The sequence below is a fragment of the Microtus oregoni genome, unplaced genomic scaffold (genome assembly GCF_018167655.1).
Source record: "Microtus oregoni isolate MIOR12 unplaced genomic scaffold, Mior012 000023F_ref0000262, whole genome shotgun sequence".
Taxonomy (NCBI): domain Eukaryota; kingdom Metazoa; phylum Chordata; class Mammalia; order Rodentia; family Cricetidae; genus Microtus; species Microtus oregoni.
Window position 1 is genome coordinate 31,982,894 of NW_024543082.1, and position 71,667 is coordinate 32,054,560.

Genomic DNA, 71,667 nt, shown 5'->3' on the forward strand with positions numbered 1-71,667 from the left:
GGGAAGATCCATCTTAATTGCGGACCAGATCATTTTCTAAGGGGGAGTGCCGACTTAAAGAAACAGAATGGGAGCCGAGGAACAGCATGAACCTGCTTCTTGAATGTGAGCTCATTCAAGCTCTTACTACGAAGATTTTCCCACCATGATGGCCTGTATTCTTGACCAATATATAGCCAGGATAACCCCCTTTTCCCTTTTGTTGGAGCAACAGGAAAGTTACCAAGACAAAGAGGGTACCAGCCCTCCCTAGCTTTCCCTCATGGCAGAGATACCCTTCTTGGCCTCCTTCCAGCAGATGTGGGAATCTGGTATGTGCAGTTCCCTCCGAGTCCCCTCTGATCCTTTACTTGTGAGCTTTCCTTCTTGTGTGTTCTTGTTTGAGCAGCGTGTCTAGGCTCTGTCAGCGTGCTATTTTTACCCAACCAACCAATATTTTCCCCTCGCTCTTTGATGCTTTTGAGACGTATTTTGCAACAACAGTTGGGAAAGTTGAGGAGGCTGGAGTGCTTCACTGCTGTCTTCCCAGAATGCCTGCACAGTCCTGCAGGAAGGGCTCTCAGGTGCTTAAAGGACGCCAGAGTACTGTTGCAGTCGAGGCTGGCTTGCAGCTTTCCGGGCTCCTGTCCTTCCTTCTGCATTCTGATGATCATTTCTGTGGACACTCTGGAGGGCAGGGCAATCCTTGCTCAGCTCCCTCCCTCCTCCTCCTGAGGTGTGTGGCCTCTTCATTGACAAGGCTACCACAGCTGTTCAACCTCTGAGGATCTCAGTCCCACCCTGGCCCATAATCATCAGTAGGATTGTTCACAGTCACTTTAGGGACACAGGGGAGGACCTCATGCCTCTGCTTCCTTACCCTGTATCACCAGGCCAGCCACCAGCCATCTGCTCAGAACCCATCTCCAAGGCAAACTACCTAGCTACCGGGACCAGCCTCTCTTGGGCTGGAGGACAGAGGCCAGCCAGGTTTTTCAGTACACAATGAAGAACAGCATGGTCCATGGAGTGTACTGGGAGCATGGGAACAGCTCACTGCAAGTGAAGTGCCCCACTCCCAGGCACCAGCCTCCCAAGTCTAGCATCTCATAGCAGGGCTCTTGGGTCCGTTTCTGCTCACCTAAGGCTAGCAAAACAGAGTGAGTTTCATTCTGCCTGCAGCCCCTTCTGATCACAGGTTCCCTGCCTACAAAGGCCACAGGGATGGCTACTTAGAGCCCCTTTGGTGTTTACTTAATGCTTTGATGTATTTGAGTTAATATCTGCTGTACTGTTTCCTCTTTACCAATTGTCCGTGTCCTTTTCAAAAAACCATCTTCCACTGTCGGGGCTGGAGTGATGGCTCAGCAGTTAGGACCGTGCACTGCCCTTGCAGGGAGCCTGGGTTCAGTTCCTGGTACCCACATGGTACCTCACATTTTTAACTCCAGCTCCAAGGGATCTAATGTCTTCTTCTTCCCTGGGCGCTAAGCATACACATGGTGTACATACATGCATATAAAATAAAATAAAATAAAAATAAACCTTAAAAAACAAACCCTGATCTTCTTTTCTGCTTTGTTTTGTGTTTGTTTTGATTTGTTTTGTTTTTTGAGGCAGTGTTTCTCTGTCGTGGAACTTGCTCTGTAGACCAGGCTGGCCTCGAACTCATAGAGATCTGTCTGCTGCTGTCTCCCAAGTGCTGGGATTAAAGGCGTGTGCCACCATGCCCTTTCCTCCTATCTCTTTCCTTCCCTTCCTCTCCCTGCTTTCCAGTCCCCTCCAGTTTTTTCTCTCCCCTTCCTTCCTCTCCCCTCTCCCCCTTTTCCCTTCCCTGGCTATTCTTCCCTTTCCTTCCTCTCTTTTCTGCTCCCGTTCCCCCCCCCCACACACACACCCCCGCTGCTACTCTAGTTTGGAATCAGAGGCTCGCTCAAGCTTAGGCGAGTGCTCTCTCTACCCCTAAGCTGCATTTCCAGTCCTCTTTTCTCTCCAGCTTCAGCTGAGCATTAGATCTGATTGTATTTTGTTCCTGCACTTGACAATGTGAACATACTTCTTGTGGATTTTTTATTGTAAGAGCCCCTCTGAGTCTGCAATATATGTTTAAGAAAGATTTGAGAGTACAGATACGGACCAGGGACTGAAGCTGAATCTAACCTGCTTGGTGTTGGGGGATATGAGTTGAACTGAATTCTCTCAGAGTCACGTACGGAAGGAGCCTCAAGGTGAGCCTGGATTTGGCGGCAGCCTCTTCACAGAGGCACCCGGATTAGGATTAGGTCTCTCCTTTCTTATGGACAGGAGAATATAGGCACAGGTATTCCTGTGAATGGAGGATGAACTGAGAAGCCAGACCAAGTAGGCAGCCCTCTGCACACCAGGAGAAGAGCTGGGGACAGATGATCCTTCCTGACTCAAAAGGACCCAAATTGCTGACATCTTTCTTCATGGTGCACTCTGGCCCGAAGAGCCACGATAAATAAACATTGCTATGTGTGCATTCAGCCCTTGATGCCAGGCTAGGGAGTCAGTGCTTTCAAGACATGGGAGGTTGGTCTAAGAGGAGCAGAAACTGAAGCCTTAGCTCCCAATGCAGGGCTGAGGGAGACACCTCCGCACAACCATGGATGCTCAGTCTTTTAGCTTTTAGCAAGACTGACCCATGAGCTGTCCCTAAAACATACTGTCCAGGACCCTACCCAGAGGCCCAACTGGAGTGCTGGGTTCCAAGCCTCCCAGTCCTGGGGTACCTGCTTCCTACTGCCTCTGCTCCTCCTCTGTTTCTCCACTGCAGAGGGAAGGAGGGCCTGGCTTTTGTCATCTTCAGAGTCTCTGTGGCTAACGTTATTGCTCATAAATGCACCCATGGCTGGGTGAATGCAGAAACGGTGAACAGACGTTAAAGGTGTAAGCAAGCCTCATACTCTGTCCAGGGATCCGAGGATGGCTTAGGAAGACCGGAGCCCGGCATCCTACAATCTAATCCAAAACACAGATTTGGTGACTGAGGGCCTGAGCATCAAGGCAAGATGTTGGTGTTCAGAAGTGAGGTGCTTTCATCTTGACAGTGTGGTGGTTTGGAAAAGATTCCGCTGCGGGCCATGGGGAGAGGTCCTCACACTCAGAGGAGGCAGCACCTCTGAACTCCAGGCCTCTAGATCCTTCAGTCATGACAAGTCAAGTCAGGAGCCACTGATGGATCAGGATCCAGTCCTTCTGATTCAGGACTTTGATTTCTCTAATCCTCAATCCCCACATCTGCAAAATGGGCATAGTAAAGCCAACCTCGGAATGCATGAGGTGTGCATGGGATGGCAGAGGAAAGTGAGCTTTGAAAACGGCACTGCTGCAGACATCAGTGAACCGGAAGGTATTTCTTCGTGCCAGTTTCACATGGAAGTGGCGGCAGGTGACTCTCGAACCTTCTTTCTCCAGAGCTGCGTGCTGTTGGTGTAACCTGCCACCTCCACACCCTGTCTGGTCCGCTGGACCTCATAAGTCCATGCTCCGGGGCTGCTGTACCACGTGATCAAGTGATGAGCCCTCGTTCTACGTTCGTGGAAACAGCTGGTGGGAGCTGGATTTGGCAATCCTAAGCCATGTGCCACCTGAACATGGCTTTGGGAGGCGGGGAGGGGACAGTTACTCACAGCGCCTGGAACAGAAATCATGTCCGTTCCAGTCGCAAAGGTGTCATCGGCGCCAGCTATGCCCAAAAATGGTCTTTCCCAAGTGTCAGATTTCAGGCAGGGCTCACATGATCGCCTCCACCCAGGAGTTACAAAATGCTTTCGCAACCAGGGGCTTCCCCTGCTAAGCTTTGGGTCTCATCCTTCTGTTCTGCTCTTAGGGAACTGACAGGCAGGCCAGCATCTGGCACAAATAAAGAGATTCTGAGGTCACGGGTAATTTAAAATGCAAACCAAGAGCTGTGAGTGGAGAAACCAGGAGCCTGGAGAAGGCCCCGTGTGGCATCTGGGGGGCAGTATTGATAATCCCTTTTAAAAAATGATAATTAATTTAAAGAAACACCTTCTATATAATATATTTTGATCAGATTCCTTCCCCTCGCCTAAACTCTTCCCTACTTCCCTAACTATACAACTTCATGTTTTCTTGTTCTTTCTCTCTCACAGAGCAAAAACAAAATCCAAAAACGTGAAAAATCAAACACACACACACACACACACACACACACACACACACACACACAGGTGCCCATTTGGGCAAAAGTATCCAAAGGAACAAAACGTGTACTGCCACCCTCCACCCCCAACTGCCAACCCCCTCCAACGTTTATTTATAGCATGATTGACAGAATACAAACAATTCTCCCACACCAGTCTGCTGTGTGTTGCCCACTAGTCCTGAGTGTTCATATAACCCGGACACTCCAGTGAAGACCACCGATTTTCCTTTTTCAGAAGGTATCCATTGGGAACAGTCTCCATGCTGGGATTTTGTCTGATTTGGACCTGTACAGGTCTTGGGCTTGTTGTAGCAGTCTCTGTGAGTTTATTTGTGTCAATCTGTTGTGTCTGGGAGACACTGTTTCCTTGGAGTCACCCACGGCCTCTGGCTCTCAGGATCTTTCCACCTCTGCTTCCATGTACATCCCCTAGCCGTGCCCAGCAGGTCTAAAGACATCTCTTTTGCTGCACGTTGTTCAGCTGTGGTCTCTGTGTTAATTCCTACCTACTGCAAGAAGCATCTCTGATTCAGGCTAGTAATTGCTCTGATCTAAGGCTTTGGACATACATCATTAGGCTACACTTTATTGCTGAGGTCCTTTAGAAGAATAACAGTAATTGTTTTTTCCCTAGGTCCATGATCTATTTAGCCCGAGACTCTTGACCATTTTAGCAATCTCATGTATGAGTTCCATCCCATGGAGAGGGCATTAAATCTGACTAAAAAAACAAAAACCTGTTTGGTTGTTTCCATAGCATTCATGCCCCTGTTGCAGCAATGTGTCTGACAGGCAAGTTATTGCTGTAGGTTGAAGGGTTTGTAGCTGGGCAAAATCGGTGGTCACTTTCTCCTTCGGCAGGGTATACCTTCCAGTACCATGATGCTAGTCAGTCAGGGTGAAACTTCTAATAGGGCACCAGCCCGATGTCTCCATGTTTGATGACATAGTAAGTTGTGTCTTCAGCAATAGGGCCTTACCATAATGTTGTGGAGAACAATCAATAGGTTTTGCAATAGCCTGTGGGTTTTCTTTCGGGGGGGGGCTGTCTAAGAATTCCCTTTGTTCAGTGACACACCAAGATGTAACCTATTTTCGACACTGGAGATTTTACTTGGTAGTGTAAGATGTCCAGATGGGGCATTATCTCACCCATTATATAGTGACTACATTTAAGTTCCCCTCATATATGTATCTGTTTTAGGAAACATCTACAGTAGTAAGTTTCCATATGATCTGTAATAGGAGCCTGCTGCATTCTGAATAAATATGGCTTCTCCGCGCAAGGGAATGCAGCCATGTTAGAGTTGCCAGCTAAACTAACCACTTCATCCAAATAAGATCTTTACATGAAATAATAATTGGCAAACTATATCTTACCATGGATATTTGCCTGGTTGTTTCTCAAAATTAAATGAGACAAGCTCGACACTTCAAAGCAAACGATTTTGGAAAGGATGGTTGTTGATGATAAAAGGTTCAACTCCCAATGTTTAAGACTCTGTATATGTCACTGTGAGCCCGATAAGCTTCCTGGAGCTTTTCTGTAAAGTCGGGCAGCGGCATTAAGTCCACTAACCCTTTGACAGTGTCCACTAAACTGTGTTATCATCTGAAGGTTTTTTCCAAATAACCAATGCAGGCTACAAAATTACGTATGGGCAGGGATACAGAATAGACTGATGTAACTGGAAGCGTATTGTACGGCTACACCCAATCACAGCTCACCTCTCCCTCTTGTTACCACACACGTGTTTGTTGCATTATCATAGAAAGCATCCACAATATCTGACTCAGTCATTGAATGCTACTCCTTAATTTGGTTATGAATCTGTTAGGCCTGACTAACAAGACACAAGAGCCCAAGCATTGAAGAGATGTGCAATCATAGCAAACTTAAATTGTGAGACCCGGGTGTGGTCTGCTTCTTCGTATATACTTGTGGATTCTGGAGTGTGGAAATATTCTGGGGCATGTATTCTGTGACCATGAGCCATCTTGTTGTCTTACCACTATCAGAATCCTAGTGAGGAGAATGGAGCTGTGGATCTCAAACGACATTTCACACAAGCATCCTCTTCCCTCTCTAAACTTCTGATGAAGCCAAGGCCAATCTTTCTATCCCAATCCTTTCCTAGGTAAGTTTTCACATGAAACATTTGTATTCTAATTCCTTGGGGAGGGGCTCAATGGGTCCTATCTTGTTTCCAGGTCAATGAGCTGTAGACTGGACTTGGAGGCCATACAGATGAGGGTACAGAATGGGTTCAAATTCTCATGTACCTCCTCTGTGTCAGGACTGAGAAGGAAAAATATTCCAAGGAGCCAACATTACAAGGAGGCATTGGCTAAACCAAATACTTTATTATTTGAGGAAGAAAAGGCCAGATTACAAAACCTTTATACTTAAGACCACGCCAAAGTCTTCCAAGGACTTCCATAACTGTTAGGTTCAACCATGTAAAGCCGCCATCTTGGCTGACAAAACTCAGGCTAAACTGGGCAATTTCACGTGGCTCAACTGCATATAAACTGAGTGATGGCTAAGCTTTTACAAAAGCATGTCCCCAGTCCCACGTCTGTTCATATTATAGACACATGTCCCAGGGACACACAGGCCCCTTTGAAAGGCATCCTTTGCTTATTTCTGGGCTTGCAGGCTAGGACTCCCAGGACTGGCACAGCAGGTACCCAGATGGTCTTGTGTCCATTGCGAGGTCTCTCTATCAGTATCACCTGCTGGCCCCGAGGCCACTCTGCTGGCAAGTGGCGAAGCCTGGAGGAAGGTGTGCGGCATCATGGTGAGCTCCTCACCAGATAAAAACATCACACAAACCGCTTCACACCTTTTCCCATCTTGCTTGCCCTGTCTGTGCTTCTGGGTATCCATGGCCAAGGAAACAAGAGGAGCAAACTCTCTGAGGACACAGAGCAGGAAGAAGAACATGCAACCCAGATGGTAAGACACATGGCAGGCCAGCGAGATAGGGAGCGCCATGCTTCATTTAAGGTCAAGGCCATGGAAGATCCCCTCCCGGCGTCCTCAGCACTGCCCAGCACAGTTCCCTTAACACGAGCTAAGATAAAAATAAAGCTTTCGTACAAATTACATTTTTTTTCCAGTGAGTTACTTTTGCAGTAAAAATAGCTGCTACATAAATCCCTTCTGATCTCTGAAAAGGAGTCATATATTTCCAAAAATAGGCTTCTTTTTGGAGCCACACAGAACACCCTGGGGCGAAGGAAGGAAACGGCTGGCTGGGGGGAGGGGGAGATGCCTGGAAAACACCGTTACGCCAAAAAATAAAATACATTTGTGTATAAACCGTCTTAAGGCATGCAGAGAAGTGGAAAACATGTGCCATTTGTCAAGAAAAATACTGCTTTTCAGCTCTTACTTTACAGCCCAGGAGGAAGTGGAGAGGCCTGAGGCACCCTCAAATAATAACATTAGATTTCTTATAAAAAAAAAATCCCAATATACAAAGTTCTGGCCAGATAATGAGCAAGCCAGAACCAAAACAACAACGACAACAAAAATAAAAATCAGGGGTCATTCCTCGGACCCCATTCCTGTTGGAAAATCAAATGAAAACAGTATATCACGATTCTCTCAGTCGGCCCCTGAGAGACTAAACCTCTGTAAAAGGACATTCCTATCTATGCGCTAGTGAAAAAAAAAAAAAAAAAAAAGAAAGATAACCTAGCAGGTATCACATTCTTTCAAACAGTGATAATTACTTTAAATACAATATACAATTTCTGTTAAATAGAACTGTTGGCGGATTCGACATTACATAAGATACAATAATATGTACAAACTGACTTCTGAACCGGAGCAATCGCTGTGCTCCACCGCCTGCCTAGCCCGCTCTCAAGAGGAGGTGGCTCTTGCATTTGCTACTCCTGGTGGCAAAACGCCAAAGGAAAAACAATGTTTTTCAATGTCTCTGCGTCCACCACACGCTGGCTCCCTGGAGCACCTCAAACAGCCGCGAGGATTGTGATAAACACACAGCCTGGGTGCTCCGGTGGCTCCCCAGAGCGTCTTCCCTTCCAGGTCTCGCTAAGGACAGAGAGGCCATGCCCCCTCCACCACTGGGGAGTTGGCCTTGTGGAAGAGGCAAGGGATGAAAGAAGGCCACTGTTGCTTGGCAACTCCCAGAGGGGTCCCATCCTGCCCTCCTATGGGTCTTTGGAGCAGTGGGTCAGGACGGACTTCCCACTCAGTCCCCGGGCCCCGGGGCCAGCTCAGGTCGTCCCAGGGACTTCAGTCTTCTGTATCAGGCTGGACACCCAGGATGGCATGCAGTTCCTCGGGGCTGAACCCCAGCAAGTTCTGCAGGTCACATACGAAGCGGTACACGTAGCGTTTCCCTGACGTCTTGTGGATGATGTTTTTGTCATAGTAGTAGCGCAGGCCCCGGCTCAGCTTCTCATAGTTCATCTTTGGTTTGTTTTTCCTCTTTCCCCACCGGCGAGCCACCTTTGGGAAGACAGAAAGGTCAGAGTCACCGGGGTCCACTCTTGAGCCATGACTGGCTGCCCTGGCCATGGATGCTCACTCTAGAGACCCTAGGTCACAGGGACTTGTCCGGGTCGCTTTAAATGTGCGCAGAGGCTTCACTGGACAGGGGTCAGTGATGACGCTGTCTCTGCCCCCAGCCCCAGCTCAGCAAAGCCTCCTGGGCCAGCCATTTGGAACCAGGAGTCCCTCACACAGGGACAAGTGCTGTCAGTCACCCTCCATAACTCTTATTCCAACACCCACCCCCCCCCCCTTTAAAATGCCAGAGGCTCGCGTATCCCAGACTGGCCACTCATCCTCCAGCCTCCACTTCCACGCTCTGACGACAGACAGGCATGAGCCATCACACCTGGTTTATGTGGGGCTGGGGATGGAAGCCGCAGCTGTGAGCAAGCTAGGCAGCCACTCTGCCAACTGAGACACATTTGAAGTCATGTGACGGCTGATGCGCCTATCCTGGCCCGTGAGACATGCTTATTTCCCTAGACGCGGAGAGGGCGACAGATTACATTACTTATATCGCTGGCATCATGCCTACCAAAGCTGTCTCCCGCAGAGGGCCCCAGGGCCAGCCCTGAAGGCTGCCTGGCTGCTATGTGCCCTGTCCAACTTGGGACAAAGGGGAACTCCCTCCAGAACTTACTGAAGGTAACCAGCCTCCAACAGACAGTGTCCACAAAGGGAGGGCACTGCCCATAGGACACCAGGCCCGTGCATCAACAAGACCGTGGCTTCAGTTCACCTATCCCCAGAGCCAGGGAACTTGTGGTCAGGGGAGGGTTCTTACTGGCTCTGTTGACTGACTTCCCTTGTGCCCAGGGTCACCTTTAGAGCCCAAGGTGATGGACTGGGGTTGAGTGTGCAAGTGGCCATACCTCATCAGGGTCAGCAAGCTTGAACTCCCATCCATCTCCTGTCCAACTGATGAATGATTGACAGGACTTATCAGAGAGCAGCTCCAGAAGAAACTGCCACAGCTGGATTGGTCCACTTCCTGGGGACAAAGAGAGGCAGGTTACTGACCCTCCCAGTGACCAGGCTGTCTTGAGAACATGGACCCCACCGGGCATTGTTGTGATGAGCAGCTGGGGCTTCAGGGAAATACTTTAATGTGCAGAAGCCACAGTGGCCTCCCCTTCCTCCAGCAGGATGGCTGAGGCATGGCTCTTCCTAGGCTGCTGTGATTGTTCCCCCAGGAGGAGGATTCAGGGCTAGCAATCACCATCAGCACCAATCCTCCTGTTGTTTAATGCTTTCTAGTAAAGAACCTTAGATGTTTATTTCTATAAACACCCAGCAGGGCTGGGGTGGACACTCAAGGATCATTTCATGACAGGCATGGCTCTCAGGACCACAGCAAACTTTCGTGGGGTACATAAACACACCCATGGGGTGACCTGTACTGGCAACCATCTATCTCCGCTCCGCGGGAACTCAGAAGCACCCCCTTGAGAGGGACCCTGGCTGCAGTGCTGTCTTTCTTAAGGATGTACTCAGGACAGCGACTTTTCCTGGGTCCCCATCACAGTCTAGGGAAGCTGAGGTCACCTTGCCTGCAAACAGGAAAAGGCTTTGGGGAAGCTCGGAAAGACCTCGGACGGAACCAGACTGAGCCTACTCACTTCAACGGCCACTAGGGCCACCTCTGAACTGACTCTCCACTTGGGTTACCACACTACCCACGGTAACACCACTGGCCACAGGCTAGACGACACATGGTCCTCTACCATCACCACCCAGGCAGACACTCCTAATGCTGTGCAGTTTCCTTAGCTGTCCTCGGGTTCCCAGGTATCCAAAGGCCTAAGGGTCAAACCCCTTTGTGAGTCTTTATACATAGACATAGCCATTTGACAATGAAAAAAAAAATCTACACATTCTCACTTTCATCTTATATTTTTAAAATTAATTTTTTTAAATCCACGGTGGCTTCTTAAGGCCAGCATATGAAAAGATATGAAAAGAGGTCTATTTAAAGGCCTCTGAAGTGGTGAAAAATGAACATTCTTGGTATTTTTGCCCCAGTTTTGAAACTGTCTGGTTCTAAAAACAGCTTTAAGACTCTTTCTCTGTCTAGAAGAGCTCTCCCCTTCTCTGGGATGGTTTTGGAGGCCAAGGGAGAGGTAAATAGTGCCGGTAAGCCATGAGCCAGCTCCCGCCCTTCCCCAGGCCAGTTTACATTCCTCGAGATCCAGAGTGTGAGTCAGAGCCAGGACTAGTCTGTCCGTCTGTCCCCTCTCCTACCTCTCCACCTCCTGTTCCAGGGAGAGGGTGTGACCTGCTATCTTCTCCCACCCCGAGACCCGATCATGAAAACTCCTGCAAGCCTGGCCTCGTGGGACTTGGATACAGGGAGCCTCTGAGTGCGGAAGATTGTCACGGCAGCCACACAGGAGCTGGCTGGGACCCTGAGTGCACACTCACCGGTGAAGCCAGCCAGCACTGCCGCAGGAATAACTGGTTTGCCTTGCTCGACGGGGTCACTCCTCTCTTGGATGTAATCTTTGAAGGACATGGTTGGTTTGCTGAGGCACAGTGGCTGGCTACAGTCCTCCTCAAAGCTCTCGAAGGACGGTACCCGCTGCACATCCAGTAGAGACGACTGGCTGTTCCAGGAGCGCAGCAGTGAGTCGGAGCTCTCGAAGCTGTCCGCACCGTTCTCTGTGGAGTCATGGTCCTTGGCTTTCCCTGGTGACAGCAACCAAACACATGCTGAGACCTCCTCTGAGACGTGAGAGGCCTGGGCCCCTGGATCACCAATTCAGGTGCATCTGGGTACCAATCCCTGCAACACTGTCAGCGAGCCCCAGAACGATATACACACCAGGTACCGCATCACCCAGACCCTTCCAAGCACTCTTCAACAAAGGTGCTAACTTCTTAGGACACCTTCCTCCAACAGAAGCATGGATAAAATGTAGAACACTATATAGCCATGAAAAATGCTAAGTCACAATGGCTGGTAAAAGACAAACCCCGAAGAAGAAGCTAGCAGGGGCCCATCCGCGTGGATGGCTGTAACACAGGTGTACACAGCTGTCTTAATTCAACCAGATGGACACCCTGAGATGTGTGGACCGTGTCTGCTATACCCTTAAACAGGAATCTGACACATTCCTGTGTCCCAACAGAGTAACTCCACTGTGAGGAAATTAGCTTAAGGCTGTTAAGCTATTCAGTATTGCTCACTGGATACCTACAGAACCCGGCTCAAACAGGTTGTACTTTATTGGAAAGCCACATGGAAGATGACCCTGTCTTTTAACCTTCTGTGGCGGCAGAAGACAGAATGCCCTTAACCAAGCGTCTCTCATACTGACAGCTTCCAGGACAAACCAACAACAACCTTACGCTAGAACGTTCTCTTACCAGAGCTGTTGGCGAGCAAATTCAAGTTGCCAGCAGGGAAGTCCTGGCCGATGGAGCAGTAATTGACACTGACGGTATTGAGCCGAGACTTTGGCAACATCTGGAACTCCTGCTCAGAGCCGAGAGCGGCAGGTGTCGCCGATGGCGGGCACATGCTGTCCAGGAGGCTGTCTTTGGGGTAGTTCTGTGTCTGCATTCCATACGGAGCCTGTTCCATGCCAAAGCCTGAACACAAGGATGGGATGGATGGCAGAGTTGTTAAAGCCAACATCACGACAGCTAGCCCCACACCTGACCCTGTGAGCCACCTACAGGAGACCCTGTTTTGAGACAGGTGTCTCCATTCAGAGCACGGCAACTGTCTTGCTATACTACATTAGCATCTCCTGACTTCTTTTTTCCTCTTTATGGTTAAAGTGGCCTTGAGCAGTGTTGACTCCTAGAGATTATATGAGCCTCTTAAGCAAGGCTAAGTTTTCCTGTGGCCACATGAAAAACGCAAGAAGCAGGTGAAGTTAATTTTCCACTTGAACTGGTCAGCATATCAGTGGTCACCTCAATATATAAACAGTATCCTAACTCATCAAGGAATAGTTTATATTCTTGGTTTCATTTTACGACCTCTGAGTTAGTCTAGATGAGTCAGAGTCTTAGACTGTCTTTACGCATTTCACATGGATCTACCATGTTGCAGCTACTTAGGCGAGCGATTTCCATGTGTAACCACCACAGGAAGAGGGCTGGGCTACCCGAGGGGCTTGAAAGGCGAAAACCAGAGCTTTTAGGAAAAGGTCACCTGACTGACCTAATGTATTGCTGCTAATCCAATGAGGGACCGCATTGAGGTGTGAGTTTTCTTCATATTGGTCTTCTGTCTTTTCTTGGTTCTCTGAAAAACAGACGCAGAAGACATGAAACCCAGTTTAAAGACTCCGCAAGAACTGCAGTACTTCCACGCTCCTGTTTTATGGATATTGGAATGACCTTGCCCACTTGATTTCAACACCCTTATGTGTCTTTTTTTTAATTACAATATATTTTTCTAATAATCTGGGATAAGTTTTCCAAAATCGATGACGCCACTGTCTAGGAAGGTCCAGTTTGTGTATCCATTTCACGCCTATGTTTATAAAAAACCATCTGTTGTTGGGCTAGGAAACAGTGGGTGAAGGAAATGGACTCGGTGCCTGCCCCCGAGAGGCTGAACATCCTCTGTAAGTTAGTCTGGGGTGTCGTGAGGTCCACAGGGCAAGCAGTCCGTGTTCTGTGGAAGGACCCTTACGAGGAACACGCCATCACAAACCCCATCCCGTGAAGCCATGCTACACAAATGCACACGCTGAACAGACCTGTCATATAAATGACTGCCCAGAGACACGCTGGGTGAGACCAGTCCATGTTCCCCAAGAATCAGGGCTTCTTTAAAGTCAGTTTCCTCGGCTCTAGGAAGCAATAACTAAACCAGCCTGGCAACAGAACCCAAATGAGATTCTGAGTTTATACGTTGAAAGCAGATGTGTTTACCTAAGACGCCAACCATTTTTCTGACTCTTTTGGCTTTTTAAATAAAGAACTGTCCCTCATTTAAACCCAGGTATCTTTTAAGCAGGTTCGGTGATCTTTGAGTTCTGAGACAAGAGTGCCTCTAGTCTCGATGAGATTCCTGAGTTCAGGGCTTTTTCTCAACATTTCAGTGTGTATACGAGTTGATCAGTTACGGTGTGAGCTCCAAAATCCTCAGTGGACTACAGCAAGTTTTCTACAAAATCCACAACGACCTGTGTACGCCACCTTACATTCAAGCAACGCTGTCTCTCTTGGCTCTTCCAGTGAGCTCACCCACCCGGCACTCTGGCTGGCCTACATAGCCAAGGTGCTCTGAGTTGGCACAACCAGCGCAGCCTGGCAGCAACCGGCAATTTGGTGACTCAGGCTATTGCCTCGTGGCTACACCTGGTACAGACAGCACACACACTTCCCTCCGTGGAATGAAGACCCAATCAGCACCTCCCCGTTTGACTCGCTTGGGGGTGTTTTGAAGCAATGGACTCTGACCACTGGGCAGCCTGAGGTGGAAGGGCACGCCTTCCTTTATCTGGGTCCCCGCCTCCCCAAGTCCAGCCTTACCTTTGATCATCTGCTCCAGATGTTCCCAGAGGATGTCACCAACAAAGTCGGGTGCCAGCTCCAGAAAACGCTCCTTGCCGAGGTTACACAGCATCTGGCCATTCATGCCAAACCGTTGCAGGTTCACGTTCACCAGGCTGAACTCGTTGGTGGCCCAGAGTAGCCACTGACACACCTGCTGCTCGCTCCAGAGCCAGGGGTCTGTGTAGGGAGGGTGAGAAAGGACAATGCGGGTGAACAGCCAGGAGGCAGGGAGGCAGCTCCAAACCCACAAAATGATGAGACGTCACCATGCGGCGACCCAGGCATGTTCTAAGACACCAGTGACACTTGGCGTTTGATGAGTGCAGGATAGGGGTGCAGCAGGCCACAGGCCATTGCAGGTACACTCTTCCTACATTCTTCCTACCAAGAGCATCCTAAAGGCAGACCCAGCCAAACCATTCCACCCCTGTCTTCCGGGGACTCCCCAGCCTCCAAGTCCAGCACTTACTTTTGGGAATGCCAAGACGCCGCTGCTCCTTGTGGAAGCCACTGAAGGTGGCTTTTAAGGCTTGGCTCATCACCGCCTTGCTGCAGGGCGTGAGTAAAGGCAGTTCGCAGGTGGCTGAGTCTAGACAGAGAACACAGGGATGTCAAGACCAGGGTGGCAATGTCAACAGAAGCTTAGGATAAGCCCCGGTCTTCTGAGAACTGTGATCACAAATCTAGAACGAATTCCTTAACGGCATACAGCTGTGGGGCTGGGGTGTAACTCGATGCTTGCATTCACCTAGCATGCAGCAGGCCTGAGTTCCATACCCAGTATTACCAAAAAAAAAAAAAAAAAAAAACCACCACCAACAACAAAAAAAAAACCTCCAAAAGCAACAAGGAAAGATTTTTTTAAAAAAAAATGAGTTTGGTGGTACAGAGCTGTAATTCCAGCATTTGGGAGACGGACACAGGAGGAAAATGAGAGTATCTGAGCTACATAGTGAGTTCCGAGCCAGCCTGGCAAAGTACCCGGTGTGTGTGTGTGTGTGTGTGTGTGTGTGTCAAACTTTTAAAATAAAAATCGAGTATTTTTTTTTCAAAGCTTTATAAAGCAAGGACACACTGACACCACCTCTACATAAATCATATTTAAACACTTTAAATTGTATGGATTTTGTTCAGAAGGCTTCAGATGTGTCCAACCTTGCAGCCTGGGTCCTGTACATAGTCAAGGACAGCTAGGAACACAGCATAAAACTGTCAGAAGTATTCAGAACATGAGATTTTACTTTTTTGGTAACTTTCATATGGCTCTTGAGTGTGGCCTTTGCAGAAGATAGTGCATACGGCAATGCTGCAAGTGGGACAGTCCCTGGCCGCCTTCCGTGGCTGGGAGTGTTCAATGTGGGAGCTGTGTCCATCAAGCTGAGCAGACAGCCAAGGAAACTGGGCAAGCTGGGCTCAGACAGCACTCTGCACTGTGAAACAGGCACGCCCTTAACATCTTTGAAAAAAAGTCTTCTCTGGCGCTCTCAGAAATTTCAGGAACGACAAGGGATGGCCAGACGACCCCGTGCTTACGGAAGCACAAGTGCTTTGACAGATCTTTCTGGGCCGTGTTTTCCAGCACCCACTTCATATGACACATCAGTCTGGAATGTGTCCAGCCAATAACTCTATGAAGTAATCGGAGAGACGTATTGGACATGCTAGCCCTTTGAGAAGAGCAAAGGACGGCAGTGAGAACTACTACCAGAATACAAAGGGTTAAGATGAGCAAGAGTAGTTTGTGGTCTCAAAACTCAAAGGGAAAGGGTGTGTGTGTGTGTGTGTGTGTCTTAACTAGAAATGTGAACTGAGCATTAGAAGCTGGGTCACATTTCAACGTCCACTACCTGCTATAAGAAGACGACATCAGGGAGATGAGGAAGTGTTTGAAAACAGTTCAAGTGGGGTTCCCAGAGTTCCTTAATTCACAGGGGGCACCGTGTGAGGAATCCTTAGTTCACAGGGGGCACCGTGTGAGGAATGACGGTTTACTCACACAGGAGGAAAGCTGCCTTCTCCCAGGCCCTCGGAGAAGACTTCTATCAGACCGTCTACACCCAACCTATCAGCATTTCTGGCTGCGGAATGATCTGTCTTTGCTAACTGATCATGCCTTTATTAACCCAGCTACTGAGGGAAGCCGTGCACCCTCTCCGCTAGGTTAGGAGGAACACATTACCGTGGGAGACAGAATCCAAGCCCGTGGGCACTTCTTGGAGTGTCTGCTCTTCACTGAGAGAGGGGAACATGGCAAACAGAGAACCGTCAAAGGTGTCAAAGGCTGGCTGGCGCTGCAAAACACAGGGACGAGAAAGAGATGTAGCATGAACTCATTTGATGATATGCTTTCTTAGTGATCCACAGTAACCTTACGACAGGTCCCGATGACATCAGCTGTTCTAAAGCAACACCGGCCGGTGGCCTCTCGGTGCTGGCAGCACGCTTCCTCTGAAGTTCAAAGTAATCCAAACAATCCTATCTCACCCTAGATTCTTTAATTAATAGGACAGGGTCAGATGGCCTGGGAGGTTCTTTCAGCGGCATAGCCAACTTAAATTAATAAAGTAAGCACAGTGAAAAGCAGCAGAACCTTAGGACCACACTGAGAGGGTCTTCAAAGAAGATCAGCCCCCAGCTTGCCAGACCGGGCGTATAGGCAAAGAAAAAGCAAATACACTTCAAACAAAAATGGAAGGCTGGAAGGACCTGGGGAGCTGAAGCAATAGTAAGCTGCTCTTATCTTTGGACAGTTACTTTGAAGTATCTACCACTTTAAGTGAAATGAGGGAAGCCCTTCAGCACTCCAGTGGCTCAGATAACAGTAATCTGTGAAAAATAATAAAGCCCTTAATGTTTTCCATGATAAAATTAAAAAAAGACTATAGAAAAGAAACTTCAAACCAACTACAGAGAGACTTTCCAAAGCATCTTTCAGGAAGCATCGGGTACACACGTAAAGACAAGCCCTGGAAACCATCGATGGCTACATGATCTCACTCACACAGCATTTATGAAAAACAGCAGCCCTGCATGGGAGGGGCACGAATAAGCACCCAACCAGGGTGACCCATCCCTCTCCGGCTCGTTTAGGAAACGTGAAGAAAAGTTCCATTTCCCAACATAATCTGGAAATCCCACATCGTGTGTAACACGATGACCCGTGTGTTGCATCATGGGCAAATAAATGTGTAACACATTTACAAATAAAATCAGCTCAGCGCTGTGCCTTCATTTCAGAAATGCAGAAGAGCGAAGGATGTGTTGCACAAGAGGGCAGGCTCCCAGCCCCAGCCCTCAATCTCCAAGCCCCCAAGCCCCAAGCCCCCAAGATGCCAACAACCTAGGCAGGCAGGCAACAGGACTTATCAGGGACTTTACGAGGGGTTGACTTTGGTGAAATATTAAATAGATGTCTAACAAAAAACTGCCCCCTCCCAAATATTGCCCGGGCCTCTAGGAAGTATCTTTCTGGAAGTTCTTTTTTTAAAACCAGGAAGTCCCAGAACAATGCAAAGCCTTGCTACGCATTTCAACATAGTCTCTGGCGAATGCCTTCTCCGAATCCGGACATCAGCAAGTTCTTTCCGTTGACGGAAGGGCTTTTTCTGAGGGGCGTAGGTGGCCTCAGCTCTGCCACATTTCCTTGTGCCTTTTATGCCGTGCTGAAGACACATGACCGAATCAAACAAGAAAGCGCATCACTGTAATGGGTGCCAGGCTCTGCCCTTGGAGCCTGCACCAGACACATAACTTAAAAAAGGTTTAGGGAGCTGGGGAAATGGCTCAGCAGAAAAAGCATTTGCTGGGCAAGCTGGGGGACATGACTCGGGATCCCCAGAACCCACATGAGGCTGGACAAGGGACCCTGTCTGTCAGCTCAGTGTGCTAGGAAGAGGGGCAGCAGACAGGACAGTCCCCAGAAGCTCGGGACCAGAAGCTTCTGTGTACAAGGCAGAGGACAAGAGACCCTGCCTCAAATAAGGGGAAGGCAAGAACCAGCACTAGCGACTGTCCTGTGGTTTTGTAATCCTAGCACTAGGAGAGCAGAGACAGGAGGCTCCTGGAGCCTGACAGCTAGCCACTCTTGCCTAGCAGGTGAGGAACAGGTTCAGTGAGAGAGGCTGTCTCAAAAAATAAAGTGGAGGGTAACAGAGAAAGACACTCATTGCTGGCTTCTTCACTACACATGCATGCACATGTGCACACACACAACACTCACGAAATTACCAGCTCAGGCTGCGAGAGTGTCCCATCGGCGTGACATGAAAAGTGTTGACTCAGGGGAGCCAGATCTTGCATCTTTAATCTGTTTGGGGTTTGTATAAACAGGTCTGCTGCCGCTGCACCAGAGAGAACCTGGCGGGTACAGCCCGTCCTGATGGAAACCTCACAGCTCTTTCATTTCAGTCTGTAAACCGAATTCCTTCTGGGAACGGAGAGCTGGATCAGTGGGTAAAGTGGGCAGAACTTGGTGCCAGGCCTGGCGACTGGAGTTTGATTCCCCAGGGCCTACACGGAAGGAAGAAGGGGAGCACTGGCTCCCACAAACTGTCCCCTGACCTCGACATGTATATCACAGTATGTGCACACGGGAGAAAATGGATGGAAACAAGTTAAAAAATTAATTAGCCTCTTTGATCAGTCACGAAAACTCCTGAGCGCATAAAAAAGGTGGTGGACACAGCCTTTCCAGCTGTTTTCCAGAATTGTGGGCCTTGTTTTCCCAGTCTGAAGGGAGCCTCATGAATGGCCTGTAGCGGCCACCTCATCCACAAATGAACCCCTTTCATATCTTGGGGGACAGGTACAAAAAGCATCATGATATCCATTTTACAGTGCAGAAAACTAAGGCTCGGAGAGAGTAAACCATGTCCCTAGAGCCACACAGATAAGATATTTCAAACCTGGGGCCAGAACTAGTTTTGTTTTTTTTGTTTTTTGTTTTTTTTTGTTTTTTTTTTTTTCTGGAACACAGTTCAACATAGGTTTTTCCCTCTTATTAATGGAACTTCCAAAATTGTCAAGAAAATTTAATTAAGACGCACACACCTTGAGTGTCCCTCGAAAACCGTTAGCGACAGGGGCCACTTGGTCCATGTTCTTGATTGCAAAATCATTCATCTTGAATAAAAGCAAAAGAGAGAAGAGTCAGAGAGGTTAGCACTGAAGCACACTTGAAAGGTGACGCTGGCGGCAGCATAGAGCTTCAGGTGGCGGGAGTCCGGCGCCTGGATGGGGAACCATTATTTAAGAGGGCTCTAGATGAAGTAGCTCTCAAAGAGAACACGCGAGGGTCTCCACAGAGTTCCACTTAGGTACGAGACTCCAGGGGCTGCTCCCACACCCTGGGTTAGCTGAGCAAGGAGGTTGTGCCCTGAGTCCCAGCTACACAGTTATGGGCAGCTGAGATGACAGCTTGGGTCAAGCTAGGCAGGGCCACAAGACGCCGCCTCCTGTCTGCACAGAGCAGTCATTTCAACCTGGGCACCCAGTGGGAGACATGCACGCGGGGGGAGGGGGGTCACCTGCCTTGGAAGCTCCCATGGGCGTCAAACCAGACCACCTCCTCCCCACCATTCTTCTCAGAGCCATGCAGAGGCACGTGGTCCTGGGTCACATGGCCCTTGTCACCGCAAATCCTCTGAGTGTGTGATCTCAGAACTATTCTGCTTTGTGTGCACAGTTTTATGTGCACAGTTTTGCATTTCCCCAAGAAGCTAGGCCTTGCTTTAATTAGAGGGGCTTATTCCAGAGCTGGACTGACCACCAGATGGCCATTGTGGCTACTGGCATTGGACAAGGCACCTGTGGAGGGAGACCAGCTGGCAGCGAGGGTACATGTGAGATCTTAAGAACTAGAGGGAAAAGGAAAGAGTCTCAATACCTTGAATATTTACTTTGTGCTTATATAATGTTCTGAATACATTAGGTTTACTGAATATAGTAAAATCAATTTGACCTGCTAAGATGGTTTTGAGCACGTTGAAGAGAAAACCAAAAATGTGACTTGCAGTGGGCTGAAATTTTTTTTTCTGGGTCGGCCAAGAAGGCAAGGAAGGCCTTCTTCGTCGGTCCCCTCCACGTGGTAAACAGAGCCGCAGAACCTCCTTTCCACCCACCAAGGATCAGCAACTGCCAGCAGACCCCCACCCCCGCGGCTCCAGGTCACAGAAGAGACACCTTCAGCAGCCTTGGTGCCACCCCAGGGTTACACTTGCTCTCCTGTATGTGTGCCCACCTGTTAAACACTCACTAAGACGAGTGTGTAATTGACAGCGCTCACTAGAGGCAGCAGCTAGCACAGTCTTGAAGAATTATTTAGCTTGCATTGTTCTTTCTTGTGTCCTCTTTATTTATAGTCAACATTATGGTCAGTGCAGATGTCTTAACAGGTTCCTGCTAAACACACTCATGTGCATGTGCCGAGATGCACGTGTGCACACGTGCACACACGCACACCTTGATAAAAGGCAACAAGGGCAGAAAGGGGCCCTGGGGAAGGTTGCTGGGAGCTCAGATATGCAGATTTGAGTTCAAGTAGCTCAGGAAAGCCCAGGAAGGAGCCGGGAAGGAACAATAGTTCTGGAAGAAGTCAGGGTAGGGGCTGCCCAGTCTTCACAGTGGGCACATTTGCTCAGATTCTCCCTTCGTATATTATCTCAGCTACACTCACAAAAGGATTCACTATTCCCTACAATGCCAACACGACAGAGTGTGAATGAAGCCCCAAGTCCCACCTCCTCAATTCTCCTGTGTCCAGGTTCCTTACTCTGAGGCAACTGAGGCCCATGATATTGAGTCACTGGCCTGGGGACACCCTCCTCCTGGGGTGTCTATGGAGATTGCACATCAGGTGAGCAGAGCCTTAAATCCTGACCATGAATGTGGCCCTCCCTGCCACATCCCACCGAAGCAGAGAGCGTATAAATACGATTAAAGCAGGTCTTTTTGTCCCGGTTCTGTGAACTGCTCCACCTGAGAACTTCTTGTAGCCCACTTGGATGGAGTCAGCCCTGGAACCCTTGACTAAACACAAGCCTCAAGCAGAAAACCAATCAGAGTGCCAGAAACGTCCACAGGGTCCCTCCAGGGTCTGCAGGACCAACATGTAGACACTTGCGGGCTTAATTCTGACTTTTAGCTTCCGAGATGAATGGCTGTGGAGGGCGAGGAAGCTCTTCCCCGCCTTTTGTGTACAAACAGGAGGAGAAAAGGGAGGTTCCCACTCCCACATAAAGAGCTGTAATTACCAGCTGCAGAACAGGGTTCCTTTGTTGCCCGGCTTTTAATGAGTTTTGTAAAAAACCCTGTAGAATTAAAGCACTCTACTAAATGGCTTCAGGCAGACACACAGCTAATCAAATTTAAGTTCATTTATCCTACTGAATGTGCGTGCTACCTCCTGGAACAAGTCAAGACTCTAGATAAATCAATTTTCAAGTTTAGACCCTTTGGTACTCAGAAAAGAATAGGAAGATCAGGAGCACACGGTAGAAACGTAATGACTGAGAGTGGCTAACTTTTAAAGCAAGGGTCTCACCGGCAACTGTGCCCTTATAGGAACAGGTAAACACTTACATAAGAGAGCACAGGTTTGTAGTGAGGTAAAACTGGGAAGACCAAACCCTTTTGAAGGTTGGTTTCTTTTCGCTTAGAAAGTGATCAGTTTAGAGAGATGAATGACTAATTCCAGATATGAGAGACTATTTCCCTGTAGGGCGCACGGTGTTCACATTTACTGTACTGTGAGATTACTCAGAATTTTAATAAAAGCTCAACGCTGAGATGTATCTCCCGATCGGCGGCGGTGTGGGCAGGCAGATAAGGCACCAGAGCTTCCACCGCAGGGAGCGAGTCTATCTCTTAACTGGTGAATTAAGCGACTCCCGTCTCCAACCAGGACTGCTCACCGCTTTACTTTCTAAATAAGTAGGGAGTCAACCACTATTTTAAGCTCTGCTGAAATTGAGGGCAGGTTAGCACAAGTCTTACGAGATTAAATAATAAATAAATGAATAAATAAAACAGGTTAAATACACATACAAATGCTTTGGGTTATGTCTTCATTCATATGCTTTAAGGAGAAAAAAAATAAAAGCAACGCAGCCATGCACACCCCCACTTGGACGCTGGCTTCGCAGGGCCCAGGAGGGGTTGGGAGAAGGCGAGAGAGGAAGGGAAGGGTGGGGGGCGCAGACCTGGCCAAGCAGGTGACACGCTCCCGGGGAACCATAGCTTCCCAGGTGTTTCAGGCGCCGGGCACCCCCATATCATCCCAGGCCTAGCGCCTCCCCCACTCAAGTCACTCCGAACCTGGGGCTACCTCGGCCACCCTCTTCGGGTGGCCCAAGCCCCTTTGAGAAACGCAGTCGCGCGCCCTGGGCAGGAACCGCACCAGGCGAGCTCTGGTTTCCCCAAAACAAAAGCGGGCAGCCCACGCCCTGCCCGATGCCCTGGTCCCTCGCCGAGGCCACTGGGTGCGTGAGAACCAGCCGGAGCGACTCTGGGACGCGCGATCGACCGACCGACCTGCTGGAGCAGGGGCCGTCCGCACCGCACCCCACCCCGGGCGGAGTCCCTCCCGCGGACCGACCGTCGCACCGCGCACGGGGCCGCTCTTACCGCGTAGCAGCGGGCAGGGCCGGCCAGAGGGCGGCTGTGAGAGGAGATCGCGGTGATCCCGGCGCGCGAGGCCCGGCGAGGCGAGGGCGTAGGGCCGATCCGGGAGCGCGGGGCCGGGGGCGATGGCGAGGATTGGTGGGGCTCGGTGGTGTCCACTCCGTGCTCAGCTCCGCGGTGGAGGAAGTAACCAGCCCGGTCCCCTGGCCGCGCGCTCTTCTGGAGCTGGGGGAGGGCCGGAGGGGACCGGGGGAGGGGACAGCAAGGGTGACGGGGAGAGCGGGGAGGAGGAGCGAGCTACAGGCCGGCGTGGGAGGAGACCCGTGCTCGGGCAGCGGCGGGTCCACGCTCCTCCCGGGGCCTTGGCTGCGCCCTTGCAGCCCGCTGTCGCCTGCCTGCTGGCCTCTGCTCCTGGGGACCCGACTCGGGCCGTGTGTCCTGGAGGTCCAGCGGGCAGGGCAGAGCCGTCCCCCTGCGTCCCCAGCACAGGGCTGCTCGCAGGTCCAAGCTAGTAGCGCTGGTGGCACTCAGGTTAAGTGGTTGGGCTTCTGCTGTGAAGCCGGCCCTGTGCTTGGAACTACATGTGAATTTTGATTTCTGGTCCTTCCGTCATGAAAAGACTCTTACGTGGGGTTAGGGAGGCGCAAAGTGGGCGGGTGGCCGAGTCGCGAGTGGAAGAGTAAAACGTGGCGTAGCCGCTTGGCTCTGGGAGGCCCCTCCTACTGCCTCGGTAGGGATGGCGCCCCCTAGAGCTGAGCCAAGCCTTAGCGCTAACTTGGTTGAGCACTCAGTAATTCATTAAGCCATTGCTGTTCCTCTTCTACTTTACCCAGTCTAGCAGGGCAACTACATGCCAAGTCCAGAGTGGGTCTCCCAAACGCATGATCAAAACCACCAGCCGTAGGGTAGTTCCCCCTTTTTTTCGGAAAGTGGCTAGTCCATGGTTGGAAACCTGTGCGTTAGCTCTGTAGGCACAGGTATATGTTCAGTATTGAGTAGAAAAGTTTAGCGTAGATATGAAATTGTAGATGTCCAGCTTTGGCAAGGCCATGGGACTGATGACTGGTACATTCCAAAGACAGCCTTACTGGGAGGGAAGCAGAAGGTTCCAGCTTCTCTGGTACTCAGGGTTCCTGGTTTCCATGGCAACCCCCATATGAAGTTATCGGCCAATTGAGTTACTGTTGCAATTGATATTTCTCTCTGGTGTATTGCCTTTTCAGGAGTCAAAGCCCACTCCACTAAGCTAAAACAGCTGTGTTCAGAGGGAATTGATATTTCCTCATGGCTTTTTAGTGTGTATTCAGGCCAGGACTAGAGAACTCAGGTCAAGGAAGAACTCCATAAATGGATGCAGAGTCCCTAGTCCATTACCATGGTCACCGAGGGCCTTCTTGAGCCAAGATGGCGGACCTTTTGTGGCTGCTCCAGCTGAGGGTTGAAAGGCAGCCCTTGGTAACACTGAGCAGAAAGCTACAAAAGAAGTTGTCACGGGAATGTCACGGAGGCACCTGTGTCATTAAACGTTCGTTAGTCACCGAGGGGAACCTGGACTACAATTTATCAGCAGGGTTGAGAACTTGGTAGAGGTAGGCTCTGAATAATAGAATGACAGTCTTTCCTTGGTGAGCATTTTAGGACGCACAACCTGTCGTATACATGAGAAGGAGGGAAGGCATTCACTAAAGCCACCCCAGTCCTCAGAGTTCTTAGGATGTGAAACCTGATCTAAAGCAATAGCAGCTAGAAGCACCAACGGCAGACCCGTGAGTCTCAGAGACTGCAGGCATCTTTATTTTAGGCTTGCCCCTGCCCTCCCCTGGGAAGGAGACCTGGGTTGGCCAAGCAGCTCATAGCCCAGCCTTGATCAGTCATGGGCAGTTGCATGATTAGGGATGTAACGGATACACGTTCACCTTTTCTGTTTCTTTTCCCCCCTTCCTCTTCTTGGGCGGTTTCCTAGTTACTGAAGCCTGGCTGAGCCCTGTGATTATTCATTGGCTATTATAACTCGATTCACAGGGAACCTGGGGCCTTCCTGCAAATTGAATCTAATAAAAGCACACCCCTTCTGCTCTGAGATCAAAAGTCAATGGTGTTAGGAGGAAATGGGAGCCTGGTAGGCTCCTGAGCAGAGGGAGCAGGTGGACTGTGGAGGTGGAGTGTGAGGGCAAACATAACCCTTCGCTGAGCAGAAGGGGAGGCAGAATATGAAATCACATAAATACGAACTACCTAGAGAGTGACATGCAGACAGAGTTCTTTAGGATCTTGGGTGTAATTATGAAATAAAAAATGATTAGCTCACTAAGCTATCCTTTGCAGAAACTGTGAGGCGCTGCCTCCTGGTTTGTGTTTACCTTGTGATCCTAGTCAATAGCACCATCTCGGGGGTGGGGGATTCCCAGTTCCAAGTTAAACATTTAGTGTGAGGTGTACCATTTATTCACTCAGCAAACACAACGTGAGGTGGACAAAGAAGACTGAGGCGGAGTTCCTGCCCCTCAGAGAAGAAAAGGAACACAGAGACTGAAGATCCCACAGAGGGGACCCTTTGAACCCAGAGGGTGGGGCAGCAGAGGCAAATGGCGAGGCCTGGAATGTGTGGAGAGGTAGAATTGCCCCAATTCATGTATGATCTGGAATGTGTCAGGGAGAAGTGCCTGGCCATAAATCCCACTGATGTCTGGTCAAGGCTTTCTAACTCCACTCCTCCCGAACCAGCCCTCTCTCGCCAGTGTGCTGGCCTGTATAGGTACCAGGAATCTGTACGAGGTGGGATCCCACCTAAAGTGTTCCCAAGAAATGCCTGTTGGGTCCTAGGGCTTCTCCAGTGTCAGTGTGGACATCCCTGGGGGGAAACCTTTTCCTGCTGTCCCTCCAGCGTGTTTTCTGCTGGTCTCAGGCCTCTTGTGTCTCTCAGGGCCCTAGGCGTGAACAGACTCCTGGATAGAGCCTGCTGTCCTAACCTCTGAGGGCAGCTGTTGGGCCGCATTGCCTGGGCTCACCCTCACTAAGCCTCCTTCTGGCTACACAGCTGTGGCCCTGGGGGCAAGTTTCTTGGCTTCTCTGGTCTGAATTTCTACCACAGTCCCTTGCTTCCTAGCTCAGAACAAAGGTGGCCACACAGTGGACTGAAAGCAGGGAATAACAATAGCCATTTCCCTGCCTAGGGAGACCCTATGCCTCCCACCTTCTCAGCAAAGAGGGCCAAGAGCAGAGCCTTCAACAGGAGTCATGGCTTCTTTGATTTTCTTGACTTTGGGTAGTTAGAGAGACCAGGGATTGAAATGCTGAATTTCAGAGCTGGAAAACTACGAAGCCAATAAATAAGTTCAATGCCTACATTTACAGAACAGGAAATGGAGGCCTCCGGAGGGGTGGTTCCCTTCTCAGGGCCATTTGATGGCTTTCCCTGCAGGACTGGACCACACTCCTGGCCTCGGCACTGCCCCATGTCCGTCATTCTGTCACCTCTCACAGCTGTTTCCCTTATAAGGCTCTGTTCTGGAAGCTCATCACGGCTCTGAAAATCCACTCTGATATTAACCTGCAGGGCGGTGCGCCTTAGGCATGTCTGAACAGCTGAACTCATAATAAGGACCCATGGTATTTGTAAAATTGATAATCTCTAAATAAATGTGTCTGTTCTGAGTCAGACCTGTGCAGAGAGATGATTTTTCAGTTTTTTTCTCTGAATCAAACATGACTCCTACATTTGCTCTGAGTAACCAGGATCAGTGAACCACAAATAAACTAAGAGTTGGTCATGATTCTGTCCGACCCACTAGCATATGCTTAAAGAAAGTTCAGTCTATGACAATACCCTCAGAGATGAGACAAAGCCTGGATTAAGGTGCGATCTGGATGAAAGACCAAAAGATCAAGGTAACAGGCTTAAGTTGGCATGGGAGGAAATCATTAAGAAAGTGGAATAGTTCAGTTTCAACCCTCCAAAAACCATGTGCTGATGTAGACTGAAGCCGAAGGGGTAAGCTCGGGTGTCTGTTGTGGTCACGGAGAGCTGCTGAGCACACTGGGTAGTTGAGGAGCAGTGGGAACTCACGTCTTCCAGTTCAAGATGAAAGAGATGGCTTCAGAGTCTGGTGATGCCTCTGAGGAATGGTTTTTCAGCGACTGTGAGACTCCCCATGCCCTGGAACACATGTTCTCAGTATCAGCTATTCCAGAATAGCTGAGCTACAGAGTCCGGTTTCCACCATGGCGTAGTTACCTCTGCTCCAGTTGCATGCTGTCTTCAAGTGCAAACCCCATCGTCTGTGCTTCTTATGCTAGTATTTTATTTTTACTGTGTGTATGTGCATGCCCAGAGAGGCCAGAAGAGGGTGTTGGAACCCTTGGAGTTGGAGTTACAGGGAGTTGTGAGCTGCCTGATAGTATGCTGGGAACTGAACCTGGGTCCTCCGGAAGGGCAGTGTGCACTCTTAACTAGTGAGCCATCTCTCCATCCCCAGTGTAGCTGAATTAAATACGACTTTTGCTGCAGTCCAAGTAGGAAGAGGGCCAACCTCCTTTCTTAGCTTTTAATAAAGACGATCAGCAGCCCTTGCCTGCTGGAAGATTCTCACAGAATGCTGGAATTACCTCTAGTCTCCTGGCAAAGAAACGCCCCTTTGGACTGCAGCTCTGCTGTTGCCTGCTTGAAAGTCACAGATTTTGAACAAGAGATCCTTTTTCATTTTGCACTGGGACTCCCAGCTCAGGCCTAGGAGGGACATCTAAGGTGCAGGAAGGCAGCACCTTAGTCACGGCAGTGAGCCTGGTGGTGGCCCCTGCTGCAAAGGCGGTTTTGCTGTTTCCCTCACTCTCTCTCCTTTTTATTGTGGTCAGTTATCCCATGTCTGTTTGGAGGTACATGGGAAGCAGCTGGTCTATGATGATGGTTGAACTGTGTGGGGTGTTTAACACCACGGTCCCCTTCTTGGACTAGCCTGAGTTGGTGAGGAAGAAGCAAGACCACGGTGACAACCCATTGGGAGCCACACTCCAGCCCCTTATGTCCCATCCCAGCCCCTAAGCCTACTCCTTCCTGGCAGAATGGGGGGTAGCAGAGCCTCCTCCAGACACTTGGCCACTCCAAAATAGCTGGGCTGTATGTCGGGAGAGACAATGGCAGCCCTCTCCCGGCAAGGAGCCCGAGCATATGTGCTTCTCAGTAGCAAGCACGATGGCTAAACTTAGCGAGTATGCCTCTCCCGTTCTTCATTTCCATCCCACCCTTGGTGTTTGTGTCGGAAGGAATGAACTATTTCCCTGCCAAGAACCACCTGCTGTACTCTAGTGGGGGGAAAAAGCAAGCATTTGACATTTAGAGAATGACTTTCCAAAAGAACTTGTGAATTTGAATTCTTCTAGAGACTTCTAACAGAGGGGCTGTGTCATGTCGGCTCAGCCCTTCTTGAGCTGAGCCTTCTAGTAGCTCTCTCATACCTCAGAGGAAAAGCCAGAGCCCCGTGGGATGCCACGACACCTGGCTGTCCATGGGCCTCCTCCATGGCTCCCTTTGGCTCATGTCTTCACAGTGCTTCTTCTCCCGACTCTGGGCTGTTTTACTGGCCTCAGTACAACCCCCAACTGTCAGGCAGGAGACTTCCAATTGAGCTGTTTTCTTCCAAGACTCCACACCTTGAGTTCCCTCTCAACTCAACCTTAGCTAAACTAAGAAGCAACCTGGAGAGCTTCCCTGACAGTCAGGGACACTTTTCAACTTACTTGGCTACGACATGTAGATTTACTTGTTTTTCTTAAACCCCAGTGTTATTTAATGTCCTTTATAGTTTAAGCTGTTGGTTTTGCCATGCAGGAGATGGGCCCTTGCCTCTGCTAAGGAAGTGTTCTTTTATTACATTTCTTAGTCCTTTAATTCATCATTTTACCTTGTTAATTAATTCTTTGTCTACTCCACTAAGGTCAGAATTGTATCTGGTTTGGCATTACCTTTCTGTGGTGCTTAGAACACTTTCTTGGCATAGCATTTAAGAATTATCTGTGGAATAAATCTCCCCAACTATTCTCAGGATGGCTTTTTGTCACCTTTCAAATGGAGATGTAAGATGTCAGTTGGCAAGCACCGACCTAAATTTCCATCAGTTAAAAAGACACACTGCATCATGCCAGTCAGTCTGTGTTCTCTTGCGACAGCAAGGCATTCGAGACCACGTCATTCATGAAGAATAAACTTTTATTAAGCCCATAGTCGTAGGGGTTGGAAATCTAAGAACATCGCACTGACATTTGGTGAGTTTTGGGGCTTTGTTTGTTTTTAATTCACTTTACATTTGTGTCATTACTAAGGTCATTGTCATGCAAGTGCTTATGGTACCTTGAGCACATTCTGTTATATCCTGTTGTCCTCCTCTTTCTCCTCCCACTATTGGCGTCCAATGTGGGACTCGAACCCACGACCCTGAGATTAAGAGTCCCATGTTCTACAGGGTGGCATCTACGCTCTGTTCGGGCAGAACAGAAGTTTCTGCCTACATGCTCTCTCCCATTTGACGCCTCCCTTTTTCCCTCAAACAGTGTCATATCTGCCTTTATGGCCTCTGTACATACATGACTATATTCTTCATGCAACAGAGCACAGCTGTGATGCCACAGCTACGACAGGCAGGACACATCAGGGCAGCTCTCTCCAGATAAAGCCTCTGATTCCACATGGGTCTCACTTTCATGACCCCATCTAATCCCGAAAACCTCCCCAAGGCCCTGCCTCTGAGTATCACCAATATGGAAATCTAAGGATTAAAGGTTTATAGTTGAGGTTCTTTGCTAACTGATAAACACTATAGTGACAGAATTCTCATTTATATGGTGTTTTGATTAACCAATTAATTTTTACATTTATTGTGTGTGAGTGCATGCATGCGTGTGTGTGTGTGTATGCACACACTCACGCTTAGGTGTGCACCATGGTGTGCATATGGAGGTCAGAGGATAACTTGTGGGAGTCATTTCTCTTTTTCCACCACATGGGTTCCAGGGGTCAAACTCAGGTGGTCAGGCTTGGTGACAAGTGCCTTTACCTGCTGAGCCATGTCGTCAGCCCATTGTCTATAACATACTTCCGTTGTTCATGGCCACAGCCCTTTGTGACATGGCCATATCCAGTGTCAGTCACTTGCCCTGAGTTCCAGAGCCAGCTCCCAGAAGCACCAACACCATCTCGGGGTTTTTCTCCAGAATATTCTCCCACATGAACAGGCAGAATGGAGTTTTAGATATATGTGGTCCATGACACCACTCCTTTCCCCATGGTAGTCAGAACAGACACTGTCACCCTAGTCAATGTGATTAGTGACTCGGTGGCCCTTTGGCCCCCTGCTCTTTCTACAGACAAGCTGGTCGTCCATGCTCAGGGACACATGACCTCCCTTTGCTTTGCAGAGGGCTTCAGATTCTAAGGCCACCCTAACCCTAACCTAACAATGTTTGCTTTCATTGTCAGGAGCCTATAAGACCCTCGAAGTTCTGGAACTTGGGGTTTAAGTTGTCTCGGCCGCGTGGCTAGCACGAACACCTCAAACATAACCTACCGCCAGACTCGTATCCCGCTGTGGTGAGGTTGGATGTGCAGTCACGTTTCACGAAGGATGGGAAATGTTGTCCTGCAGGGGTGAGGGATGACCCTGCCCATCTAGCAACTAATGTCTAGGAGTATGGCCTTATTTGGATAAAAAGACTTTTCTTCCGCAGTAGGGATCTGGTGATGAAGCCACCCTGGGCTACTCTGACGGCCCCTGAGTCTAATGACAATATCCTTAGGAGGAACACGCAGAGCTAAGACACTGAGACGGCTCAAGATGGCGGTAGAGATTATAGTGATGCAGTCATACCCAGGGGATGCCTGGAGCCACCAGAAGTTGGGAGAGGTGAGGAAGGGTCTTCCCTGGGGGCCGTCAATGCCGTCAGGGCCCTTGTTGACACCTTGGCTCCGGACTTCTGGCCTAGAGAACAGTGAAGCCATAGGGTTGTCTCATTTAAGATGCTTGGTTTGTACAATTAGTTATGACAATCCCAGGAAGTTAGTATAAATCTCCTGTGAGAAGTGACGCAGAGAAAGTGGGAAGAACACAGGAAGTCACGGTGAGAAACTGTCTAAGAAAATGAGGGTCTCACCAAGGCAGTTGGGAGTAAAAACAAATCTTTATGGTTTAAAGGGTAAAAGGATTAGCCTAAAACGACTAACCAGGCAGTAACTTAGCCTAAAACGACTAACCAGGCAGTAACTTAGTGCTTTCATATCTCCATGAAAATGGGAACACCCCAGCATTATGGGCTGTGGCTTTAATCCCAGGGGTCTCTGAAAGCTGAGGTAGATACTCAGGGCCAGACTGATCTACGTGAGAGTTCCAGGCCAGCTAGCGCTACATAGTGAGACCCTGTCAAGAGAGAGAGAGAGACAGAGAGACACAGAGAGAGAGAGAAGAGAGAGACAGAGACACAGAGAGAGAGACAGAGACACACACAGAGACAGAAAGACAGAGAGAAGAGAGAGACAGAGAGAAGGGAGAGACAGAGAGAAGGGAGAGACAGAGAGAAGGGAGAGACAGAGAGAAGAGAGAGACAGAGACAGAGAGACACACACAGAGAGAGAAGACAGAGAGAGAGATGAGAGAGAGAAGAGAGGAGGGAAGAGGAAGAGGAGGAAGAGGAGGAGGAGGACTCCAGTGCTCCTCAGCTGATCAGCATTCAGTCTATAGGGGCAATTAGATGCTGGAGAGCTAACTGCCAGCCCCAGGGGATGGCCATTCTCTACAGTTCTTATGGGAGAAACATTGAAAATCTTAAAAGCTTACAAATTTGAATCAATAGTTTGTTCATAAAAGCAGGAGGCACAGTGAACTTTCCTCTACCCAAGTAAAACGTTTGGTGACTCTGTTTCCCAGAAATTTCCACAGTAGTGTCGGGGACAAGAAAATCAGGAAGAGCAGAGGGATCATGTGGGCTTTCCAGCTTCTGCTGTTTCTAGGTTCTCAGAGCTGGGTCTCTAGGGCCCCTTAACATGGAGTCCAGTAATTGTAAGAAAGCTGACTGCTCATGTCTAGTCTGGGGTTCAAAGTCTGAACCGTCCCCTGCTTTGGATTCCATGTTTTTGTGCGTTAGAATCTCACCCTGGGCTTCTGGAGGAGGCTGCGGCCATTGTCCCATTTCTTCAGTCCAGGCCTCCTTTCCCCCGCCTGGCGTCCTTGTTCCCCTCTCTGCACCAGGTTTGCGTTCACCCCACCTTGCAAGGCGACTCCCTGTAGTTATCAGGCTGTGTTGGGCCACACGGGGTTCCTTCCAGTCTAGCTGTTGGTCTGCAGGATGGCTGACATGCACCCAGAAGTCCAGCCGTACAGAGAGGCACTGCAAATATCCAGCGAGGTGACGATTGGTGACAACTGCCAGAGGATCAAAGTCAGAGACGAGCTCATGGCAGAGGTGGAGATGTTGTGTGACAGAGCTTTTCCTGGGGAGATGCAACACACACACACACACACACACACCTAAACACCCCAGATAGGTATCTCACAACAGACCAAAGTACAGATATTACCACAGTTCAGTTTGGTGAATCAATGAGGGTTTTTTTTTTTTTTTTATGGAATTACTTATAGGAATACGAGTGAGAGGTCACGTACAAGAGCAGAAATGACTCAAAGGCAGCTGCATCACCGCAGCCCACCCCTGCACGGGTGCCAGCTCACAGAGCTGGGAACCTGGAGCAGACTGCACAGCCTGCAGGAAGCCCACCAGGTTGGAGAGCATCTCTTCCAGGTGTCCCAGCTGGCCTGAACCTCTTCCAGGCAGCTGCTTTGGCCTCAGAGTCTTCTCTTTTGCAGCTGTCCTCCTCTGAGAGCCATCTTTGCAGCCCAGCTTTGTCTGAGAGGGACACTCAGCTTTTATTTTTTATTTTGGCAGGGAGGCTCCTAGTGAATCTGGTCAGTTTCAGGGACTCCCTGAAGCTATTTTGAGGTCTCTGACCTTCCTGTTTAAAGAGCTTCTCTTCAGGATGGAAGTTTTGAATCTTGAAGGAAACTGTTCTACAATGTTCTATCCTTTCTTCCAGCTCTCACATTTTCCCCACCTCCTCTTCCTCAGCGCACCTTGGAGGGGGTGACTACAGACGCCACCTACGGGTAAGAGATAGCCCACCTACTACAATAACAGTTGTTTGCTCTCAGTGAGCCTGACTACTAACTACTGGCATCAATACCATGCTCACAGCTTGACAGACACATCACATCCACATAACAAAACCATAGAAGTCACTTCCCCGATGGGACCTATGACCTCCCTAGCCACGGGGTTCTTTTATGGTTTAAAGTACCCGATGTGAATTCTCTCTTGTGCAGCAGGCCTTAAATTCAAATTAGAGGTTGCTGATCTTACGACAGCCAAACCTCTATTCCACAAGCAGGACGATCCTGCCTAGCATTTCAGTATTTCAGCGCACAGGGACTCTGGTGACAATTCTCCACCAGCGGGATACATGGCCCCTCTGACAATACAGAAGCCATCCAACAGGGTGGGAGTTTCCGGTTCGCTCCCAGCTTACTTTTCCTCTGCCCTATGGTCAGAACATGCACACATGCTGTCTCAATGGGTCCTCACTATCTAGGTCTAGTATAATAGCAATTGCCAATAGCAGTACCAATAGCTTTTATGCTTTGTGGCTTTGAGGGGGCCTTCCCTGGCCAACAACTCACAGGAAGGCAGCCGACTCCTAGCACTGGGATTTTCATTCAATAACCATACAGTCTCTGGGAACATCCTTTTTTCACCCATGTGGTTTTAAACTCGTTAACTGTTGATTTAACAACCCATTTTTCCTTTCCGTTAACCCAGCACTAGTAGGCTTGCAAGGTAGGTGGAAGTGTCATGTAACTGTTGTCTTTCCAGATCGTAAAAACACTCCGGGGCTGCTATTACGTCATCTATATATCAAAACGGTGTTCAGAGGATGAAGCGACATCCCAAACCACTATCCCTTAACAAATAGTGGAGTTACAAAGGTAACCTTGGTGAAACGCCGTCAAAGCTTGCTGCCATCCCCTCTCAGCCAGTGATCCCAGAAGCTCACAGCTAAGATTGCTAAAGTGGAAATAAGTGAGGTCTACGGAAAGGTTCCATAAATTTGGTTGCATACAAAGCCTGGATAAGAGGCGCTAATTTAATTACCTCCCTGTAACTCTCAGTCATTCTTTCTGTGCCTTCTATTTCCACATTCTGGAGCCCTTCCACAGAGCCTCCCTGTGTTTCCAAGTACTTGATGAATTCAGTGGTCTGACTTAATCTGTTCAGACCTACTCTGGGCCAAAGGGAAACATGGTCCTGCTCTTCCCTACTGTGTCTGCTGGCTCCCCAGGTCAGACAGGCACTGTGGATGTAGCTGTAGCTGTTATTCTCCTCCACCATGGCTGTTGGGGGAGTTCCTGACTGGCCACGCCATCTCCATCCCTAGCATAACTTTCTTCTAGAGGGAAACGCCCTCCTCAGTGTGGGGGGATGGTTACCATGCCGGGACAGGCTTGATCACACTCATTTGAACTATTCTATCACTCCTGTCTTCTATGAACTGCTCCTTAGGGCTTAAAGCTGTACAGAGCTGTATGCTATGATTAAGGCTTCTTTTCATATTTTCCTTAGGAACTCCAGCTCGACACAAATCTCGCCACGTTTATCTTTGAGGAACCCAGACAGACTTTCTCAGCCTTCCCATTTCCTCAACTGTTCTAGGTTGCTCTCCCAATAGACAGACATGCTTTACATGCTGGTCCGAGTTACTGAGATCTGCCAAAACCTTTCCTTCTTTATGATGACCTTGTCCCATCACAGGGCTCAGCAAAATCAGTAAAGCTCCATACCACTCTTGAGCTCCTTTCTGGGTCAACCTTTTCTTTAACTCCTCTGTGAACACAGTTCTGTCTGTCCCAGTGGGTTTCCAACACAGCTTCTCTTGTTCCTAGTTCCCCCAATAGTGTCTGCCCCTCCTCCATGATCCTCCAGCCCCGGATATTCATGGGGACCTCAAACAGAGCTGACCAAGTGTCCCTAATGGCTTTGGTAAGTCAGTCTCTCAGGTACTGACTTCTCGCGCACGGCGGCAGGTCATGCAGCCTTGGCCTTAAGGAGAATAGAAGTTACATCACTGTCTTTTCTTCCACAGCAGACTGATCCCGTGCTCTCCCATGATCCGCAGCCTCACACGCCTGAGACAGGCTCTTTCACTGCCTGCTTAAAAGTCTCCCCTAATTCCAGCAATTCAAGGGCTGAGCATTTCCTGATCATGCTGGTTTCTCATACCAAACCAAGGTTAATGCCCCCATCTGCATGTTGGTTTAGAGATTTTCCCTCTTTTTCTACTGAAGGTTGGAGCATCTGTCGCTTTTACCATCTTCTCCTCTTCCTCACTTTCTGACTCTTCCCATGAGTTCCTAGTCCCTGGGTCCCATAAAGGGCTTCTGAGCACTGATATAGTCATACTCTCGCATCCCTCTGGCCCTGGCAAGCCAACACTGCCATCTCCTCCTCCTCTATCTAGTTTACTTGCCAGTTCAGAGGTGAACATGGAGGATACGGCCACATCTCCGTGTCTTGATGCAACGGTTCCTTTACACAAACACCTTCCTGCTTGGCTGCCATCTTGGCCTCAGCTGTATTTCTAACTATGCACAACCTACATTCTGGCTCCACCAGCTCCACTGTTGCTTGCCAACAATCTCGACCCCTCTGCAAACGTCTCAACAACTGCAGCATTTCCTCTCAACCTTTAACTGCCTCCGGGGACTCTCCACATCGTGTGGGGACTTCACTCATCAAGCTGGCACGTGACACACAGATGAAGACTGCTGTCCCGGGATGCCTCCCACAGACACTCCTGAGCCCGACGGTTCTGCCTTAGAGGCATGCCTCACTGCCTAGAGCAAGAGTCAGGCAACCACTGTCATAAAAGGCACACTAACATACACCATACAGAGGATGCTCCCCTCCAGGATTCTCAGCCTCAGGTGCATGCCTGGATCCCCTCAGCCAGGACCATGTCCTCACTCCTCCTGAACTCATCTTTGGTTCTGTTGGGCCCCTGTTTGGGTGCCAATTGTGTTATGGGACAAATCTTCTCCTGGGGAGACTCAACATATGTGACTACTCACTGCAGATAGGGATCCCATGACAGACCAAAGTGTGGGTACCATTGAGTGACACAACAGGAAAGGGGTGAGTCCTGGCTGAAAGGTTTCTGCACCTCAGTAAGCCCCTCCACAGATGCAATAATCCAAACCAGATCAAATCAAGCCGAACTAGAAAAAGCCCGGGTTTAATGGATACAACAGCTTCCAGATGGCTTTCCAGGCCCAGAGAGGAGATGGGGAAGGAAGACTTGAAAACCACGTGCTTGTTCTCTGGGGGGCGTTTTCAATACCCTGTGGGAGTGATCTTGTGCATCTCTGGGAAGGGGTCATCGTTTGGCAGGCTTTCTTGGATGTAGAGTTTAGACTGAGACAACTCCCAGAGGACAGGGCTTGGGATGGAACTTTCATCTGAGCATTCCAGACTCTTTGGATATATGGATGTTAGGGTCTCAGGTGAATCCTTAACTCAAACATCCCAGACTCTTTGGGTCTACGGATGCCAGGGGCAGGGGTAAGGCTTCCACCCAAACACCAGCCTGCAGTGTTTTGATGTAAAGTGTTCTCCACAGGCTTGAGTGTTCTTGAAGGTCATAGAACTTTGCTTTCTAAGAAATTGGGGGTCTTATCAAGGCAAAGGGGGTAGGATCAGGGTGTAAAGGTGAAACACTGAATCAGGCAGTGGGTGGCAAGCTTCTAGACTCTACAGAACACTTCCCGCTTGCTCTCTGCTCTGCCTCACTAACGTGAGGTGCTCCCTTGTGTATCTCCAACCACCAGGGAGCCCTTCGGTCTCTGAGCCAACACAAGCCCCTCCTCCCTCAAGTTGCCTTTTTGGTTATGTAAATGTTACTGAAACCTGCCATCTTCCTGTTATATTCAGGCTCCAGGAGCCACTCCAACTTCTTTCCTCACTGCCCAGTCATCAGTCAGTCCTCTTGGATTTATTTCCATCACAGAACTCAGGCCATCCTTCTTCTCAGGCCTTCCTCTGCTGTTCACTGGTCATCCCCATCGCTGGCCTGGACCACTCAGCAGCTAGGTCACCCCTTCAGATTCCTCGCCTGTGACTCACCCTTCACCTCGAAACCAACCTGGTCAGTGGGCAAATCCCATGAGGTCACCTTTTTCTTCTCAATCCAAAGCAAAGAATAAAATTTTCTTGGTGTCCCATGACCTATCCCTGCCCCTCCTCATGCTCATACCCAGCACCTCAGCCTCTGCCTGTTCCTAGAACAGCCCATGCTCTTGCCCGAGGACCTTTGCACTTAGGGTTCCTTGGAATTCCCTTCTATCCATTGCCACAGGTGTGGCCATGTTTCATAATTCAAATCCAATGTCATGGAAAACTTTTTCTGACCTTGCCGTGTTAGGACCTCAACTTCCTGTCAGTATCCCAGCTGCTACTGCCCTTCCCAGGGTTTGCCGCTTGGAAAATCACCTCGTTAGTGTTCTGCTAATGTTATTATCGTGTCCCCATATGCAAACAGAAGCTAAGGGCGGGTAGAGCCGCAGCACATGCTCCTCACGGTGTTCCAGCACCTTTTACAGTGCCTGGGATCGGATCTCTAGGTGTTTCTGGACACTCCTACGTCTGGTCAATGATTGAAGGATGAGCGAATGGAACCAGGTCTGTTTGCAGCCCGCTCCCACTCACCCCAGAGCTTTACAGCTCTTTCACATCCAAACTAACCACTCAGGCAGGGCCACCTTTAACCCTGATCAGCGTGTCATTCCCCAATGACGAATGTAAAGCCGGAGAGTATGTCACTAGGACTCGCCCTCTGGGTGACAGCCGCCGGGGGTCATTAGCTCCTTCTGTGACATTGCCTGTGAAGATAAAGGAGGATGTGCCACAGTCTGGCCACAGAGGCCACAGTCTGGCTTCTCAGCCTTCTCAGGGTCTCAGCAAAGCCTCCGGGCTACCCTGAAACACAGCATTTCCATTAGTTTCCGAGACCCTAGGAAACTGAGTCCTGGCTGGCTCCTGCATTGTCTGACTAAGTGTGCCCATGTCTTCCCCATTCATGGTGCAGACTCAAGGGCCTCTGTCCCATGAGACAGCACCAGAGGCTGAGGATGCCTCTCGGGTGCACAAGTCAGCACAGAGCCTCTGGGCAGAAGAAAGGTGACTCCAAGGACGTTTAGTTTAGAGACTAAGTCTTCCATTCACGGAAAATACAGCAAAAGGGGGAAAAGGGGTGGGGGGTGACCGAGTAGGAGATGAAGAGTGGGTTCTGTAACCCCAGGGCTCTGAAAGCCGAGGCAGGAAGCGATCGCATGAGTTTCAGGTCAATGTGAACTCCAGAGTAAGACTGTCTCAAAACAACAACAATAACAAAAATACAGTAAAAGCAAGTGTTCTTCCCCTCACAGAGAACTACACTGCATGCAAATAACATGTCAGTAAAAGTGAGAGAATTCAGCGTTCCCTCTATGACTCTTGGGGACAGCGACCTGAGGGGGCTCCAATGGCTTTCCTTTATCTACTCAGTCCCCCTGCTTATTGTCACACCCACAACCATCCCTGAGCAAGGAAGAGATGCAGAGGCATATCCCTCTGAATGGCGTGTTTCAAATCGTAAGAGGCAATTAGTTTGTATCTTGTCATATGACTTCATTTAGCTGCAAGGAATACTGGGAAATGTAGTCTAGCTGGGTGAGTCTGTTATTTGGAGAGGCGGCAATAAATATTTGAAGATATGGTTCAATGGTTAAGAGCATTGGTTCTCTCGCAGAGGACCTGGGTTCAATTCTCAGCACCTGTATGGTGGCTCTCAACCCTTCATGACTATGTTTCCAGGTGACCTAACACCCTCTTCTGGATTTCGTGGGCACTGTATGCACACGGTACACATACATACATGCAGGCAAACTACTCATACACATAAAATACAATAAATAAAATACAAAAAAATAAATATAAAAAAATGAAAAATTTGTGCTCACCACAGATAGGATACTGATGACAGACTAAAGAACAATCCACCCAAGGCCAGCTCAGCGAGCCAGTGCCTCTACTGAGGCCACTTACCAGAGCGAGGGTGATGGGTGAGAGGAACAGGGCGACCCCAAGGCTGTGCAGCACTGAAAAGTCCACTCCAGCGCTGGGGGTGATTTATCAACACTGCATCCCCGGAGCTCCCTTTGGGACTGGCAGATAGCTTGGTGGATGGACCATCCCTTTCCAGATTTGCAGACAGCTTGGTGGATGGGCGACTCCTTCCAGAAGTTGTGTCTGTCACTTTGAGGAGAGGTCTTGTGAATGTTGTAACTTTTCGGGAACTTTGTATCTGTTTTGTGTTTTTGAGATGTGGTCTGTCTTACTTTGTAGCCCAGGCTGGCCGCCAACTCTCAGTCCTTCTGCTTACACCTGCCACATACTGGGATTTTGTGTGTGTGCAGTGAGTGTGTGCGTAGTGTGGTGTGTGTACATCTGCACACATATAGTGTGTGGTGTGTGTGTGGTGTGGTGTGGTGTGGTGTGTGCATAGTGTGTGCGTGTGTGTGTGTGGTTTGGTGGTGGTGGTGCATATGTGTATAAGGATGAGTAAGAATAAAGTTTGAAACAAAAGCTAAGAATTTAGATGACCCCAGACAGCTAGAGCAGACTTTCTTTAGTGCAAGAGGTGGTGACTGAAGCTACGGCTACTCTGCGATCAGGGCACAGAATGCACAAAGACCAGCATTCAGGACAGCCTGGATCAGTGCTTCAGACTAAAGTCTTTGTCGCTGAGGAGAGTGAATCAGAATGAGAAAGTGAGTTGTTTTCCTTAGACTTGCTGTCTGGAGTTGGGGGCAGCCACTTTGCTTCCGTAATCCCCCAAAGCAGGCTTCCTGGGACCATGCACTCAGTTTGTGGGCCTTGGTCTTTGGGGTAGTGTTCCTTAGTGTGTGTATGAATGTAGTGGTGGTGGTGGAGGGCATGTGTGTGTAGGTGTGTGTTCATGTATGTGAGTGCATGTATGTAGGTGTGGGTGAGTGGGTCACTGTGTGTGTGTGTGTGTGTGTGTAGGTGTGTGCATGTATGTGAGTGTGTGTGTATGTGCGTGTGTAGGTGAGTGTGTGTGTAGGTGTGGGTGAGTGGGTCACTGTGTGTGTGTGCGTGTGTGTGTAGGTGTGTGCATGTATGTGACTGTGTGTGTAGGTGTGTGTGTGTATGTGAGTGTGTGTATGTAGGTGTGGGTGAGTGGGTCACTGTGCATGTGTGTATGTGCGTGTGTGTGTAGGTGTGTGTGTGTGAGTGTGTGTGTGTAGGTGTGGGTGAGTGGGTCATTGTGTGTGTGTGTATGTGCATGTGTGTGTAGGTGTGTGCATGTATGTGATTGTGTGTGTATGTGAGTGTGTGTGTGTAGGTGTGGGTGAGTGGGTTGGTAGGTGTGTGTGTGTGTGTGTAGGTGTGTGCGTGCATGTATGTGACTGTGTGTATAGGTGTGTGTGTGGATCATTAGGTGTGTATGTGGGGTGGGTTGGTAGGTATGTGTGTATGTACATGTATGTAGGTGTGTGTGCGTGTATGTGAGTGTGTGTGTGTGTAGGTGTGGGTGAGTGGGTCAGTAGGGGTGTGTGTGTGTATGTGAATGTGTGTCTTCTTCATGTATGTGTGCATATGTGTGTAGGGGTGTGTGTGTATGTGAGTGTGTGTATAGGTGTGTGTGTGGATCATTAGGTGTGTATGTGGGGTGGGTTGGTAGGTATGTGTGTATGTACATGTATGTAGGTGTGTGCGTATATGTGAGTGTGTGTAGATGTGGGTGAGTGGGTCAGTAGGGGTGTGTGTGTATGTGTGTGTGTGTCTTCTTCACGTATGTGTGCATATGTGTGTAGGGGGGTGTGTGTATGTGAGTGTGTGGGTGCGCATGGGTGGGTAGATGGGTAGATGTGTGCCTTCCTCGTTAACTCTCCACCCTACTCCTTTGAGTAGTAATTGAAACCCACGGGATCTCTTGTCCATGTGGTTCTAGCTACCTTTTTTTTTTTAACCATACCAGAAGCCAACACAGGCAAGTACTTAAAACACTGGTTTCAAAGTGACAACAACAGTCCCACCACATGTCCCTGTGAGTGTCACTTTAAAAAGCAGAAAGTAGCCCTTTCCAGCACAGCGGCAGAAGGGTTAGCTAAAGGAAGCTGTTGTTTGACATTTCCATAAGCCTTCCTAACCTGAGATGTGAGAGGGGCTGGGTCTCACTCATTCATGCCGCTGGGCTCTATCCTTGCAGAACTGTGCTTCTGGAACTGTTCACACATGGAGGCCTAAGGATGAGGAAGGCCAAGGAACTGGTCGGAGTAGTTCTGATGTCACAGGTCAATCCTCTTGAGGCTAAGGAACCCTGGTATTTTCAGATGTAGACGGTTCCCGCTTCCTTGTTGATGAGAAGATCTGGGTACTCAGTGGGTTCCGGGGTTCCTGAGCAGATCGGAACAAAGGGACCGAGGATGGCCCAGTGTCCATTCCAGCACTGCTCAGGCAGGTTGTGTCCCTGCCGTGGCTTTAACTGCTGCTTATTTCAGAACGACTTGAACATCCAGGTATTGAACTTGATTCAGAGACAAGTGGTAACTTCTGAATTAAACAATGATCAAGTTCATGGTCACAGAGCAGCCAACAGTCTCACATTACTGGTGGTTTCTGCTCTGGCTGCCTCATGGCCAGTGGCCCACACAGGAACCCTTTGTGCTCTCTGAAAGGCTCATGTTTGAGGTGGAGCCCTGACCGGTGAGAGGAGGCATTGCAACCAAGATGAACGTTCCCTTCTGAGACTGGAGCAAAGGTGAGGGCTGGCGGGAGGAGGGGCACAAGATCCTGGGGCCAACCCAACCTTCTGAATGGGTGCCTCTGGCCTGCTTTGACCTCCAGGCTGGGTTCACCTATCCATCCTCATTCCCAGAATTGACTAGATAATCTTAGCCATGTGCCAGCTAACTGAATAGGCCAGCTTGTCATTTCTGAAGCTTCAGAGAGGAGCTAGGAATGGCTGCCACTAGTTTTTGGACAGCATTCCAGGAAGAGCAGAGGTGTAGTGACTATGGCCTGAACAAACAGTACCTCCACGGGGCTCCCAGGTGTCATGGGTATGAGTCACCCAGATGTTATCTGCAGGGAGAAAGTCCAGACAGGGTCACCAGTGAGTCACCAGGGCCCCATCAAAGACCTTTGGAATATACAGAAACCAAGTAAGAAAAAACAAAACACATAAAACACTTACTGGGAGACCATTAAGCAAGTCTTGATTCTGCACCAGGAGAAAGGGTAGCCTTGGAGTGATGATCCCCAAGTCTTTGGTGCCCCAATACCTGCTGAGTACCTTTCGGTGATGTGTTTGGGATCCCTATGAATCCCAGGTTGGACTTGAACTCACTGGGGATACTGCCCGGGTTGGCTTTGAACTCAAAAGCAATCTCCCTTATCAGTTTCCTTCTGGGACGCCAGGTGCCACCATACAGAGTTTGGTAGCCCTCCTCATTTAGGATGAAAGCCAGAGACATTATGGCTTCGGAGCCTGACAGGGCGAGGGAAGGCCATGGAACCAGAAAGGCCAGGCTCAGAAGTTTTAATAAGGGTCCTCTCCACACTCAGCGTCAGCACAGGTCTCGTGTGCTGAGAGTTCAGTTCCTTCCCTTTTTAAGACATGTTTGACATCATATACTAATCTGCCTGATAAGGCTTTTATGGTTGTTATAAATGAGAATTGTTAAATGTTTGTCCAGTTGATTGAAACTCTGGGGTGAGTTTAAAGCGATGTGTTAAATGCGTAACTCTCCATAAAGTCCACCTCCATGGCTCCCCTGTAAATGTCTCAGAAGTTTAGATGGTTAGACGTGTGAAACAGCACCGTCAGCACAGACAGAAGCTGGTAGATGAGTCCTGCCTCTCCTGGGGGAAGAGTTCTAATGCCAATTTCAAAAGACAGGAGCTTGCTTTAAGATCAAGGAGAGTGTGTGGAGAATTACAACATGGAAATTATTGTATGTCACTCTTAATACTGGTATTAAATAAAAATTGTAATGGACCATGGACTGTTTCTAGTGAGACAATGCATTGGCACCCATCTCTGTCACAGCTTGACGTTCTCTTTGGAGATATTCGGTGGTGGAGCGCAGTGCAGGATGCCAGGCCCGCTGTCATGGTGGCACTCAGGGTTATAGAGAGATGAGGAACTCACAGTGTCACCCTGGTCATTTGGATCTGCTGCTCAAATCATAATTTCCCTAAGGACATTGCAGGTCTGCCCTGGTTGGGTTCTCGTTCCCCAGTTGTGGGGAGAGGAGGATAAGAAAGCCCTGGCTTACATTGCATGCTTGCTCTGCAATGCCAAGTGTTTGGGGAATGAGTGCCAGAAGTCAGGGTCAGCCAGTGAGAGGAAAATGCCACTCCCAGGACCTCCTCAGAGTCTCCAGCTCCACAGGGAACAGGAAGGGAACCAACAGCAGCCCCTTTTCTGTGTGCCCGGCTCTCATGTGTCAACAGAGAGTCAGGCAGCAGAGGTCCAAATGGGCCACCTAGCAAGCTCCCAGCCATCTCACCTCTGCTCCTCACAGACGCCAGGCTCACCTCTCCCCCAGAGCTCCCCTCCCATAAGCTCCCTGACCCAGCCCTCCTCCATAGTCTCCCTTCTTCTCTCCTTTCCCTTTCTCCATCCCTCCCATCTCCCTTTTCTCTTTCTTCTCCCCTTCCCCACTAACGTCCCTCATACAACCTCTCTCCCCTTAAGCCCCTTCAGTCTGCCAAAGTGATCAATGCATTCTCAGCTTTTAGTGTCTTTGGGGCAGAAACTGCCAAAATGGTGAAGAGAAACCAAGAAAAGCTTAGGAAAATCTTAAAAGAAATACCCTACCCCCAAAAACATTAGGACTAAGATAGAGAGAACAGGCCTCCTCTTCTATTCTTCATCACCATCACCACCACCATCATCACCATCATCATAATAATCATCCTCACCATCATCACCATCACCATCATCATCATCACCATCATCACTGTCACCATCAGCATTATCATCATCATCATCACCGTCACCATCAGCATCACCACCATCATCACCATCAACACCATCACCCCCATCACCACAATTATCACCGCCATCACCACCATCACCACCCCCATCATCATCACTGGGCATTTCACACCAGGCAGATTGCATAGTAGTTCCAGGCGCATGGAAACTCTCACTCTGGATGTGAGTTCTGTTTGGGGGTGTTCTGAAAGGTAGCCAGAAAACCTGGAACAGATCAGGCATGGATCTTATAGGAGTTTTACCATTTACAAGCTGTGGGGCCAGGTAGAGCTCCCCACCCTCTCTGGGCCTCTGCTTTAACAACAGATTTGCAGGAGTGCATCGCCCTGCCCAGCTTCTGCAGTGTGGAATGCAGGCCCTGTGCTTGCTGCAGGGTGAGTGGCTTCTCTGGCCCCATTGTCCTGTTTGGCTTTGTCCCACTGCTCTGCTGAGGACTGGGAATGGCCTTCCCAAGGTGCATTTAGCCAGAGAGTGGGACGGGTGGACTTTCAACACTTGACCTATAGCATTGGGTATAAAACTGGCGCTGTAGCCGGTGTCGGTTGGTTCAGGGAGGTGACTGTAGGACACAGAGGAGTTGTATTCAGGACCGCCCTGCGGGGTTCAGGCTGTTTGCTCAGTACCTCTTTCTTCTCCTAAGACCTTCTGCAAATAGAAACTATTTGGGTTGAACTAGAAGCCGAGGCCCGAAGAACAGAACTTGGATTGTTGTGGTGAGCCAAAGTAAACCCTTGGTGAACTGGCTCCCTCCCTCCAGGCCTTCCCTGGGACAAGGGCTCCTGGATCCGCCCCCAGCATGCCTCTGAGCCTCTGCCTGCTGCTCCAGCTAGTGGCCCTCTTCTAGCCACAGCCAAGGGACACGCTGCTGCATGTGCTTCTGCATGTCCTCTGCTGTGGGCTCTGTCGCGTTCTACGAGGACTTCTTTAGGTGATGAGAGCCACCGTGTTTTTTCATTTCTTAACCCGGCTGCCTCCAGGACAACTTTCTGCACATATCACCTTTTTTAGGGCTGGAGTAGATGCTTGGTGGCTGCAGCTCTGTGGTCCAAGCGTGAGGACCAGAGTCTGGGTCCTCAGATGCCAGGTAAAGATAAGGTGGGTGTGGCCGCCAACCTGTGATCCCAGCCTGGAAAGATGGAGAAGGTGACCTCCAGGGCAAGCTGGCTACTGGCTATGAGACTGGCTATACATGGATGAGCTCTGGGTTTGATTGAGAGACCCTGCCACAGCAACCCCAGTGTTCAAGCACCAATGTGAGCAGGAACAGAATATGACAGACTCCAGCCAAGATGAACCTCCGTTCAAGTGATAGAGGCTAAACACAAAAGGTCACATATTGATCCTATTTCTATGAAATGTTAAGAATAGGCAAATTCACTGAGCCACGAAGCAGATTGGTTCATAGCAGGGCTAAAGGAAAGGAAGGTAGAAGATCTGAAACCCCGTAGAGGGGACCAGTGTGAAAGAGTAAGTAGACCAAATGTCACTGAACTGTAGACTATAAAATGGCCGGTTGTATGTTGCAAGAAAAAGAATCAAGGACCAATGACAATGGTGTAAGGAACATTAACCACCATCATCACACACTCAGCCCCACAACTTACCCTGTCACCAGCCAGTTTCCACACAGCCTTCAGCTTTCTCTTGGAGACCAAACAACATCATACCACCTAGACTAAAACCTGCCAACTTCCCATCTTCAGTATTTTTGAATGTTAAGAAAAACCAGAAAAGATTTTTAAGAACCTGGACTATAATAAGATGGGTAAAAGCGGTTTATTCCTCCACTGCATACCCTCAGGAGCTCTAAATTCTGGTAGGAAGGGAAATTCAGATCACAACCTGCTTCCGATTGAAGAAATTGTGGTGGTGCAAAAAGCCAATGATTGATAAATTGAGAACCACTGCAGGTTACAGACATCCTGTGTAAATGCTAACTTCACACTTTTCCTCTCTTTCCTGGGCTTTCAAATATTGTCTTTTCTTTATTTATTTTTCTGTTTTCTCTTCCTTTCTTTTTCCTTTTCTTTCCTTCCTTCCTTTCTTTTCTTCCAACAAGGTTTCTCTGTGTAGCCCTGGCTGTCCTAGCACTCTCTCTGGACACCAGGCTGGCCTCGAACTCGGAGAGATCCTCTTGCTTCTGCCTTCCAAGTGCTGTGGTAAAAGGCATGCACCACCACTGCCAGTCTCAAGTATTTTCATGAGTTGCTGAAAAGTTCCAGGGTCCCGGCACCAGACCCCAGTGCCTGATGGGTGTGATGAACAGTCTTTGGTCAAGTGTCCCTCTGCCATTAGTTCTATCACTGAAGATTGTTTTTGTCCTTTGTCCTTACGTGTGTGTTCATATGCTTATATGTGTGAATATAACATGTGTGCCGTGGTGGATGGGTAGAGCTCAGAGAACAGCCATGACAGGCCTTGCCTTCTCTTGTTGGCTGGTGGGTAAGCCTGGCTAGATCTGATATTGGATTCCCAAAAGAGATAGTTTTCATCACACAAATGTCTCCACCATTTGTGCTACTCAGCTGGGCCGAGGGATAATCATGTTAGTCCTTCAGAAAGGCAGGCAGGTCTGTGCCTTTAAGTTGCTCTTGAGCAAGAGGGAGCGCTATGACACTCAAGACTTGATGCAGAGAATTCAAGAAAGAAGCCCTCGGGGAAGTGAGGTGGCTGTTGTCATTGATACAAAGGGACAAATATTAGACTTCACTAAGGCAGAGAAACGAGCCCAGATCCTAGTCCAAGTGAAAGAAGGAGCAAGCGGAGGCACATGGCTTGCTATTGCTGCTGGAAGAAACTGCCTGGTGGTGGCTCGGGTTACACATCTGTGGGACCGAGGGAGATGGTGCAATTGGTAAAAACACTGGATGCACAAGTGTGAGGACTCAAGTTTGACCCCCAAACCTGAATAAAAATACCAGAGCATGGGCATACCTGCCTGTAACCCAAGGACTGAAGAAGAGGAGGTGAACCTATGGCTGCTTAGATAGTCAACCTAGTAGGACTGATAGGATCCTGTCTCAAAATACATGGTGGAAGGCAACTAACGAAGGCATCTGATGTCAGTCTTGGGCCTCCACATACATATGTATACAGGCACACACACACACACACACACACACACACACACACACACACACACACGCACACGCACCTTGCGAGTCTGGAGGCCAGAAATCCGATACCAGTTTTATCAGGCTAAAATCAAGGACTTAGCAAGGCTGCCTCCTCTCTGAAGGCCCCAGGGTAAACACTTTCTTGCTTCTTCTATCTTTCCAAATGCCATCCATCTGCCTCAACTTGTTTCCTCCTCCCATGTGCAGTGTCAGCAGGCCACAGCTAGGCCCTTTTCCAACTGATCATGTGAACCTCGACGCCACTTCCCTCTTGCACATCTGTGGATCCTAGTGATAGCACTGGTGTTTGTCTGTGTAAAACAGGCAATCAGAAATCCACCTGAAACCTCCATTGTTTTTCGTGTGTAATAGCATATACTGTGTCTGGGGATGAGGTTATGGATACTCCTTTTGGTCACTATCCTGCCTCCTAAGACAGAGAAGCAAGAAGTACCAGGTGTGGTCCTGTGCTTGGTGTTGACATCTCTAGACACTCCCTGACAGCCTATGGGACAGAAAAAGGTTTGGTTTATCAGGGAGGACTTACAAATAGCCTTGCCCACGGGTCAGGTGCAGCGGGGCATGGAGAAGGGTGGGATGCTTAGGATAGGGTAAGAGTCCTGGGGAATATGGGAAACCAGAGTGAGAAAGACAGGAAGCAGCGTTCTTCAGTGGCTCCTGCTTTTGTCCCTACTTTCAGGTTCCTGTCTTGAGTTCCTGTCCTGACTTCTCTCCATGATACACTGTAAACTATAAGCGGAAACAAACCCTTTCCTTCCCAAGTTGCTTTAAGTCAGAGTGTTTCATGACAGCAATAGAAAGTCCTCTTTACCTTCGTCTCTTCCTCCTCTTCTTCCTCCCTTCCCTCTTCCGTGTGTGTGTGTGTGTGTGTGTGTGTGTGTGTGATGGCATGTGTAAGTGAAGGTTTGAAGACAGCTTTCAGGCCTTAGCTCTCCACTTCCAAGGCAGGGTCTGTCTTGTTTCCATCATTGTGCTGTGTACTCCTGGCTAGCTGGCCTTCGAGATCCTGGGCTCTTTCCATGGGTTCCTGGGTCAAACTCAGGCTGGGCAGTAAGTAGTTTTTGAATCTATTGACCCTGTCTTAAAAAGGTAGTCATGATTGCATAATCCCCATCTCAAGATCCTTCACCTAGTCATACCTGTGAAGTCCCTTTGGACATGAAGGGACTGTCCAGGCCTCAGAGGTCAGGGCTTGGGCACCCGTGGATGGCCCTCGTTCCACCTATCACACCATCAGAGCTAGGTTCTTATTCACCTTCCCCTTCATGCCCCAAATAGAAGTATCAGCTCTGCCAAGATGCGTCTCTCACCATCCTGCCCCACACCACTTTGGCCTCCAGCATTCTCTCACAAAACCTTTATTCCTCCCTTGAATGTTCCAAGTTCTCACCAACGCCCAGAACTCCCTGAAGTCCACCTCCCCTGGGAAGTTCCCACCCTGTGATGGTTTTAAAGAAAATGGCCCCAAAGGGAGTGGCACTACTAGGAGGTGTGGACTTGTTGGAGAAAGTGTGTCACTGTGGAGGCAGACTCCGAGGTCTCTCATATATGCTCAAGATACTGCCCAGTGCCTCAGCTCACTTCCTGTTGCCTATGAACCAAGATACAGAACTCTCAGCTCCTTTTCCTGGTGTGGGAGCTCCTTGTATATATGTGCTGCTTTTATTGGTTAATGAATAAAGAAGCTGTTTTGGGCCTGTGATAGGGTAGAGCAGAGCTAGGCGGGGGTGGGGGACTAAATTGAATGCTGGGAGAAAGAAGGCGGAGTCAGAGAAGCCATATAGCCCTGCCAGAGGCTGACTCTGGATGGAACCTTGCTGGTAAACCACAGTTACATGGTGATGCACAGATTAAAAGAAATGGGTTAAATTAAGATGTTAGAGCTAGCCAATAAGAAGCTGGAGGTAATACCAAGCAGGGATTTAATTAATATATTTTCTGTGTGATTATTTTGGGGCTGAGCAGTCAGGAACAAACAAGCAGCCTCTTACTACAAATTAGTGCTTCAATGGGTGCCAGTTAAATCCACAAACAAACAAACAAACAAAAAACTCTGAGAGGGCTTAGAAAGAAATTCTAGACACTAAAAAAACAAAGTTAAGTCACATCTTTTCTTTTCTGGACGGGCTCTGCTTGCTGGCAGCATTCCACAGCTCCTTTAAGAGAGGTCTTCCTGATTCAGTAGTAGCAGAAAAAAATGTGTGGTTTTAAAACGTCAGCATCCTGGTTTGCCAGCACAAATGGCTCTGAATCTTTTGGGAAGTCTGGCTACAGAGTATTTCAATGGGGTTTGTGAGCAGAGTGCTACAACTTGCTTAATGACAACATAGTCCTGCTGCGTGCCTAAAGACAGACACTAGATGGAACCTTGCCAGTAAGCCACAGCCATGTGGCAATACACATATTAATAGAGATGGGTTAAATTAAGATGTAAGAGGTAGCCAATGAGAAGCTAGACTAATAGACCAAGCAGTGATTTAATTAATACATTTTCTGTGTGCTTATTTTGGGGTTAAGCAGCTGGGAAAAACAAGTGGCTTCCTACAACATTCTCCAGCACCATGTTTGCCTGGGCACTGCCCATGATGTTAGTGGACTGAACCTCTGAAACCGTAAGCTGCTGCCTCAGTTAAATGTTTTCCTGATGGATTGAACCTCTGAAACTGTAAGCCGCTGCCTCAGTTAAATGTTTTCCTTTATAAGAGTTGCCTTCTTCATAGTGTCTCTTCACGACAATAGAAACCCTAAGACACACCCCCACATCAGAGCTCACACCTCCTTCCTGGTCCCGCCCCCACATCAGAGCTCACACCTCCTTCCTGGTCCCGCCCCCACACCAGAGCTCACACCTCCCTCCAAACCCTATCCCCACACCAGAGCTCACACCTCCCTCCAGACCCTGCCACCACATCAGAGCTCACACCTCCCTCCTGGCCCCGCCCCCACATCAGAGCTCACACCTCCTTCCTGGTCCCGCCCCCACATCAGAGCTCACACCTTCCTCCTGGCCCCGCCCCCACATCAGAGCTTACACCTCCCTCCTCTCCAGATCTTGCTCATTCATTGAACACACAACAATACCCTGCTGGTGTTTTTCTCTTCTTTGGTCAGTGAGGAGACAGCCTTGGTGTCCACCCCCATTCCTAAAAGTTAGGAATCACGACACAGAACAAACCAATCAGAAAGCCATGTGTGGTCTTACCTCGAGAGTAGAATGAAGAGGAGATGACTGGGGATTGATGTGACCACAGTGACCAAAGTAACCCAAATGCTCAGTGTAGACCCTGCAAAAACGAACGAAATAGGAGCCGCAGTAAGCCATCGGAAGGGACCCCCACCCTACACAGTCACCAAGTTGCTCGGCTGGCCTGTGCAATTTCATTCTCTGATACATTTAGGAATAAGGGCGAGACCCCCTCTAGAGTGTTCTAATTAGAACTGTGCTGAGAATCGGGAAACAACGTGGACGACCTTTCTGGTTCTTTTCCCCCCAGCGATCCCATGGAGATGGAGGCCCCAGGAGAATCTCATGGAGCCCCTTTCATTCCTACTTCTCTTTGCCTTCCCAGATGAGATTCTTTGGTGCTGGTTTTGAACTGCATGGTTGGTCAGGAAAATGCCAGAAAACCAATTAATTGAAAGCACCCATTTTCAGCAGCCACTCCCCAAACTAGATTGTGAATTAAGATAATAAACACTGTTGGAAGAAACCATCTCAGTATCACAGTGTCTTAACAAAGACACTGGTCCACTTGTGCACACCTGGAACACCTGGCCGCTCTCCTGGGCTTACTCTGTGTGGTAACCCAGGGTTCTGTCATCTCAACTTCAATGCGTGACCACAGGGATTGTGGAAAGAGGAAAAGAACTGTGTCAAAGATCAATGCGAGAGCTTTATGGCCAGAACCCAAGGGGATGAACAAGGTAGCCGTTCCAAGGAGGCTAGAAGATGTAGGCTTCTTGTGTGCCTGGGAAGACCATGTAGAATTACCCATTTCTCTGCACCAGGCCCACGAACGCTGAGCGCCATCTGTGGCCTCCTCTGAATTTGACTGACATGACATTTGCCCTAAAAGTCACAGATGTCTGGAAGCATGGAGACCAAACCTTGAGGTCACCAACTGTTCTGGTGTCCTGACACAACAGTGACGTGCTTCTGGGTTCACACGTACAGAGGGTGTGTATGGCGTCCTCGGGTGATCACACTTAGGGCTCTGTTGGATTTCCTTACCAGATAGTTCCAGAGAGCCAAGTTCCAGAGCGTTTGGCTTCTTGACCCAGTAGCTGAGTTTTCTGTCTTAGGATTCTGCTGGCTGCTGTGACTGTGGCTTGGCTACTGTCAGCAAAATGCCTGTGCCCCTGGTCTGAGTGCTCTACTTCTCCCTGCCTGTTCCCGCCATGGATCAGAATGGCAGGGCTGTGGTCTGGAAGTACATTGTACTTCCCAGCATAGATACCTGCTTCAGGATGAGGAGGGAAGGCCTGCTTTGACTAGAGTGTGGACAACTTTTCTCTGTATAAAAAGGGCCATGTGTAGCGCCTCTGAAGGTTGAGATTCTTCCCTGAGTTGAGTGTAAGCAAAAAGGCATCTACAACAGCTTACAAAACACATCATCGACGCCAGCTTAACCGGCCTCTCGGTCCCTGTGACTTATTTCCTAACGCCTCCCACTGAGTATTCCTTGAAATAATATTCCAAGGAGGTCCGTGCAGAGGAGTGTTCAAATAAATCAATGACTTCCCTGGGAATGTATGAGTAACAGAACATAGCACGACCCAGGCCTCTGAAGCCACACCGGGTAGGCGAGCGCACGCCTCCTGGCCCGTGCAAGGCTGCCACACCTGTGCCCATGGCACTGCTGACTTTTTAATTGCAAAACAGAAGGTTTTCTCTTCCAGCCTTCTCTGTCATTTCTCATGAGGAGTCACCCTAGGGAGAAAGAAATGAAGCCAAGATGCCTTTGAACTTGGTCGCTTTATGTGTTTTTTTCCCCTTCCTTTCTCTCTCTCTCTCTCTCTCTCTAAACATTTTGATCTAAAACATCTGTTTTTGCTTAAAAGCACATCTATATCAATAACCATTTACACTGAGTCCTTGGAGATCAGCCCATGCAGATGCTGAATGCTGTGGGGTTTGTATGAATCACTTAGAAAATGTGGAATTCATTTCTTCCCTGCTCCCTTCCCAATGAGGTTAAATCCCAGAAATCTGAAAACCTTACATTGTTGTGCACGCAAAGCACGCTCCCCCCCACCCCTGCCTTTCCTAATGTGTGAGTCATGCCATTGTTGTGATGGATGGGCTAATGACTCATATTTACTACGAGGGCTACAAGACATTTGTAGGAAGGGAGCCCACTGGCTTCTGAGGTTGGTGATGGGATTACTCACTTCATTGGAGTGAGCCTGGTGTGAAGGCTGGGACTTGCACACTCAGGCATGTGTAATTTAGACGACCATTGTCTTGGCTCAGAGCAGGGGGCAGGGCAAACTGGAAGCGATTAGGAAAAGCTGGGGCGTAGCGGCACTCTGCAGCCGAGCCATGACCAGGCGTTGAATACGGAAGGTGGGTGGCAGGAGGGACACTGAAAGCGAAACCACGCTCCATGTGTGCCTTGCTTTCATTCCTGTTGTGTGGTAAAACACTCCGAAAAGCACCTTGGGTGAGAAGGGTTTGTTTAGTTTACAGTTTCAGATTATAGTCCATCGTTGTGGAGATGTCAAGTCAGCCGCTCAAACAGCATCATCCATAACCACACCCACAGTCAAGATGCCCCTGCCTTTGCCTTCTTGCTTGTGCTTAATACCCAGTACTGAGTAGTCAATGGTTTCCTCCACTCTCTCACAGTCCAGGGTCGACCCAAGAGATGGTGTCTCCCACATTCAGGGTGGGCCGACCTACCTCAGTTAACAATCAAGAGGACTAGCGTAGACATATCCACAGGCCAGCCTGATCTAGACAAGTCTTGGTGTGACCCCCTTCCAAGGTGATTCTGGTTTGCAATAAATTCACAGTTCAAATTTCCCACAATGACATGTGTCTGGAAGATGCTCAGCTATGAGTTTTGTCATGGAGATGCTGGGAATGGGAGCAGGAGGGCTCTAGTTGCTGTACTGTGGGGCTCCACTGCCTGCAGGTGGAGGTACCCTGCCATCTCATTGCTGGAGTCTCAGGGAGCTCTGCACCTACTCTTAGGGAGGTGAAGTACTGGGGTCCTGTTGGGGTCCCCCTGTGACTCTTGCCTTCACTCATTTTCTCCTCCTTTCCTACGCAGGCTTTGATGGCAGGCAGGCAATTCAGTTCTGTTCAATTTCAATTAATCCTGTGTTCATGCCCAAAGAGACCTCATCTGCTTGGGATAAGTTGTGAAGTCATCTTTTCTTGGTGAAACGACACGTGGTTTATGTTCCCATCTCAGTGACCTTTCCCATTGCTGGTACATAATCCAACAAAATCATCTCGAGGAAGGGAGGGAGGGAGGGAGGAAGGAAAGAAGGGAGGGAGGGCGGGTGGGCGGGCGTGTTTGGGCCCATAGTTGAAGGGTTTCATCCATCACGGTGAGAGTGCATGGCAGTAGGAATGTGGGGCGGCGGGTCACTGTGCACCTGCAAAGGGAAGCAGAGAGAGCTGGAGGGAGAGTCAGGCCCTTCAGTTCTGAAGAAATGAAGATAATCCTTGGCAGGTTTCTAGAAGGGTGGGAGCTCCATGCTACATGAGCTACAGGGGTCTCGGGGAGTAGCGACCCAGATGAAAGTAACTCAGAGTTGTCTTGGGTACCAGGCTGGAGGCTGTAGCAGCTGCAGAAGAAAGAGAAACTGAAAGTCTTGTGGGGGTATCCACCAGAGAAAAATAATCAGACACCAGAGAAGACTAATCAGACATGGGCGTAAGCCAATAAAAAGTCTTTATTAGCCAATTGGCAACCACGCTTGGGTTTTCAGGATCCCAGTGCAGCCCCGAGCCTTTCCCAGCATGACCTTCTAAACACAAAACCCCATCATGGGTTGACCCACCTCAGTCAGCAAGAACAAGCAGCAAGAAGTTATCCAGAGCAGAACTACAGAGGACAAAAAGCCTAGGATGTTTATACTTTCCCAGAACTTCAGACTTTGATGGGTTGGGTCTTTGTTTTCATCCTGGCAAGTGGTACTTTCTGTGTACCTAAGTTTTATGACTTGGATGGTACTTCCATCATGGTGTAGCTGCGCTAAGGTCTGGAGGCCACAGCAAGTTGCTTTTCAGCTTAGTTTCTGGGAAAACGGCAACTAGCGGGGGTCTTCAACATAATAACGGGGACCTCGGCTTCTGAGAACCAGAACCAGTGGAGCAAGAGTTTCTTCTGAAAATTATGACTTCAGATTCTCCTAGAAGGTTGTGACATCCCACTGTGATGTCAGCCCCCTCTTCTCACTGAACTGTCCCACTGATTGCTCCATCATTTTCTTCCTCTTTGAGTCCTGGACAAGATTGGGGGGTTAATGTTGCCGGATGCTTCCCACGTTTGTCTGTTAATAAGCACTGAGAGACTTGGCCCTGCGGACCACCGTAGGAGCTGGTGGTAGGTGTGGAGGGACACTGAGAGTCTGCTGGCTAGCTCTGCTGTAGACAGAAGTTTCTGTCCCACCCGGTCCTGCAGCCATTCAGTCCCAGAGAAACACACAGAGGTTGTATAAACTCTTTGGCCAACGGCTCAGGTGTATTCCTAGTTTGCTCTTACATCTTAAATTAACCCATTTCTATTAATCTGTTTATTGCTATGAGGCTGCGGCTTACCAGCAAGGTTCTGGTGTCTTTCTCCTTTGGCAGCTACATGATGTATCTTTGACACCACCTTCTTCTTCCTCTATCTCTGCTTGGATTTCCTACCTTGCTATATTCATTACCAATGGTAATAAAACATATTCACAGCATACAGAGGGGAATCCCACATCACTCTACCTGTTCAGAATATTTGGTAGCTTGGAAGAATATGGTGACTTTGGCTTTGCAGTGTAATAATGTGAAATTCTAACCTGGAAATCATACTCAGACCCTTGAAAAAGGACCCTTTCTTGAATATGCATTTAGTATTCATTATGGAGAATCATTGTACCAGTGTTCATTTGAAACCACGAACGTCTAATCTCTCCTTATACTTCAGCCCTGTCAACTGTGCTGGGTGACCAAATACATCACGGCCACGTCTGCTCACGGAAGAGAACTTCCTGACCTCCTGACCTCTGACTTTGTCTGCAGACAGCCTTTTCAGGTTATCTGAAAGGTAGGGCCTGGTTAGACCACAACAGACAGGATAGTTTCGGCTTTATCACTGCCGGTTCTTCTGCGTCACAGAGCATCCGGTGACATAAAGAAGAATGGGGTCAGGACAAACAAAATGCTCCCACCGAGAGCACTTTCTGCACAGGTAATTTAGATTCTCACCACTGGATTTGCAGGAGTCGATGAGGCCCCGATGGGATTGCTAGGTGTGCCTCACATTCCAATAGTGTTCAGATTAATTCTCTCATGATTGTGACTCTCCCCCTAATGTGTGTGTGTGTGTGTGTGTGTGTGTGTGTGTGTGTGTGTGTGCGTGCTTGTGTGTGTGGAAGCCAGAGGACAGCCTTGGGTCTCATTTCTCAGGCTCTGTATACCTTGCTGTTTTGAGAATAATGTCTCTCACTGGCCTGGAGTTCACTAGGGCTAGGCTATGCAGCTGGTGAGCATGAGATATATTCTGTCTGTGTCTCCCCAGTGTTGGGATTACACAAGCATGGCATCGTGCCTGGTTGTGTGTGTGCCTGCTGTACATGTATGATGTAGATGTGTGTGATTGCATGTGTGTAGAGACTAAAGGCCAACAGTAAGCATCTTTCTCCACATTTGCTCTCCACCCTCATTTTTAGTGACAGTCTCTCACTGCCCTAGAGCTCACGGTTAGGTGGCCAGAGAGCCCCAGGGTCCGCCTGCCTCTGTCTCCCCAGTGTTGGGATGACAGATGCGTGCTGCTTGTATCTGGCCTTTCACAAAGGGATCAGCTTAGTACCTTGTTCTCAAGGCATGTACTTTCCAATGGAGCCATCTCCGCTCCTGCTCTCCAAGGATACTTTGTTACATTCCCCGCCCCCCACATCAACCACCGAAGGCAGTCAGTGCCAGGGCAGGAAGACAATCTCTGAAAAACCCTGGGAGTAACTTCAAACCATCCATGGGCATGGAGGGTACAACAGGGAGTACCAGTGGGCCCATGGAGGGGGCCAGGGCAGGAAGACAATCTCTGAAAAACCCTGGGAGTAACTTCAAACCATCCATGGGCATGGAGGGTACAACAGGGAGTACCAGGGGGCCCATGAGGGGGCCAGCTGAGCCATGGGTGTATTTGTTGTGGTGACCCCTCATTGGCTGAGTGGTTTGCCCCACCCACCTGGACTGGTGGAGGTGGGGGCGGGGGCGATGGTTTACACAGGAAAGGCAGATGTGCACAAGCTAGGTTCCTAGAGGTGAAATCACCAGTGACTGATGCTGAAGTCAGCTCTTCCTGGGGATTCTCCTGCCGGCCAGATCGCCTTGCAGAGGGCTGACTTCTCACACGTAGGAAGGTCCTGGAGAATCGGGCGAGATCTCGCTGGCTAAGGACACAGAGTGTGTGGTCAGCGATAAGATGCTGATTTCCAGCAGGAGACTGAGGGGAGCAATCATCGAAGGTGGCTGGCTCCTGTGTTTGTTTTTACACGGGATTAGAGCCTCTTTCATGATAAAATCAGCTTGCCGTGGTAGAAGGCAGCAGCCGGGACTCCAAATCCAGAAGGAGAGCAGGGCATTTCATCTTCGAGTGTTAAGGAAACAAGCCTCCCACGAACTTGACGGTGACTCTGAGGACTCAGGTCTCAGGAGGTGTCCTGACCGACTGTTTTGTTAAACAACAATCTCGCTTTAGAGTTATCAGAGGATCCATGTATGTGATGTGTCCAGGCTTGATAGACACCAGCCTCCCATGCCAAACCTCCTATTTAGTAAACTAGATTCCAAGCCCTGTTAATCATTCAGGTAGGGCGTATATTTGGACGTGACGTGTCTACAATTAGGTCTAATTAAATCCACCCACTTGGAGCATGCTGAAAGACCAGCATTTAAAAATAGGAGCTGAATAATTAGGGTCATTAATAGGAGCCGATTATTTCATTTATGATAACTTAAAAGTTAAATAGGGCTCAGCAGTGTTCTCGTGTCTGATGAAAATGTGCAGGGCAGAGCTAAGCGTTCTCAGGGAAACCCTCATTAGTCCGAGGACTTTATCTCCTCGTATTTGATCGTGGCCTGCTTAGCAAGGTCTTGGCATTAAGTTGAGGTCATCACTCGTGAGGAGACAGATGCACCCTGGCAGAGCAAGGCAAGCACCAAGGAGCACTTGGATTGACTCCCCCCCCAAAAAAAACCCCAAAATCTCAGAGGGACATTTGTGCCCTTCCTGAATCTCATGCTGTAGGCAGTGGCCTCTCTCTGGCCTAGGCTTCAGCAGCCAGAACTTGGCCATTTCTCATCTTGTGGTTACCGCAAGGATTTTTCGGAGGCCGAGGTGAATCTGTTGCTGCAATCCCTAGCTCACCCACAGTCTATTCCACCTGCCCTTGCATAAACAGTTTGTGTACACGCTGTTGCTCTCTTTGGGATGTTTTGGATTCTTCTGTCTACCTGGTGGGCTTTGAAAGCTTCTGGGCATATGAAGACAATGGTAACTTTCAGGGTAGATGTGAGGGGTTTGTGAACCTGAGCAGTCAGGAAAGAGAACTCTTTAGCTGCTTGTTTGAGCTGGAGGTGGGCTGGGAACGGAGTGGGAGAAGACAAACATGTAGGAAAGCTAACGTGAGTTGGGGGGGACCAGTGCTCAGTGAAAGAGAGGAATGGTTTTTTTTTTTCCCCTCAGATTTGAGCTGGATTCCATTCCTAAGGTGTTAGAATGTGTGTATCTTACTGAGCAACCAACCACAGTAGAATTTAGGCTCTTGTCTTTCCTTTATCATGTGCTCTTGCCTAGGCTTAGAACTTCATCTCCGAGCTGTCAGCAGGCTTTCCATGAAGCCAGCATGGTGCCTGGCCTAGCAGGGTGAGCCCTGCCCTCCCCTCCAGGGGCTGAAGCCATCTCTTGCCACTTGAGAAGATCTACTGTGTGTTCTGGGTGTTGCTATTGAACTTTGCCTCAGTTCTACACGGACAGATTGATCTTGTTCAAGATTTTCACATCTGCTTTTGTGGCGGAAGTGGTTAATTAAATAGGGCACGAGACACACACAACGGTCTCTGGGGGAGACATCTCCAGCACCGTGTTTCTCAGCCTCAATGCACGGGACCTTCGGAGCTCACTGGTTCTTTCCTGAAGGGCTGTCCTGGGCCCTGCAGGATGTTTGGCAGGCACTCTGGCCTACCTGTCACTATCAGCAGCCTCTCCCTCACACATGCCTCTCAGTTGTGACCGTTAAAGATGTTCTTGGTGTTGTCCAATGTCCCCTGGGGGAGGAGGCCAAGATGAACCCAGGCTGAAAACCTCTGACATGAGAGGAAGCCAGTTCTTCTCTTTAAAATGTCTAAGTCGTCTAGAACATTTTTCTCTGAGCATGAAGAGGGTCACTGAATCTCAAGATCTTTTTATGCTCGGCGAGGAGAGATCGTTTCTGGTGTTTGGTCCTCACCTCCTTTCTGCTGCCTTACTGGTTTCTGTTATGATTTTCCTTCTCAAATTTCAAGGTTTAGCAGTTGAGCTACAGATCAGCCATGCTTGAAGTATCCGAATTAGGCCTTCCTCCTGCAAGGCTTAAGATACAAACACAGAACTCTCCAGGCCCCTCCACGCCGACAGTTCTCAGTGTGCGTGACTGTGGACTCGGAGCTGGCCTCCTGCCCAGTCACCTTCTCCCAGCTGTGAAAGTGACACTTCCCAGGCATGCAGGGACAGACCTCAGCCTTGAAATGGTCTTGTGTCTTAGTGTCTCTTGCTGTGCAGCTTCTGTGGTGTGTTTCGAACCACACGTGGAGACGGGAGGGTGTCCCTTCCCCAGGCTGGCTGGAAAGTTATCATCACCTCAGCCCCCAGAGCAACCGACTCCAAATCACTCCTGAGACCAACTGGAGCGGCTGGTGTGTGAGACACCCGTCACGTGCTAGTGATGGAAACCGAGTCACCTGACATGGTGATTTCAAGTGGAGTGAAATGACGGGCTGTGGAGATGGCTCAGTCAGTAAGGTACTTGCTTGCCAAGCATGAGCTCAGTCCCCAGAACATTGAAAAGAAAAAACATCCAGGGACCACACCGTACTTCCGTATCCCTGGTGCTGAGGAGGTGTAGACAAAGGGGTCCTGGCCTCACAGACAAGCCAGCCTAGCCTAGTTGATAAGCTCCATATCACTGAGGAAGAAAAAAAAATGGAAGAGAGAGACAGGGAGAGACAGAGAGACAGATAGGGAAAGAGCAATGTGTAGACAGTGTCTGAGGAATGAAACCCAAGGTTAACCTCTGGGCTCTACACACATGCATCTACACACACAATACACACATGCACACACACATGCATCTGCACACATACACAATCTGCACACACACACATGCATCTGCACACGCACACACATGCACACACATGCACCTGCACACACACATCTGCACACGCACACACACGCATACATCTGCACATGCACACACACGCACACACACATGCACCTACACACACACACATCCACACACACATACGCACACACATGCATCTGCACACACACATGCATCTGCACACACACACTCACACACGCACACACACAGTAGCAGTGGGAATCACTTTCAGGACACTTACCAGGAAATCTGGGGGTTGGTGCCTGGAGGTAGATGTGCAGACAGACAGACAGCCTTCTAGTGTTACTAAGTATGCTCCACACAGCTGTCTTTACAACTTGTGGGAGTGAGCAAGACCTGCGTTTTCATTCTTTCTTGTTCGTCATAGGGACAACTGACAGTTTCAGTTTGAACAGGAGCCTCTTCTCCCTTTCGTCCCTGTCTTGTCACGCAGACAGTTAAGAGTCGCCCTTGTCTGTCAGCCCACTCAGGGTGTGTTTCTACAGCTCCAGCGAGCTTGACCTCTTCCTTTCCCACATCCACATCGATTCCTCACAGCAGCAGGGCCAGAGATCTGGAAGGAAATGTAAAGCCCCCCTCTATACACAAACACACACAAACACACACACACACACACACACACACACACACACACACACACCCTATCACCCGCATTGCAGGTCTGCAGCTGGAATTGCTGGACAATAAGGCTTTAGCAAGTTGACATGTGAGTGCCCACACGGTGTGAACTGCAAACACAGTCCAAATAAGGATAAGGGTAGATGGCCCTGGGCAAGGCACGGCTGAACCTCAAGTTCTGACTTAAAACAATGGAGTGCTGTGCTCATTTTCCCAGGGCCGCTGTGACATCAGTGGCAGAAACAGATCGCCCACAGTCTAAGAAGTCCAGATCAGGTCCAGGAGCAGGCGGGGCCATGCATCTCTAAAGGCTCCCAGGGAGGGGTCCTTCACAAGCTCTCTGAACATCTGCTGTTGCCAGGATCCCAGGTGTCTCTTGGCTTGTGTGTGCATCTCTGTGCTCTCTGCTGCACTCACCTAACAGTTCCTTCCCCTCTCCCCTGTGCCCATCTCTCTCCCCTCCATTCTTACAAGACACCAGTGATCAGGGATTAGAGTCCACTCTGCACCATCATGACCTAACCTCAACCCATTCACGCCAAATGACCCTGTGTTCAAATAAGATTACATTCTGAATCTGGGGCTGCTCAGTGGCCATCCCCACCCATCTCCTCTGCATCTCCCTGAGATGTCCCAGCTGTAAAGGATGGGAAGGGATATGGGTCCCTTTCAAGGTACCCTCTCAGCCTCCAGAAATGACAGTTCATAGACCCCCTTGTACTGCTTTCATGTGCCTGGGTCATCTGTTCCCACAGAAGATCCTAACCTGCCACTCACAAGCCCTCACCTGGGGTCTGGTCCTTGGCTGCTTAGAGTTCCCTGAGAGAAACACTGTGATGTTGGTTTAGATGTTGGTCTCTTCAGGTAAACCTCCATGGATTGCTGAATCTGATAGTTAAAGCCATGGGTCTGGCAACTTTCTGTTCTTAGCAGCTATTCTGGGCAGCTCTTTGGCCATGAGTGGTTCTAGAGGAGACATGGCAGCTGCCAGAGGCTGAACTTTTGACTGATAAGTATGTAGCATCCTGCAGAGCAATGCTTCTAAACAGAAGACAGAGCCCATGAATGGGACTTGAAAAACAGGATGCTTGCAGGATACAGATACACACAGAAAGGCAGAAACCCGAGACCTGCCTGCCAGGAAGCAGACTAGAAGCATCTCTTTGGACTTCCCTCCAAACAACAAACAAACAAGTGAACCAAACCCCCAAACCCAAAATAAGTTATGCCGGGGGCTGTCTAATACCGTCTCCAGCCAAACCATGTTTTACCAGATTCTATGGAGGGGCTCCAATAGCTCCTGGGTAAATGTGTAGGAGCTCCGGTATATTCGAGTTTCCCCAGACTACAAAAGAACAGACAGCCCAAGCAGCTGAGGATTGACAGTTGGCCAAGCACGAGGGTAGAGTGGGGTGGTGATGGTGGTGATGAACGTTTGAAAACAGAGAAAGCCAAGAAGCTCTTGGGGGAAACCCCTCACTATTATAATTATCTAGCAGGAAAGCCCAGTCCAAAACTCCATTACATTTACGGGCTCACACTCACCCTGGATCCGTCATCATCTGAGTGGATAAACAAAATCCGTGTGCGGTGCCATGCACAAATAGTCTAGATAAATAAACAGAAGGGAATGTGGCTGTTGCCCTTTATTATAACAATTACACAGAGAAACCCTAAAAGCAGTGGAATTTTTTTTCCTTCTTTGGAGAGAAAAACCCACTGATTTTGCTTGTTCTAAAGCCAACTATTTAGGACAGATACTGCAGCCCAGAGCCTGCAAGCGAAAGAGGAACTTTGGGGAACATGGGACAGAGGAGACCCAAGGACAGGAAGGTGTGGCTGGAGAACTCCATCAGAAGCCGGCGTTAAAGGACACAGAGAGGACAAAAGGGAGAGAGTAGAAGACATGAGGTACCAGATCCAGAAGACACAGCACAGATAAAAACTTGCAGAAGAAGGAAGGGAAGGCAAAAAATCCCAAACAAAACAACACCACCACCACCACTGGCGCCAACCAGGAGACTTACAGTGACACCAAGGATGCAGATGAGCAGGTGCACGGGATGGGAATGAATCCCAAGTGCAGTGAAATTCTACAACAAAGGCCAGAGGAAGACTCTAAAGTTTCTAGGGAGAAGGACATGAGAGATGAAGGCCCTGTTTCCCAGGAGTGTGGACCCTCAAGATGGCCGACCTGTCTGCAGATAAACGTTTCCGTACGTTCAGAAATGACCAGTCCACCATTGAGGTTGGGTAGGAAAAACTGGAGCAGAGATGATCGATAACAAGGTGAACGGATATTCCACAAGGATTACTCTGGAAAACCGCCCTAAGGAAAAGAGGCGGAACCCGAACTAGCTAAGTCACAGAAATTGTGTAAACAATCACCCCTTTTAGCCAATAGGCCCTCCTGTGGAGAAGGAAGGAGAGGAGGGAGGAGAGTGAGGGGGGAGGAACACTGAGAAAGGACTGAGAGAAAAGAGAGAGGGGCAGGAGGCTTTGGTGGCCTGGCTGAGGTCACCTCTGCAGTCTGAAGAGGTTTGACTGAAGTAGCAAGAACCATCTCTTAGAGCCCTCTTATTGGTCCCCGAGTCTGCTGGGGGCACCAACATGACTAAGTTTCAGTGGTGTTCCAGCTGAGACATACTGCATTTGTTGTCTTACAGCTTTGGAGTCTAGACCTTCAAGAAAAAAAATGACAAAGCATTTATAAAACACAGAAAAAAAGAAAAGAAAAAGAAATCCTCCAGAAATACCGCTGAGTTAATTTTGTGTTGGCCATCTACTGGTAGGCATGGATCCTGGCCTTAAGTGTGGTTACATCATCACCAGTGTGACTATGTTGGGAAAGCTAGTTAGTCATTTGCAAGCGGTTATCAACTGGAGACAGCTTCTGGCTTAGGGAAGGGGTTTCCTCTCTCAATGGGGGAACTGCAGGAGGGAGGGAGTTGATGGAGACATCCTCCCATTTAGGACAGAGGATTCCAGTGTCTCTTACTCTTTTCCCTTGCCCAGCTGTGGGTTTCTGTATTCATTCCCATCTATTGCAGGAGGGAGTTTCTCTGGTGATGACTGAGTGAGACACTGATCTCTAATAGCAGAATAATAGCCAGAAATTAGAATAGCCTTGATATCTGTTAACAGATGAATGGATAAAGAAAATGTGGTGTATTTCACAATGGAATATTACTTAGATGTTAAAAAAAATGACATCATGAAATTCTTGGGTACATGGGTAGAGCTAGAAAGGAAACCATGTTGAGTGAGGTGACTCAGACCCCAAAAGACAAATGAGGTATGCATTTGCTTCTATGTGGATGCTAGCTGTTAAATCTTCCATAAGCAAGCTACAGCCCATAGAACTGCAAAGGGGCGATATAGAGTAAGGGACTAGAGGAAGATTGGATCACTCTAGGAGAAGGAAATAGAATAGATAGTTATAGATGGATTGATGGGGAGACTGGAGTTGAGAATCAAATGGGAAGGGAAGGGAAGGGAAAGGAAGGGAAGGGAAGGGAAGGGAAGGGAAGAGGGGGTGAGGGAGGGAATACATAGAAAGGGACAGATAAAACTGAGGGCTATTTGAGAGTTGTAGGGAAACCTACCACAGTAGAAGCTTCCTAAGACAAACACATACACACACACACACATACACACACACACACACACACACACACACGGAGGTGATCTAAATGCAATTGCCAAACAATGGGAAAGATGGAGTCCCACGAGGACATCTCTCTTCATCAAAAGAAGAATCGAGTTCCAGAAATGGGTAGCATCTAATTGAATTCTTTGCCAAAGGGGTCCAATAGGAACCCTCAAATAACTCAGGCTATTGCCGAGGCTGTCTGCTGTGCCCCAAAAACTGATGATAAGATTCTACTGCTGAAGGTGATACCCACACAACTCATTGGACATGGAGAAATAGAGCAGTACCTACCTAGAGCCTTCATCCTACTGGTTGTATTCAGGGTACTGGACGGTACTCTGCACACTACCAAAGGATACAGGTAAGTGTCAACCCAGCTACAAAACCTTTGAGCTATAAATGGTGCATGCAAGGCACGCTAATGCAATAATAGCACAAAGATAGTGGAATAACCAACTGGTATCTGTCTTGATTGAAGGTTCACTTCATGAGGTAGGACCCATCCCCAACACTGCTCAGGTGGCCAAGAACCTGGGACCAGATGGGTGAGAGATCTGGAGAAAGCCAGGTACTGCTGTTCTGCTAAAGGGACTCAGTGACAGAGTAACTCCTAACAACATTCTGTTGGCTACTTTTTTCAAAGTCCAGTCTCCACATACAGCACATTGTGAAGCTCTAGGATTAGGGCACAGCTGGAGGTCACCATTCAGCCCCTGATGGATAGACAGATCTCCTCCCCTCTCGTGTACATAGGGTGATAACACAGGACTCCCTGAGATGTGAGAGTCAGTCTGTAGTCAGTAAGCAGACAAGCTGGGTGAGCTCAGACAGCGACAGAGAGCCAAGGTGCCTTGGTTACTTTCCATGCATGCTGAGCCCCAGACGTCTGCTCTGGCCACCACTGCTGGTTTGTTTGCTGCTCTAAGAGAGCCTTGATTCACTTTCCCAAAGGAGCCAGGATCCCCAGGCTTATCTCAAAGCATCCTTCTGTGCCACTGCGTAGAGTGTGCCGTTTCCATCTGGGGGAGCATCTGGGTGGGCAGGGCTTCCGGTCTAGGCCCTGTGAAGAGTTCACTCATGGACCACTCACCTGGATACAGGCCCTGAAAGGAGATGTTCACTTACATGTGATCTCTTCTCTCCTGCCCTGCCTAAGATGCCATCATCCCAAGCAAAATGGGCTTTCTACTATCAAGCAAAGACACACGTAAGTGGTCAGCTTTCACTGGGTTTGAAATAAAGCCTCATATTTACATTATTGCTAAGCCTGGTGTTTTGCTGGGAACTGCACAGAAAGTCCCGTTTTCTAGACGGAATGGCCCTCCCTGTCTTGGATCCAGGTCTGCATGTCTTGTGGAGTCACAGTGTTTGTGGGGCTGTGTGGGCGGTCCAGGTCATTCTCTGATGAGGAACCGTGTCAGCCTGTCCTGGCATCTTGGATGAAGTGATGTTTACACACCAACCTGAAACTTAAGCAGCTCACTGGCTTAGAACCTTCCAGGCCCTTGGCCTCAATGGTGGCATAGCACCCAGCAAATCCTGGATAAGCGAAACTGGCATCCAGAAAGCTCCAGAAACTATTGACTGAGTATAAGACATGGCGTTGGGTCAAGTGGGGCCTTTGAAAAATTCAGGAAGTATAAATTGACCTTATTAAATGAATGGAGATATCCAAAAACTATTTTTGAATTAATAAAATTGGTCAGCGTGGGTGTTAGGTTTGTCCTTTAGGGTGGATGCGAGTGAGACAGATGTTGCCATCTGGCCAGAGATTTGTAGGTGGAAGTGTGTGTGTGTGTGAAGAATAAGGATGTAAGGGCATCAGAGGTGGCCCTTTGCACCACCGGGCAAGGGACAATGAGTATACGATTCTGTTCAGCTTCATTCCCTTCAATCGCCTACTCCCTTTCCTGGGGAGTCTCACTCTGTGCCGATGCGTTTTCCTTAAGGCACACAGGGCAGCTTGTCACCTTGTCGGTTCATTTGTTCAGCAGGGTGGTGATTTGCCCCCACTCCACAGTGAATTACACCAGGGCACAGCTTTCCCTCCTTTTAACATCGAGTGTCCACGCTGTGAGGGATGAGATCTGGCTCCGGCAAATGATAGCAGTTCAAATCTTTACTGAACGAGTGATACAGGCTCAGAGTGGGCAGCTCAGAAAGCTGGAGACAAAAGAGGAAGCACAGCCGCTCACAGGAAATTCTCTCAAAAGTCTCAGGGACAGTTAAATCTCATCACAGACTCAGTTTGTCTGCAAATAGTTTTCAATATGGAAGAAACCCTAACAGTGAGAATTTCAAGAAATTAATACTGAATGCTAGGGTGTAAAGGCCTTAGTTGAGGTAAGAAAGGGGTCTCTCCAGTCCTCTCTGCTCACTCTAGTCCCCAGATTTATTTAAAAAGTACAGAATTAAATATGGGTCATGGCATATCATCATCATTATCACCTCCACGACCACTACCTCCTCTTCCTCTACCACCACCACCACCTCCACCATCACCGCCTACACCACCTTCACCAGCATCACCACCTCCACTTCCACCTCCACCACCAGTTTCCACCACCTCCACCATCACCAATTCCACCTCCACTTACACCTCCACCACCTCCACCTCCACCTCCTCCACCCCCATTGTTTTTTGGACAGGGTCTCTTGTGTCTGGGGATTACAGCTGTGAAGTACTACACTTAACTATATGGTATTATTAATTAACATTTAATGGTTATAGCATTATTAACTAACATTTAATGGTTTAATAAGAACATACATAATGCCACCACGTAACACAGTACCTAGAATATGGTAACATCATAAAAGACACTAGTCCTCCATTGAGCCCATGTATGGGACCTTACTACCCACTGCTCATAAAGATAAACTGTTACTCTATTTGTTTCTATAAAGAATGTAAAAAGTATGCATTTTTAAAATTTTAATTAAATTTAATTTAAATGTTTAAAATTAAAAAAAAAACAAATGTATATTTGTTTCTGTAAAAAAAAAAACCAATGCTAATAGCAAAGGTTTTTAATTATAGATCTGGTTAGAACTAGGACCAAGAAAAGTTGTAAGAAAGAACACCTCCAAAACAAGTAAAAGTCAGTAAAACAAGAACTGCAGCTTCTGAGAGACGTGGCGTCTGTCCGCAGAGAAACAGAAAGTGAAGGAAAAGCCAATTTCGCCTTTAAAATCCACTATAACCACAAAACACTTAGAGCCTTTTTGATCATTGTGACAAAGAACAACTCAGGACAAAGGCTTATTTTAGCTCATAGTTTCAGAGGCTTCAGATCATGGTCTCTTAGCTTCATTGCTTTGGGTTAGAGGTGAGACAGCACATCACGGGGGCAGGAGCAGATGCTTGCACCGTGGCAACAGAGGAGAAATAGAGAGAGGGGAAGAGGGCAGAGAGGGAGAGAGTTAAGGAAACAGAAAAAAAGCATGAAGGACAAAAGTCACCATACGGTAACTGCCAGGATTTATAGATGAGCTGGCATTGTCTGTATGATAAGATGTTATGGATAACTTTGCTGCAAAATTAAATTAAAATGACAAAATACAAATTCCAGAGAAAATACAATGAAATATCAAAACCAAGGCAGCTCTACATCATTAAAATGATGAAATCCAGAATTTTACACCACCCAACACGGAACATTTCATCTGCATCCCTAAAGAATATTACCAAGACCAAACAATTATTTTGCAGAGCAGGAAAAGAGAGCCATTTTGCAGCTGTCTATGAGAACACATCTCTCACACAGAATCCTTGCAAGGATATCAGAAGAAAGAAAATTATGGTCTATTTCTTGATGCACATAGATGGAAAAACCCAAAGCCTAACCTTACCAAATCATTTCCTGCACACGCAGGCTAGCATGTCATGACTAAGTGGGGTTAAATCCAGGAATGCAAGGCTGGTGTGTCGATCAATGTTGCATCACATGGACAAAGAGGCAGAGAGACTCTGTTTTAAAGGGTTTGCCACAGATCATAGCTTCAGAGGTTGTTGTCCAGTTACCTCACCCTGCTATTTCAGGCCAGAGAGACAGACCGAATACCAAGTAGAAACATACGTGGAAGGTGGCAATGAACATAAAAGAGAAAGCGATAAGAAGAGATTAAGGTATTAAGAGACCCTTCAGGCAAGACCCTTCCCCAATGATCTAACTTCCTCCCACAAGATCCCACTACATAAAGGTTCTACCATCTTGTAAGAGCATTGTAGCTAGTACCAGCCTTTAACAGTGAGCCTCCAGGGGACACTCGGGATCCAAACCATAGCAGTTTGGTAAATGTTTGGGAAGTCAACCGCTGTAAATTTACCACATAGACAGAAGTAAAAAAAGATGGTATTTTTAGTAGACACAGGAAAAACATTTTATAAAACTTTGCATCCACTTGTGAGAAAGACTCAGTGTACCAGGGGTGAACAGGGCCTGCCTTGACTTGCCAGCGGATGCCCACAGGAGCTGATGGTAAATCTCATCCCTGACAATGAAAGGCAGGAAGTCACTGTCAGAGCTGTCAACAACCGGGGGCAGCTGTGCTCACCATGCCTATTCTTGACTGCATTGAAGTTTCTAATCAGTACAACAGAGCTGGATCAGAGACACAAGGGATATCTGCAGAGGAAGAGAGAGTCTCTTGGTATTCACAGACGGTATGCATTTATGCACACACCATCCAGAAAAGAATTAAAATATGTCGAAATTAGATATTAATAATAGTATGTGGGGATCTGAGACTTACCCAAGGTGCCTTGATGTATATCTGCATCTAATTTTTAAAAGATTTATTATTTTCAAGTGTGTGTGTGTTCACATGTATGTCATAGGCACACATATGAAGGTCAGAGGGCATCTTGTGTGACTCTGCTCTCTCCTACCATGTGTATCCTGGATGTTGAACCCTGATCCTTAGGCTTAGCACTAAGTGCCTTTACATCCTGAGCCCTCTCTGGACATCTGATGTATATGATCTATATGTATATGATGTATGTGATATGTATGTATATCTACGTCCATAAAATTACCTGACAGAAAAAAAGGCATGAGCCTTGAAGTTACTGGACAAAGAACATTCAAATGGCCCATGACTATAAAGATATTTCACCCATTTGTAATTTTAAAAATGCAAATAAACACTGAGATTTGATAACACCGTGGTAGCGAAATGAGAATGTCCTTGTCATGAGCTGTTGAGAATAGAGACTTCCCTCCTTACACTTGGTTCTGACACCGGAAGAAGAGCATACACTCATGTGCCAATCTTAGCAATTCCACTCCTAGGTAGATCCTAGCAGGAGAGTGTCTCTGCTTTACCCAAGGACTGGTAGAATCTTCACAGCAGCACGAGTCATTATAACAGTGGAATGGGTTTGTGAACATCTGATTTTTGTCTGATAAGGTACCATGTTTGCAGTGACCATGAGCAACTCTCAGACAGAATGGTGCAGAGAGTAAAGCAGACACCAAGAGAATACGTGCCAGGAGTTCACTTTCATAGATTTTAGAAGATAAAGCAGTAGGCTGTAGTGTTCATAAAGAGAGGCTGTCACACTCAAGACCAAAGAGGTGGCAGGCATGACATGCATGAAGCAGCATATTTCTTATTTGTACAATTGTCTGGAGGTGCAGTGTATTTTGCAACAAAAGTAGTTACAAAGAACACATCTGTCCTAGTTACGGTTACTACTGCTGTGATGAAACACCACCACCAAAGCATCTTTGGGAGGAAAGGGCTTATTTGGCTTTCACTTCCACATTGTAGTCCATTATGGAAGAAAGTCAGGGTGGGAGCTCAAACAGGGAAGGAACCTGGAGACAGAAGCTGATGCAGAGGCCATGGAGGGGAGCTGCTTACTGGCTTGCTCCTCATGGCTTGTTGAGCCTGCTTTCTTATGGACCCCAGGACACCAGCCCAGGGATGCCACCACCTAGCATTTAGAAAATACTCTGCAGGCTTGCCTGCAGCCTAATATTTCTCAGTTGGGGTTTCCTCCTCTCAGACGAATCTAGCCCGTGCCAAACTGACATAAAATTATCCAGTACAACAACACCCTAATTGCTTCAGATACAAAATTTCCCATCGTTGTAACGTTCTATAGTAAGCAGGCTTTGATAATCTTAGCAGGTGTCTGAGGTGGGCCCCTCCTGTGGATGCTGTTTATTGTGTAACCATGGTGATAAGGGGCCGATCTCACTGGTTAGAATCTAGGGAGAGTAACCAATCATCACCCTCATCTTTTCACAACCAGCCTTTCTTCCCTACTGTAAATGGAGACTATGCTTTTATTCCCCAGCTGCCCAGACCTGAATAATCACACAAAAACTATATTAATTATAACACTGACCAATGTCTTTGGCTTCTTACTGACTAGCTCTAACTATTAAATTAACCCATTTCTATAAATCTGTGTATTGCCACGAGGCTGTGACTTAGAGGTGTAGCATGTTACTCCTTTGGTGACTACGTGGTGTCTCTGACTCCTCCTCTCTCTCTTTATCTCTGTTCAGATCTCCTGCCTGACTTTGCTAAGCCATTGGCTAAACATCAACCAATAAAAGCAACACATATACAGAAGGACATGCACATCTTACCTCCCTCCCTCCCTCCCTCCCTCCCTCCCTCCCTCCCTTCTTACCTTCCTACTTTTCTCCTTCCCTCATTCCCTCCCTTCCCCTTCCTTTCACTTCTTGTTTACTACTGGGAACTGAACCTCAGGCCTCCCATGAAAGGCAGTGCTGAGCTACATCCCTAGACTGCACACTACATCCTCTCTTTACTGTTGCCCAGGTTGACCTTGACCTTGCACTCACTCTGTAGGTAGACTTTGTGGTTCTCCCACTTCAGTCTCTGGAGTAAGTAGGATTCCTCCTCCTCCTTCTCCTCCTCCCCTTTTCCTCCTCCTCCTCCTCTCTCTCCCTCCCCCTCTTCCTCCCAAGTCAAGCCAGAGGATTAGCATGGCATATATATCCTTTTTCTCCCTTTTCTCCCTTATTCCCCCTCCTCTCCTTTCTCTGTTCACCACTCTCCTTCCTCTCTTCCTTCTCCTCTTTTGTCTTTCTCAGGGTCTCTCGTGTCCTAGGCTTTCTTCACACTGATTGTAGCCCTTTGCAAGCTGGGATTTTTTATGCAAATCAGGCAGGCCTCAAAGTCCAGGCCATCCTCCTGCTTCTGCCTCTGGTGCTAGGATTACAGGTGTGTGCCACATGTTACCTCTTTTTTCTCCAATGAGAAAAACAAGGGCCACAATCCTTGGGTCAGAAGGCAGAGTATGCACAGCTTTGTGGGGCTCTGGGACTTACGGGTTTTTGCACCAGGGCCACACTTTTTGGGGTTTTCTTGCACATGGGAACAGATGCCGATGGCAGCTCTGTTACGATGCAGGTGAGGACGGCACATTGAGCTCACGGTGTTGGAAATTGCAGGCTGCACCATCCTCCTCCCTGAAATTGTTTGTCATTGCCATTGTAAGGATGCTTGTGTGTGGTTCTGCATAGCCATAGAGCCATCCACACTCGTTGGTATCAGGTGTCTTCTCTTAGACTTGTGGGTGGGTAGACACACTCCCATCAGCCTCCAAGAAGAGGAAATTAGCATTGCTTGGGGCACCTTAGGGGCGAGACTCCCTTCTGTCAGTGGCTCTCAATTGCCTGTCTGAATAAT

At 48.6% G+C, this 71,667-nt stretch overlaps 1 protein-coding gene across 1 annotated transcript; it reads right to left on the reverse strand.

The window, feature by feature from the left end:
• Positions 1-6,520: 6,520 nt before the first annotated feature.
• Ets2 (ETS proto-oncogene 2, transcription factor) lies at positions 6,521-23,436 on the reverse strand. The gene is made up of 10 exons (XM_041673025.1): positions 22,842-23,436; positions 19,269-19,340; positions 16,399-16,510; positions 14,689-14,808; positions 14,196-14,396; positions 12,874-12,957; positions 12,069-12,293; positions 11,124-11,387; positions 9,575-9,693; positions 6,521-8,657 (listed from the first exon to the last, which is right to left on the reverse strand). The coding sequence occupies exons 2-10, from the start codon at positions 19,338-19,340 to the stop codon at positions 8,442-8,444; spliced, it is 1,413 nt and encodes a 470-aa protein (XP_041528959.1). The 5' UTR covers positions 22,842-23,436; the 3' UTR covers positions 6,521-8,441.
• Between the last annotated feature and the right edge of the window lie 48,231 nt (positions 23,437-71,667).

Excerpts from the sequence above, each read along its gene's own strand:
- Ets2 (XM_041673025.1), bottom strand. The coding sequence starts at position 19,340 with ATGAATGATTTTGCAATCAAGAACATGGACCAAGTGGCCCCTGTCGCT. Across the intron at positions 12,294-12,873 it reads GATTAGCAGCAATACATTAG|GCTTTGGCATGGAACAGGCT; the intron begins GTCAGTCAGGTG and ends CCTTGTGTTCAG. Across the intron at positions 8,658-9,574 it reads AGCTTGCTGACCCTGATGAG|GTGGCTCGCCGGTGGGGAAA; the intron begins GTATGGCCACTT and ends GTCTTCCCAAAG.